Below are 62,631 nucleotides of genomic sequence, written 5' to 3'. Positions count from 1 at the left end.
CTCACTAGATGCTGAAAAGGCATTAGACAAAATCCAACGCCTCTTCATGATAAAGGTCTGGGAGAGATCAGGAATACAGGAAACATACCTAAACATAATAAAGGCAATTTACAGCAAGCCAACAGCCAACATCAAATTAAATGGAGAGAAACTCAAAGCGATTCCACTAAAATAAGGAACAAGGCAAGGCTGTCGGCTCTCCCCATACTTATTCAATATAGTACTTGAAGTTCTAGCCAGGGCAATAAGACAACATAAGGAGATTATGGGGATACAAATTGGAAAGGAGGGGACTGGACCTGCCTGGACTGAGTCTATCAGGTCGATCTCAGTCCTTGGGGGAGGCTTTGCTCTGGAGGAGATGGGAATGGGGGGGTGGGCCGGGGGGAAGGGGAGGAGGGCAGGAGGGGGGAGTACAAGGGAATCTGTGGCTGTTATGTAGAACTGAATAGTATTGTAAAGTAAAATAAAATAATAATAATAATAATAATAATAATAATAATAAAAGGAAGAAGTCAAGCTTTCGCTATTTGCAGATTACATGATAGTATACATGACTGACCCCAAAAATTCAACCAAGGAACTGATACAACTTATAAACATCTTCAGCAACATAGCAGGATACAAGATCAAGTCAAAAAAAATCAGTAGCCCTTCTATATACAATTGACAAACAGGCTGAGAAGGAAATCAGAGATACATCATCCTTTACAATAGCCACAAATGATATTAAATACCTTGGAGTAACTCTAAGCAAGTGAAGGACCTATATATTAAATTATGATGAATTTTTGCGTGAGTGATCTCCCCATTGATTTGAAGTTAGGTGTTCAGAACTCCAATTCTTACTGTGGTAGAGTCTCTTATTCACATCCAATATTTGTGGAATATAAATGAATGTTATGTATTATAGTGATTTCCATTTGTCAAACTGATATTTTTGTAAATATATAGTGATCTTAGAGATCATATTTTACACGCTTAAGTTAATTCTATTTTTGACACTTATAAGTGTATCTACTACTTGTAGTATGCTTTTGTATATGTATTTTCCAATATTCATGCAAGTGTTTGTTACCTATGAAGTAATTTTCTTATATATAGAGTCTCATGATTAGATGCTTGTTTGAATTAGTCTGTTTGATTTAATTAAGGAATTTGACATGTTAACATTAATTATATTTCTTGTTTGTGTATCTATCAGGCCTTCACTCTTATTGTTTATTTTTGAGTTGATAGAATTCTTATGGCTAAGTTGACTGGTAAAAGCACTATTGAAAGAAATATTTGGGTATATCTGTGAGGGAAATTCCAGAAAAGAATTAACTTCTCAGTTCTCCATGATGTGGGGTGTCCCTCCCACATGATCCCCTCACATTCACTCCTATAGACCTTGCTTGCACTGATGGGTATGACCCCTTCAAATCACGGGACAAAATACACCTGTGTTACCAAAATTTGGATTTGGTGAAAGACTCCATCAATGTGATGAGACATTGACTACTACAGGTAGCTTCTATAATGAAAGAAGGTCTCTAGATGATGCCTTCTAGAGTTATTTGAAAATCTATAGCTTCTTCAGAATACCAAGGCACACAAAAGATACAGGCAGCTCACATGTCAGTATCCAAGACCTGCCTGGGCAACCTTACAGAGATTGCTAATCTCAGGATGAGTGGCCATGGTGTCTCCTTGAGAGCAGGGAATATATGTACATATATATATTAATATTTATTAATAATATATTTTAATAATATAATATTAATAATATATACATGTCTCCATCTATTACTCAAGGTCTTTGTGGACTAAGATTCTGATAAGAAGCTATTCAGCTTCTTCTTGGGCTTTTGATAAACCAGTGGACATGTAAGTCGAAGCAACTGGATGCCTTATGAGAGAATATCACTCAGGCAAGTCTATTCAGTTGCTTCCCTAGGGACATGTGTAGGAGGAGGCTCTTGCATATCTGCTTCCCAGGGCTTCTGTCAGTCAAGTGAGTTAGGCACACTGTCAAGCTATTTTAGAAATTATATATAAGTGAATACATTAATCAACATTCTTACAAAAACTCTTGAAAAATGATACCCAGAAAATACTTATAAACTGTGTAATTACTGCATCTTGTGTTCTGTGTTGAGAAGAAAGTTGAGACTAACGTTGCACTAAACCAGTGTTATTGCTACTATTCAAAACTCTTACAAACAGAAAAGTTATGCAAAGAGTTAACTGACCCTCAATTTGCTTTATTGTAAAACATGACATTAAACACTCATATGCAAATATGAAATAATGAATATTTGCTTTTACTATCTCTAGTTAGTTCCGAAGTTCAGTGCAGTCAATTAGTGTATTTGCTTTAACCAACTTGGGTTATATTTTAACTCATGGCTGTTTTTCATCTTAGATATAAGGATGAGCAATGACAAAAAGGAACACACTGTGAACAGAGGATTTGATTTCCTAGGATGCCTGTGAAGTGGATGTCTGTTCTGCTGCTCCTGCAGATGAGTTCCTACTTCAGATCTGGGTATTGTGGGAAGGTGTTGGTATGGCCGATGGAATTCAGTCATTGGATGAATCTGAAGATAATACTGGATGAACTTGTACAGAGGGGTCATGAAGTGACAGTTCTGAGACCTGAATCTTCTATCTCTGTTGATCCGCAAAAATCACCTAGCCTGAAGTTTGAGTCTTATCACACATCTGTCAATAAAGATGATTTGGAAAAGTATTTCAACAGGCTTGTGGATATATGGACTTATGAAATACCAAGAGATACATGTTTATCATACTCACCTTTGCTACAAAACCTGATGGATGAATATTCTGATTACTTTCTAAGTCTTTGTAAAGACACAGTTACAAACAAACAACTTATGACAAAACTACAGAATTCCAAGTTTGATGTCCTTTTCTCGGATGCCATTGGCCCCTGCGGGGAGCTGATAGCTGAACTTCTCCAGATCCCTTTTCTGTACAGTCTTCGCTTCACTCCTGGTTATACAATGGAAAAGTACAGTGGAGGATTTACACTCCCGCCCTCCTATGTACCTATGATTCTGTCAGGATTAGGTGGGCAAATGACATTCATGGAGAGGGTAAAAAATATGATATGTATGTTTTATTTTGACTTTTGGTTCCAGACATTTAATGAGAAGAAATGGGATCAGTTTTACAGTGAAACTTTGGGTAAGTTATGTTTCTTATCAGGAACTCATTGACCTAAATTTTCCAAGCATTTAAATGTATTATGTCTGTGAAATACAAAGTGAAGCTGTCTTTTATAGGTGATCCAATGTAATACGATATTAGCTACCAAACTCACAAACCCTGTAAAAGCTCACGATATTGATCAAATAGAAGCAGGCAGCAGTCCTGACATGGGACATTCTGGTGAGCTAGACTGTAGCAAAGAGATGGAAGCAGACTTCCCTAAGTGATTCTTTACTCATCTGACTGTAATTTTTTCATCTGTTTTAATAAGTCACTAGCTAGTTAACCAAATCTTGATTACTGTAGATTACAGGATGACATATTTTACTGTTTCAATATGTATATGACATCCAAGAAATCATTGTCTTTTACACAGGCCACTGTCTTTATTTAAAATGAAAATGTGGGATCTGAAATCATGACAAAAGGTGGAGTGTTTTCTGTTCATTTTGAGTACCTGAGTTCTGTTCCTAGCACCCACCCAGGTTCAGTGGCTCAAAATTGCCTGTAACTTTGGTTTCAGGGAGCTGCTGCCCTTTTATGGCATCTGCAGGCACCTGAATAAGCATAGCACCTACTCACACAGACACATCAAGAAAAATATAAATCCTAAAATATTTTCTGTGTATTTTCTAGAGAATTCCCTTATTTTTGAAAGATACCATGTCAATTCACAAGCTTAAAAATGGAACTGAGGTTCCTGCCAATGCCACGTCCTTTATTGTATGCTTTCCTGACATCCACTGTTTAAACACCACAAAAGCAGGGACACTCATGCAGTCGGTCTTTACTTTCTGAAGTCATGTTTTATTCTCTTAAAAAATGCCATGGTTAAGACTGGCCATAAATTCCTATTGTTATATTTTCTGAAAATATTGATATTGTTTTTATAGGATAAGTACTGTTAATTTTTTTAATATGAAACCGAAGTAGAGACACTAACGAGAAATTCAGACATTCATCAACTTTACAGCTCCTTAGGCAAAACAAGGAAGAAGGACTAACTACAAACCACAGTGACCCTGGGGAAGTCTGCGCAGGGTACACAATGTGGTGTGACTTTTGGACCTGAAATGAGTGCTTATATTTATACTGTTCCTTTTGAAGTTTTAGGGAGGAGTAAGTGTGTGCCCATTCATATAGTGGCTTAGTAGGTTTTTTCATTGACTATTTATTATTTTAAATTACTGGGGAAACATGAGGTAATTCTTACAGTTTGCTTTAAAAATAAACCCACAGTGACATTTATGTATATTATGTGAGCCACAAATGAATTACACATGCAAATTATGTTACATGTCAATAAACACTGGTTCTAAAATGCACATGTTCTACATCAATAATAACTTTTTTCATTTTTAAGAAAATGTGTTTTATATTCAGATGACAATCCCGTCAACTTTTCTCTTCCTCATGTGCTCATTTTCTTCATCTAGGGAAGCCCACTACCTTCGCTGAGACAGTAGGCAAAGCACAAATGTGGCTCATTAGATCCTACTGGGATATGGAGTTCCCTAACCCAACTTTACCAAATGTTGACTATGTTGGAGGACTCCACTGCAAACCGGCAAAACCCTTGCCTAAGGTAAATATGCTTTTGTGATCTCTTTTTCATTTGATTTGATTTCTGGTGAAAGTGATTGAACACTTCTCCTTATATTTTTCTCCCAGTGATAGAGAGATATAGGAAGTGGAATTAAACATCCTGCTAACTAGTTCAATAAACTCAGGAAAGAATGTGATAGACCTGGGAAATATTCCTATCAGTAATTTAAATTAAGTCAATTAGGGTACTTGGTGGTTAGCAATTTGGTAATCCTTAGCAAGCAACTATGAGGATGTAAGTTTCATTCCCAATACCCATGTAAAAAGCTGGGTGACCCCACACATTACTATGAATTAGTACTGAGGTTGCAGAAACAGGTTGATACTGGAAGCTTGCTGTCCACTATTCTGTTAAAAATGGTGAGATTTGTGTTCAATGTGAGACAGTCTCAAAAATTATGTTAAAGATTGATAGAAGAAGACATCAGATTTTAACATTTGGCATCCATATGCTAAAGCAAAGACAGGGAAGCAAGCCAGCATTCACACACACACACACACACACACACACACACACACACACACACACACATACACTGAACAGATGTGCTCAACACATAAGCACATACACATACACAAACACACGTGCAAAATGCACAAACACATATAAAACCATTCACAAAAGATACAAAAATTAAATTAGTTAAACTCATCGTATCACTATTAATCATCAAAAGCTATGATGAACATATATCCAAGGTAATTGTGATATCTAGAGAAACAACATAGACATAGTTTTTAATCCAACCAGTAAATTGTGGAAGTCATCTCTGAGAATACCCTATTTATGCACAATATCAGGAAATTATGTAGTACATGTTTACCACGAACATGATTATTTCTCAAAGAACCAAAACATTTTATTAATCATAATAGGGAGTTTGTGTTAACTGCCACATACTTACATACTACAACAGAGATATTATTTGATTAAATACTAGTTAATAATATTAAATAAGCTATTAGAGGAGAAAAATGAAATAGCAAGGGGAAAATGTCACCCTTTCTGTAGGATGAAATCATGTAAATGAAGATATAGTGTAGCTAGAGTTTTCCTGCCTTGCCCACAGTCAGGACAAATCCCTGTCACCCGCCAGTCCCACAGCTGCTCAGACCCAACCAAGTAAACACAGAGACTTATATTGCTTACAAACTGTATGGCCGTGGCAGGCTTCTTGCTAACTCTTTTTATAGCTTAAATTAATCCATTTCCATAAATCTATACCTTGCCACGTGGCTGGTGGCTTACCAGCGTCTTCACATGCTGCTGGTCATGGCGGCGGCTGGCGGTGTCTCTCTCCGCCTCAGCCTTCTGCTTTCCTGTTCTTTTTATTTCTCCTCTCTGTTAGTCCCGCCTATACATCCTGCCTAGCCACGACCAATCAGGTTTTATTTATTGACCAATCAGAGCAACTTGACATACAGACCATCCCCCAGCACAGCCAAGTGCAGACCATCTCAGACACCTGCACTCAGGCCCATGGTCCTAATCATCCTCCATGTGGACCTGCTGGGCAAAGCCACGAGGAACCCAAGAAGGGCTCCCACAGGACATACAGAACATCCCACAGCAATATAGTTTTATGATTACTTCATATATGATGCTTGCACTCTTGAGTTTTAATTTTGCCAGAGGAAAATATTTAGAATGTTTGAGGCGTAATGTGTGAGTACACGCTGTATTGATGCCTACGAAGTTCAAAGACTTTGACATTGCCATTTTTGTCTTCTGTATGTTTTAACGCCACTATTCTAAAAATTCCTAAGAACAATTCAATTTTTATTCTCCTAGTTTTTCGTAGAGGTTTCATAAATAACTTTTCTTTAATTGTTATTTAGTCATGAAACAAATTCTCATCACAGGAAATGGAAGACTTTGTCCAGAGTTCTGGAGAGCATGGTGTTGTGGTGTTTACTCTGGGGTCAATGGTCAGAGACATGATAGAAGAAAAAGCCAATGCAATTGCGTGGGCCCTTGCCCAGATTCCACAAAAGGTGAGGTAAAGTGTTCCATGTTCACATACTAAGTCTGTGAAAGTCCTTGAAGTTCTGATTATAGAAATGACTGTGTGAAAGGTAAAGTTGTGAGAAAGCTCTCATCTACCTTAGCCACATTTAGAAACAGATATTCACAACAGATGAACAATGCTACAGAAGGTGTTTTTGACTGAGAGTGACTTGCATAAAACACGATGATCACTGTGGGCATATTCTGAAAGGCTGACTTGATGGTGACTCACTATCCAGAGTACGTAGATAGCCAAATGCATCAGAGTCCCTTATTGTGTTTGTTGAATATTTAAAGTTGCTGCATACATTAGATTTTGCAGGAGGGCACCTTTATTATTTATTATTTCTACCAGAATAACAGTAAGCAGGTATTGAAAAAGTTGGGAATGTAGCATGACTCTACATTATAACTTTCGAGTAGGCCTCCTCAGTGTACAGGTTGTGAGGGCCATTTAAAGGAAGGGAGTCCCAGGCTCACCAACTCTCAATCAGAGTATATTTTTGACTAATTGAAAGGAAGACAGTTAAAAAAAATATCTTTCAGTCTAGTCTCAACCAGACTGCCAATATGTGGAGAAGAAATAGATAAAGGAAAGGTAGAGATGGGAGCTTCCCTCACAGTGATCTCTGTGCATCATAAAAGATGAAAGACAGGACCCTGCTTGTCACCAGTCAGAGTGAAGCTCCTACCATTCAAGGAAGAAATATGAAAATAAAGACAGAGTCCAGAGGAACTTAACGTTAAAAAAGTTTCAGAAGACGCACTTCATAAAACATACCACAAACTAATTTCCTATGAATTAAATTTGCATATTTATGAACATTTTTACCTTTTGTAGAGTAACAGCCTCTCTTTAATCACTTATATTAATTTTTCAATCCTTTACATAATTCAGTCACATAACAAATTCTTGTTAGTCATGTGGATAATGTCAATTTTATGAGATTGAGAATTCTAACATTAGCTGCTATCATAGGCTTTAGTTTGGGACTGGTTTTCATGTCACAGAACATTTTGAACTCTGCAGGAAAATCTGCAATTCATCATAAGGCCTACATACCAATCAGTGGGACATAAAGTAGTGTCATTAGTTTTGGAGATATTTTTCAATAACATCACCTATGAATAGCAAATTATTTACAGTAGACTGCAAAGAATCCTTGCAAAGATTAATATGCTCATCAATATCCAAAGCAGTTCCAATCCTGGCCCCAAATAAGCTAATAATTTTAGAATGCCCTGATGAACCTCATAAAATGTAGCATTTACTACATGTTTAACATCTATTTGCTACATCTAATGAACTTCTGAACAAGAGATATGGCTCAGTGTGTTAAATGTTTTCAGTGCAGTGTGATCAGCTCAGTTTTAATCCCCAAATCCCATTGAAGTCAGGAATGATACTGAATGTTTCTGTAATACCAACATTCCTATCAGAAATAGAAGGCAGAAATAGGAGAATTCCTGTGGGCCAGAAGTAGAAAAAAAAAAAAACAACCAAACAAACAAACAAGAGATTCTGTCTCCAAAAGGAGAGACTTCAGAATGAATACCTGAAGAAGGTAGTCTTCTCCATTCCACACAATCACCTTGGAACTCTTAAACAGCATTAACACACACGAATTGGCTCATATATACTACAACATAACCCAGAACACCCAGGGAGGGAAAGAGAGAATGAGGTAGAGATGGGGGAAGATATTTCCAATCTCAGCGACAATCCAATAATGTGGATTCACCTTCAAAATTCTATATGCAATTTTCCTGCCATTAGTGACTAGACATTTGTATATTGACATTAAGATTCTTAGAATCCTAAAGCAAAATTGACTTCTCGTGAAAAAACAATGATTGCTTAGATTTGAATTGATGTGAATCAAAAATGTGAACAAAACTTGTGCAACTAAAAACAGATCAAATCTGATCATGGAGAGGGGAGGTATATATACAATACCACCCAAAGCCATGGAACTATTGACAATAATTAGCATGTGAGAGAGGAAAAGAATAGCTCCTGACAAGTCCATCATTCTCTACTGGAAGACCACACATCCTAGAATATTTAGAGTGCACAATTGACCAATTGTGTTGAAAGATTATTTTTTTTAAGGTCACTAAGTGGAGTGGATAGGGAAGGGGTAGTTTAGGGAATATTGGAGTGGGGAAGTGAATATGATAAAAGCACATTATATGAATGAAATGAAATGTCACTCTCACTTGGTGTGGTCATAGTCATCATTTAGACAGCAGATGGAGTTCCAAAGTGTAGACAATGTAGGCATGTTGTGAGCCTGTTTCTCCACAGAAATTGCTCTACAAAGAACATAAGTCATTTTGGGTGAAAATGATACAGTAGGTTTAATGTCTTGTTTTAAAACCTATACTATCACCATCCAGAGTTAGTTGCACTTAGAAGAATGGAGCCTATAAGTGAATCAGACTAAAGTTTCATGAAATAGCCAACTTTATGCAGAGAACTCTGAGAGTTAAGAAACATGAGTTAAGATCATGTAAGTTGAAGCTCTATACAATCATAATGACAAGCCATGTGTGGCAAAAATATATCTTCCACAGAGGCACCAAAAGGACAGTTTAAACATTCTCTGGATGACAATGGCAAGCAGTCGTGGCTAACCTGAAGTTCACCCACTCCTATCTGCTACACCTGGGAGGAGAACAAAAATACATTCCAGGAAATAATAGGATGAACGATGAAATTAAAACAGTTTCCTATCCTTCCATAGTAATGCATAAATGAAATTTGAAAATCTATGGAGTTCAGAAACTCTCTTTAAAACTTATTGTTATTTAGGGGTAATATAATACATCAAGACTCAAATCCATATAATTTTGACATTGGGTCCTTCTCTCATTTACTAATTGAGCAAGAAGAGTAAGGTAAGCAGTTAGTATTTTATGGCCCTTATGGTGTAAATAAACCCATCCCAACGGCTTATCCTCTTGTGCTATACTACCTGAAGGAAACAATTTAGTGGTCAAAATAAGTAACTTTAAGGCAGCAAAGGATCTACATATACGCATATGCCTCCTTTCTTTTCTTTTCTTTTCTTTTCTTTTCTTTTTTTTTTTATATTTATTATGTACACAGTATTCTTCCTGCACGTGTCCCTGCAAACCAGAAGAGGGCACCAGATCTCATTACATGTGGTTGTGAGCCACCATGTGGGTGCTGGGAGTTGAACTCAGGACCTTTGGAAGAGCAGCCAGTGCTCCTAACCTCTGAGCCATCTCTCCAGCCTGCCTCCTTCATTTTCAATGCAAAAGCTGTAATTCTTCCCTTGCCTCTCTAGATAAAATAAAGACTGCTCAATGCTGTCTCTCCTTTCAGAGATTTAATAGATTGGTTAGCACATAATATAGTATTCCTAGACTAGAGGATTCCTAGTAGGCAATTAATATTTCCTAATAATAGTTGAATGTCATTCTTGAGTATTATTAAATTGTTGAGTCTAAAGGACATTTGTAGGGGGCAGGGGTGGTGGTTCTTAGCACTTGTTCTAGTAACTAGTTACCCAAAATATTACACAGTCCATGATCATTGCACCTTTTGAGGTATAATAATAAGCCTATTTTTTTTCCTTTTTTTTTTTTTTTTTTTTTTTGAGACAGGGTTTCTCTGTGTAGCTTTGCACCTTTCCTGGAGCTCACTTGGTAGCCCAGGCTGGCCTCGAACTCACAAAGATCTGCCTGCCTCTGCCTCCCAAGTGCTGGGATTAAAGGCGTGCGCCACCACGCCCGGCTAATAAGCCTACTTTTATGTAGCACATGTTGAATCAAGTCATATATGGATTACAGCTCTTTCTTTTTGGGAGTTACTAACAGGATATCATCCATATAATGAATAATATAGAATGAAAAAATAAAAAGGAAGGGGAAGCACATGACTGTCCCTAGGTATGGTGAAAGAGAAGGTTTATTATAGATATATGAGAGAACATAGCCAGAGGCAGGGACAGGGACAGGGGGAGTCCAGAGCGGACATGAACAGACTGAGCTGTGCCATGTGAGGGGAGGGGAGAGGTGAAGGGAAAGGGTAGAGAGGGGACCAGATAGCCAAAGGTACAAAACAGAGCAGGTAACAATAATGGTTGGGTTATATAGGGAAGAACAGCATAGTCCTCTGGGCTGGAGAGTTCAGAAAAGGGGCCAGATTATACCAGCCAGGAGAGCCCTGTGACATGTAGAAACTGAGGGATTGCCAGGCCAGCCTTGAAATGTGAAATAGGCACCTCAGCCATTTGTCCCAGGTTTAAAACCTAATAAATATAGGCCTCAGGTAGGGCCTCCCTCACAGGCTCTAAAAGCTTTCCTACATAGTATTGACATGTAATAGAGGATTTGCCATGCCTTGAGGGTAATACAGTCAGTCCATTGATATCAGAGCTGAGGTCCTTTATGATTGAGTGAGGAACAGAAAAGGCCAAATATACCTTATTATCAGGATGAATGTGTATAATATAAGCAATCTTTTTAAATGCAAAACTCTTAAAGGCCAATCTTTAACAATAGCTGTCTGTAGGTAAAACTGGCTGTAAACTCCCATTGGCCACATGGTGGTATTAACATTTCAGAAGTCAATAAACCAACTCCATTTATCAGATTATGTTTTAATTACAAAAACAGGAGGATTCCTGGGAGATAAAGAGGGCTCTATGTGCCCATTCTCCACTGTTCTCTGACTAACTTGTGACGACCCCATAACTTTTCTCTTACAAACAGGCTATTAGGTGTCCAAACAGAGTCACTAGATTTTTATATAATTTTTGGTTTCTATGAAAAACCCAAGCCATGCTTTTGATCTTGTCCATGTGGGAATATAGGTTCCCTAGTCCCTTTAACTCTTTTCATAGTCCTTTTCATTTTTGGTAACCCAATCTTTTCATCAGCAATTGCGATTGTGAAGAATGGGCAGCCTGAAAGTCCGGCATATAGATTTCTGCATGAGTTTGTTATAGAAAGTCTCTCAATCAGAATTTGAGTAATATAAGACTGTAGAACTTCCAATATGCCTTCTGGGCCCAAACCTTGTAATTTTGTAGCATTTTGTTTAATCTTGCTAGAGTTCATAGTTCTCAACCTTATCAGGGTGGAGTTTACTCCCCTATAACAGGCCATTCAGAAGGCCATTATTTCATGGTTATAATAGAAACATTATTTCCATGACCAATTAATTTTGTAAACATTTTTTCCTCTTATTTTTAAACCCAATAATGGTTTATCATTTTCTTTTAATAAGGTGCTTAATGCTACAGTCTTATCTGTACTACTGAATCCTCACTCACACAGTTTTTTTTGTTCTTGTTGTTGTTCATGTAGAGACTATACAGACCACAAAAATAACTGCATTTTTTTCTCCTGCTTTAAATGACCAATTAGCAGGCACTGTGATCAAGTTGGCAATTTCACCTGTACAATCTTCATCAATGACTCTTGTATGAACTATGATTCCTTTCATGGATAAACTATTGCAACCCGATAAAAGTCTAACTGTTTGAGGCAGGATAGGACCCCTCAACATGCTTCCCTATTGTTGACTGGTACTGTTATTGTTGTCAGGCAATGTATTGCCATCCTTATCACATTTAGATCAGCATTTCTTTTTTTTTTTTTTTTTTTTTTTTTTTTTGGTTTTTCGAGACAGGGTTTCTCTGTGTAGCTTTGCGCCTTTCCTGGGACTCCCTTGGTAGTCCAGGCTGGCCTCGAACTCACAGAGATCCACCTGGCTCTGCCTCCCGAGTGCTGGGATTAAAGGCGTGCACCACCACCGCCCGGCAAGATCAGCATTTCTTAACCCAGTGTTGTATTTTCTTGCATATAGAAATGCCAGGAGCTCATTGATTCTGAACATTCGATTTTTGTAGGGGCAATTTACATTGCTTGTTTAAGTGGACACTTTGCTAATACCTGTTTTTGTATAGCATAGATTACTATAGCAGCTAATTTTGCACTATGTTTATAGATCCATACATTTCTGCATAACTTTAGAAAGTCCATAACATTTTATGTCTCTCTTTGAGACTTGATTAATCCTTGGCAATCTTCATTGTCATTTATCAGAAGCAAATTGTTTTAATAATAACTGTTGAATTTGTTCTGCCTTTATTGACTTTTAAATAGCAACTTTGAGTCTCCCTATGAAGTTAACATAAGGCTCAGAGGGACTATGCATAGATTTTTTTTAACTAGACCGAAAGTCAGATTCCATATCAGTCAGTCTCCAGGCAGCCATGGCTACTACCCTAACATGTGGGCGAGCTGCAGGAGGCATGTTATGCACCTGATAATCTGTTGAAACCCACCTACCAGTCCCTGTCATTATTTCACATTTGACATTTCTAGGATTACTCCTCAGTCCTAGCTGTAGAACTTTTTTATGGGCTTCATCTGCAGGCCACATTTGCCACTGAAGAAGTTTGAAAGGGCTAAGAACTATTTTAGAAATTATATGAAAATCATATGGCAAACATTGTGCATTATTGTTCCAATCAAAAAGATATTCATAAGTACATGGAGCAGTAGGTACATAGGAAATACAAGCCTTCTTAAAATCTTTCATTGTATCCATTCTAGTCGCTGATAAATATTTTGATTTTCTTGAAATTTCACTGGAAGTACCAAACTCAGCTTATGATGCCAGAGAAGAATTGGTAAATAAACTCCTTTTGGATGCCATACACTAGCTTGTCTAGATTGTAAAGCTAGCTTTCACATAAGCTCTCCTAAATCCTCGTCAAAACAATAAAGAGAATTTAAGGTTAGATTTTTTATCAGATTCCTCACCCCATGATTCAGGATATTCTTTAGGTAATACAGGAAACATCTTTAGAGGAGACTCAAGTAAGGGAGCTGAGGGAGCCACCACCTGCACAGTTATCATTGGTGCTGTTTTTACTTTTCATTTATCTACACTGGGAAAATCTTCTCTTGTTTTTCCTTTGCCTCCTTTACCAGGTTTAAGATGTGATCATCCAGTTTGTATTCATGCCAAGGATTAGCCATCTCTTCCTCATGTTAATAATGTCATCTTGTTTAAGTATTTTAATAATGGTCCAAATCAATGCCCAAGTGACCCAAAATTGAATGGGAATCTTTTCTCCTTATTTATATTCCTTTTATATTCATTCAGACTCTGTGCTACACTTCTTCATCTGAAGAGCCTTCTTATGGAAACTAGGGATTATAGTCATAAGAAATTTGTACAGACTAATAGCTGTGATTTTGATACCTGTGCTCCTCCTTTTTTTTTTTTAAAAAAAAAAAGGATGCACAAGCCTCAACATAAGGCAAAGCCTTCCCCAGTTTCTGCCCCATTTTTCTCATTCACCTCCTTCTGTGAGATTCCCCCACTCCTATCACATAGCCAATTTCAGCTCCCTGTTCAGAAGCAGCTTGTCACAGCTCCAGAAACAGTGGGTCTTGGGAGAATGGAGTTAATAAATGAGGCAGACTAAAGTCTCATGCAATAGGCAATTTTATTCAGAGAATCAGATAATGCATACTCTGAGGGTTAAGAAAGGTCACTTGAGCAAAGATCACATGAGTTGAAGCTGTGTACAATCAAAAGAATAAGCCATGTGTGACACAAAACAAACATGTTATTCCATAGAGGCTGTCTTAATTAGGTTTTTATTGCTGTGAAAAGACATTGTGACCACGGCAACACTTACAAAGAAAATATTTCATTGTGATGGCTCAATGACAGTTTCAGAGAATCAGTCCATTATCATCCAGGGGAGCGTGACGGCATGCAGGCAGACATGGCACTGGAGCTGGAAGTGCTACATCTTTCAGGCAACAGGAACTCCCCAGAAAGTAACACTGAAGGAAGTTTGAGCAAAAGAGAACTCAAAGCCCTCCCGCCACAGTGACACAATTTCTCAAACACAGCCACACCACCTAATAGTGCCAACTGCCTAGGGGGGCATTTTCTTGCAAGCCACCACAGAGTCACAGAAAGGGCAGTTTAAACATTCTCTGGATAACATTAGCAAGCAGCAGTGGTTAACCTGAAGTTCACCCACTCCTCTCTGCTACATCTGGGAGGAGGGTGAAAACACATGCCAAGAACAGTCATGTGTTTTGAAAAAACTGAGGTCACAAGACACTTGTCCTGTTTTCTTAGAGTATTCTCTCAAGCACTCAGCATTCTCTTCATGTGACTCCATTCCTGGACAATAAATATTCCAACTCTACACTATGCAAGGTTTCTTCAGGATGGGTCAGATGGCTCCATATTGGTATTGGCCAACATGATGGCATTGTTTCAAAGAACTCCAGACCAGAGAGGGTTGTAGAACACAAATATTTGTCATGAATAAATAATCAAGGACAAAGACTTGAAATTCATTTAAAAACATGGAAAAAGTGAATAAAAGTAAACTCTGAAGCATTTACAATATAATGATATTAAAACTAGACTATTCAAATTATCAAAATATATTTATATAAAATAAAAATTATTAGTAATGTAGCTAGCTCCTCTTTCTGAAATTGAATTATATCACCATGGTAGTGTATTAAATATTTTCATACATCATCAACCATCTCATTTGTCTAAATATCTCTGCTTGGAAAATGATGATGCTCAATCTGTCTGAATGGAAAAATAATCACAGATTCTGCTTACACATTCTTCATCTCAGTCTCTCAATAGTTCTCATTTCTCACCTCCTCTGATTTCTTCCTCCCTCCTATGGAAGGTATTTAGCTATGCTTATCTAAACTTAAAAGGTCCTATTTAGATTATTTCTATTTTTGAAATTATAATACAATTGCATCATTTTCCCCTTTCATTCGTCACTCCAAGCACTCTCATATCCATGTTCCTTGCTATCTTTCAGATTCGTAGATTTTTTTTATTATTTTGATTACATACACATATGCATATATATGTATATATACCCACTTATATTCCTAAATATAACCTGCTCAGTCTGAATAATTTTAAATTTACTCCAGCAATAAAGATTATCTAACACTTAACAGGTACTTTGGAGATTTGATGGTAAAACACCGGACACCTTAGGACCCAATACCAGAGTCTACAAATGGCTCCCTCAGAATGACCTTCTAGGTAAGACTGGAAAGCAAACCTATTCTAGTTGACTTCAAAATACCTTATATTACATCTAGTGAATGAACTATTTATTTACAATAACAAGTTCTGTATACACTTTTGTGTCTTTTTTAACACTCATTTCCTCTTATTTGCCATGTACTCCATGTGTTCAACTGGAAATCAGTATTTCATAGTTCAAGTCTCAAGTCATAAACCAATCTGCAAACATCTCTCTAAAATTTAGTATCTTCTTGCTCTAAGATAGGAAGACATTTCACTGAGGTTATGAGGATAGGATCTTCACGTAGGTTTTCTTGTGATAAGGAGAGAGTAAACTAAATAAATGATGTAAACTAAATAAACAAATTTAATTAATAAAAAAAGAATCTTTATGTAGAAAATCTGCTCTCAGTTACTGATAGTATACATTTCTCATTGCAAGACTAAGTATGCTAATTAATGCTAACCAGAATTCATCTTATTCTAGGTCATCCAAAAACAAAAGCCTTTGTAACTCATGGTGGAGCCAATGGCATCTATGAGGCAATCCATTTTGGAATCCCTATGATTGGCCTTCCTTTATTTGGAGATCAACATGATAATATTGCCTACATGGTGGCCAAAGGAGCAGCTGTTGCATTAAATATTAGAACGATGTCAGGGTCAGACTTGCTCAACGCATTGAAGGCAGTCATAGACAATCCTTCGTGAGTATAACATTTTAACATATGTATTTGTTATTTATTTATTTTTCATTTTGCTTCTTGCTGAAGACCAAAGGAGCAAGAATTTTCCTGAAGGCAAAAATAGTGGTAGGAAGAGAGAAATTGGGGCATGATTCAGTGCATTGGTGTTTCTCTTTCTGTTTTACACAAATATGCACCACCATGCAGATTTGAAAGGGATTTGTCTTCTATTGAAACCCCCTGACAATAGTATGCACTTGGCACACCAAGTTATTAATAATTGCTTATGGATAACTGAATTTTATATAATCAAATAATATCTCATTTTGATTTATTTGATATTAAGGCATAGCTATCCCCAAACTCTAATTTAGGAATATTTAATCTTTTCCCATTTTCTTTTTCTATGCTCAAGGAGCTCTGAAGATCTTCCTAGTGATGAACAGAAAACATAATTCATTTTCCTTCTACTTTTGTGTAATTATCTTTACTATCTACACAAAAATTACACACGTGCATTTTTCATTCATTATGTAAGTTGATGTAAATTTTACTTCTTTCAGCTATAAAGAGAATGCTATGTGGTTATCAACCATTCACCATGACCAGCCCTTAAAGCCCCTGGACAGAGCCATCTTCTGGATTGAGTTTGTCATGCGCCACAAAGGGGCCAAGCACCTGAGGCCACTTGCCTACAACCTCAGCTGGTACCAGTACCACTCTCTGGATGTGGTTGGATTCCTACTCGCCTGTGTGGCAGCCATAGCTTTCCTTGCCATAAAATCCTGCTCATTCATTTATCAAAAGTTTATAAAGATGGGAAATAAAATGAAGAATGAGTAGAGCTCATTGAGGATGTACTACATGAGCTAAATTTCAGCATCATTCTAATTTATGAACTGCCTTCCAAATATTCACTGATTAATTTATCTTGTCATATCATCTTTTGATGGATGAAAGGGAATGGGAAAATAATGTAATTACATCATATTCTCAAAAAATAAAAGACATAATAAAAATGAAAATACTGAGCAAGGTATAAGGAACAATCTAGTGACCAGAGTCCCTCCATTACATCTGCTTCAGTTCTGCCTTCTGATTCCTGCCTTTAACCTCTGACCTACTTTTCCTCAATAATGGACATGGAGCTATGAGATGAAATAAAGCCTCCCCTTTCTCAAATAAAAATGAATATTTTAAAAAATTCAAACAAAGGAGAGGCCTGGGCCTGGGCAGGGGCAGGCACCACTATGGTGAGTAAATACGTGGTGGAGAGACGGGAGAGAAAGAAGTGGAAGCAGTTTGTGCTCTATGAAGAGAGGCAGAACTGCAGACGTGAAGGCAGCAAGAAACAACCCCATGTGAGAGGCCTGCACTGCCACCTGAGGTCATGGTGATATCTGTGATGCCACAGAGGGCCATATCTGGGTCCATGGCTATTCTGTATCAGGGGTCTGTGTCAATGTTCATGGTGATGTGAACATCCTTGTCCCGGCTGCCATTTGATGCCATTTAATGTCTGAGTACTGTGCTGAGCTGGTCCAACCACTCACCAGCCACCACATAGTAGCACCATTGGTGACATGAGCACTTGCCTTTGCAGTTGGGGAGAGCTGGCCTGGGATGCCGGGGTAGAAGAGCTGACCTCATGACTTAGTGGGGGAGAGCTGGCCCCCGATGCCGGGGTAGAAGAGCTGACCTCATGACTTAGTGGGGGAGAGCTGGTCCCCTATGATGGTGTAGAAAAGCTGACCTCATGAATTAGTGGGGGGGGGAAGCTATTCTGTCCCTCATCTTGGCAATGCAGGAGAACTGGCCCTGTTGGCACGGATGTGGAAGAGCTGGCCCTGATGATGTGGACACAGGAGAGGCAGCCTCACCCCTCGACTGTACATTATGGGAGAGCTGGCCCTGGTACATGAGCAAGGGAGAGCTGTTGGGCTGACCAACTCAGCCACCACCCAGACCAAGATCTGTAGATTTGAGCTGGCTCAACCCAACACCTACCCCATCTATGAGTTGCTGGAGTTAATGAAGGAGCTGGTCCTGCAGAACCAAAGTTGCAAAAGCTCCATGACACAGGGCAACAAAAAGATATCTAACAGGAATCTCAGTGGGATCCAGCTCCAATAGTGTAGCAGAAGCTAGAGGCCTTGAACCAGATCATTGACACATTGCAATGATCATTTTCAAGTAAAGCTGTTTGTATGAAAGCATATACTGTGTGAGACACCATGGCACACTGCAGCTTCTACCATGAGACTTTTGTAATTTTTTTTTCTCTTATGGTAGAGGTTACTCGGGTGGAAGACAGATATGGAAGGACTGGGGAATTAGAATTGGAGTGCATAATGTGAAATTTCCAAAGAATCATTAAAAAGTTTATGGAAAATTTCAAAAAAAACAAAGAAATAACCCTTATTCTAAATTTAAATAATAGTATAGAAAAAAATGAAATGAATAATGATCTCATCCTGACCTCACTTCTCAAGTTCATCATGTTATTTAGGCGTGTTGTGTTCTTACCCTACAAGGAAATATCACGAAACACGACAGAATCCGCTTATAAGAGTTTTATTAGAGATGAAGGGACAGAGAGTGCACAAGCCTGTGGGAGAGACACATGTGTGGAGAAGAAGAAGGAACCAGGAACTTGGCGTTCCGCTTTAAAACCGGCTGGGGGTATGGCCAGGTTACGTCACTACTCCACGCGTGTGCGTAGATCACATGGTCACGTTGCACGCTTACATGCCATGAAACTTCATGGATCCTGGTTACGCGAGATGCCTTGACCCAGAAATGGCTATCTTGACCTGGAGCTGGCTAGGCGGAGGTGTCCAGGTCCGCCGGGTATCCTGGTTACGAGAGATGCCCTGACCTGGAAATGCCTATCCTGACCTGGAATTGGCTAGGCAGAAGTGTCTGCCTGGTATATGCGACCGTGGGGGCGTGTTGTGAACCCTTCATCCCTGACTCTTTCCTTTTTAAAAAAAGAAAAAATTGTGGTTGACTGGGTATGGGGGCAACGTTTCTCTTAAAGACTGCTTCCAGCTAAATAGTGGGCATTGGTTGGCTCTTGGGGGTGAGGGGTATCTTGTGAAGTCCTGGGATGATGGTGGACATCCTGGAATGATGTTCTGCCGTCCCCTCGTTCTGCAGCTGTCCATCCGTGCTGTGGTTGGGGACCTCCCGTGCTGTGGCTGGGGACCTTCTGTTTGACAAGATACTGTTGACATAGAAAGAGCTTAGAGAGAAAGAATCATTATTATTTTATTTTGGAGTTGGCATTTGTCTGAGGTAGATCTAGCTGCCCAGATAGAGGCATGTGACATTTACCTGAGGTAGATCTGGTCTTAGTACTCTGCTTAATTTCTATCTGAGACAAGCCTTATTAGAGGTAGTTTATTTAAGGCACCTGTTTTCCTTATTAGGTTAGCACTTAGGAAACAGAGGTGATCAGTTGCTGAGTATTTAACAATGACATATTGTTGTATTAAATTATTCCTTACCGCCTGGATATTTTTGATGGTCCTTTTGCCTCCTGCTCTGTGTGGCCCTGGTTGGGAAAGGAAGGGGTGATACCTTATTCCTCTGGAATTGGTGACAAGGCAGTGGATCCTGATGTCCTCTGGAGCTTGAGAGTGAGAGGCCCAGTTTGTTTCACTGTATATGAAGAGAGATTTTTCTGGGATGGAGGTGAGATAAAAGGTTTTAGGTGAGACAGGTGGACCCAGTGAGGAAAGCCCTCGAGTTTAGCAGCTGTGGGGGTTACAAGAATTACTTTGAAGGGTCCCTGCCACTTAGGGGAAAGGGGTAAAGGGCGCTGGCCTGGAGGAAAGAGAAGAACCTGATCTCCAATGTGTATTGGAGATGGGCAAGGATTGTCACACGGATGAGGCAGTGAACAGTCCGCATAGCTCCATAGAATAGACCTTAGGTGACATAAAAGAGGAGTTAACAGGCTATCTGGAACACTTGGAGGCTTGGAAAAAAGACCTGGTGTTAGAACTGGCCTTCCATACATTAGTTCAAATGGAGAGATTGAAAGAGGCTTTTTAGGAAGAGTCCTGAGCCTGAGGAGAGCCAGAGGCAATAATCTTACCCAGTCGAGATGAAGTTCCTGTGACATCTTAGTAAGAATAGTTTTTAAAGACCGGTTGGTATGCTCCACGTTTCCTGAGGACTGGGGGCGGTATGGAATATGGAAATTCCATGAGATATTAAGGGCCTTAGCTAGTGTCTGAGAAATCTGGGAAGTGAACTCTGGACCATTATCAGACTGGAGAGAAGCAGGGACTCCAAGCTGAGGAATAATTTCTCGGAGAAGGAGGTCTGAAACACAGGAAACGCCTCCACCCAGTTCGAAAATGAGTCCACCATCAGGAGGAGATATTTAATTTTTCTGACTGTGGGCATATGGGTAAAATCAAGCTGCCAGTCAGTCCCTGGAAGGGAACCTCTAGCCTGGTGGGTGGGAAAAGGCTGACTCCTGTACTTGGGATTGGGATCTGTTTTTTGGCAGATCTCACAAAAGGCAGTAATCATTCTTAATAACTGTAAGTCCTCAGAGGTGGGCTGCAGGTGAGCTTTTACGAATTGAGACAGAGCAAGATTATTAGGATGAAAGAGTTGGTGTAGATAGGAAAGAATTTGTCTGGTGTCCGGAGTTTCCTGTGAGGGTGTAGGCTGTAATGTATGGATTCCCTGTGGTGGGTGAGGTGAGACTTGGCCCTGGAGGGCCACTGTTCTGGCTGCCTGGTCAGCCCAGTTGTTTCCCCTAGAGATGATGGAGCTGTCAGTCTGATGAGACCGGCAGTGGACAATTCCTATAGCCCTGGGGAGGTGGGAAGCCTCCAGCATGGCCATTATTTGACCCGAGTTAGATATGGATTCTCCTTTTCCTGTGAGAAGTCCACGCTCCCTCCAAATAGCAGCGTGGGACAGGAGGATATGAAAAGCATATTTGGAGTCTGTATAAACATTTAGGGATTGCCCCTGTGCCCACTGGAAGACACGGGTGAGAGCTATCAGCTCAGCCTGTTGGTTAGTGGTGTGTGTGGGTAATGCCTGTGCTTCTATCACCTCAGTGTCTGACACTATGGCATAGCCCGCCTTATGGGTCCCTTCATATAGGAAGGAGCTGCCATCTGTGTACCAGGTATAAGTGGCCTGAGGCAATGTGCTCTCCTGTATGTGTGAAGGGTGAGGTAACAGCTCTTTTAAGGTTTCAGTGCAGGAATGAGGAGAATAGTCAGCGTTAGGTTGAGGGAGGAGGCTTGAAATGTTAAGAGGTGGACAAGTCCGGAAAGTAAGTGTGGCATCCTCTAGTAATGCCACCTGGAGAGAAAGAACTCGGGAAGGAGGTAAAGTTTGTAAGCCTTTATAAGTTAAAAGATGGGACAGATTATGGTGAGAGAAAACAGTAATGGATGACCCAAAACTTAGCTTCTTTGATTCCCGAATAAGGAGCTCTGCAGCTGCTAAGGCATGGATACAAGGTGCCCAGCCCTGACTGGTAAGGTCTAGCTACTTTGACAGATAGGCTACAGGTGCAAAGGAGGGTCCCAGCTGATGCCCTAGAGTTCCCAGGGCAAATCCTTCTTTCTCTGCTACATAAAGGGAGAAGGGACGGGTTAAGTCTGGGAGATGGAGCGCTGGAGCCTAAAGAAAATCCTGCTGGAGCCTTTGGAAAGGTTTAGTGACAGGATGAAGAAGGGGCTCATGTGGCGAGCCCTGAGCTGCCTCATATAAGGGGCGAGCAAGGAGAGAGATAGACGGGACCCAAGACCGTAGAAAGCCAGCTATTCCTAGGAAAGACAGATCTCCTGTTTAGTGGAAGGGACTGTGAGGGACTGGATTAGATGTTTTCTGTCTACAGTAATAGCCTTGTGAGTTGGAGTAATGGATAGACCTAAATAGGTGACCTGGGGGGTTGACAGCTGAACTTTAGAAGGAGATACCCTGTAACCCTGGCTGGATAAGAAATTTAGGAGAGCAGAAGTGTTAGTCTGGCTAACCTGTAAAGATGGGCTACAGAGTAAAATATCATCTGCATACTGTATTAGCTTAGAATCAGGGACAGACAGAGAAAGCAGGTCAGAGGCCAGAGCCTGACCAAATAGGTGTGGACTGTCTCTGAATCCCTGTGGCAGAACAGTCCAGGTCAGCTGTGTAGACCGGTGAATGTCAGGGTCAGTCCAGGTGAAAGCAAAGCTGTTCTGAGACTGAGGACTGAGAGGAATAGAAAAGAAGGCGTCTTTGAGATCTAGAACTGAGAAGTGAGAGGTTCCTGAGGGGATAGTGGATAGGAGAGTGTAAGAGTTAGGCATTACAGGATGGAGAGGGACCACTTCAGAGTTAATGAGCCGGGGGTCTTGAACCAGGCAGTAGGTTCCATTAGACTTTTTAACTGCAAGTATGGGGGTGTTAAAAGGTGAAGAGGTTAGGTGGAGCAGCTTTTTCCTGAGGAGCTCAGAAATAATGGGCTTAAGTTCTCTCAGGCTCTGGAGTGAGAGAGGGTACTGAGCTTGGGTGATATACCTGGCAGGATCTTGTAACTGGTTAACAAACAGGCTGATGGTGTCTAGCAATAGAAGGATTTTGGGTATCCCAGACTTTTGGGTCTACCTGAGAAGCTGGTAAGGGAAAAGAATTGTTAGAGTCAGAAGAGTTAGTGGCTAGGAGGAGGAGTAGAGGGGCTGCTGGCGCGTCTGGGATGAGGCAAATGTGTGGAGCGAAAGAAATGGACACTCCTACCTTAGCGAGGAGATCCCTCCCCATTAAAGGTACAGGGCAGCTTGGCACCACTAAGAATGTGTGTGTGAGAGGGATGCCTCTGAAAATACAATTAAGTGGCGGTGTCTGCTGAGGTAGATAAGGCTGTCCCCCAACCCTGACAATAGGGAGACGAGCAGGAGAAGTGGGCCCCCAAAACTCTCTCAGGACAGAGTAGGTAGCTCCGGTATCCAAAAGGAACAAGATGGGGTGCCCATTTACTTTAATTATTACCCTTGGTTCCCTGTGTGAGATGGGAGGGGCGGGGGTGGAAACCGGGCAGTGTCAGTCCTCACTGTAAGCCAAGCCTACAAAGTCAGCCGGAGGGTCGTGGTCGTCCTCATCTGGCGTTCCTATGTGGCTTAGGACATTAGGACAGTCAGCTGACCAGTGACTCTTTTGGTAGCATTTTGGACAAGGCTTTGCTGGTACCCTTCGTGAGCCGGTGGTGCACGCCTGTGCCCAGTGGCCTTCTCTCCCGCATTTGTAAGAGGGACCAGAAGGCTTTCGGGGAGCCGGTCAGATGTTGCTTGCCAGCATCTGGCAGCTCCTTTTATGGACTTTTTCCATCTCTACCATGGTACACCTTAAATGATATCGCCAGCACATCTGCCTGTGGGGTCAGATGGCGTTCTCTAAACGTTTAAGTTTATCCCTAATGTCAGGGAAGCTCTGTGAGACAAAGTGGGTCATTAGCAGCTGCCTGCACTCAGGGCTCTCTGGGTCTAAGCTGGTCTGAAGTAGAGCCTTGGTGAGCCGCTCTAAGAAGTGAGACGGATTGTCGTCCTTATCCTGAATTACCATTTTTAGTTTTTCATAGTTTACTGGTTTTAGGGCAGCCTTATGGAGGCCTGTCAGGAGACAGGTAATAAACCTATCTCTGGCTAGACAGCCACTCTGGGTGTTGTAGTCCCAGTGTGGCTCTCGGTCAGGAACAGCCTCAGCTCCCGGGGGGTGTGAAAGGTTAGTTTGATGAATTTCGTCTGCATGAGTCCTAGCCTGCTCCTATACCCGCCTGTGCTCCTCCAGAAGTAAATTATTAGAAAGTATCCTGTATGTATCATGAAAGGTGAGACTATAAGATTGAGTTATATATTGAAACTGTTTAATGAAGGAAGCAGAATTAGACGTATAAGAACCCAGCTTACTTTCTATCTGAGAGAGTTCTGCTAGAGAGAATGGGACATGAACTTTAACCAGTCCATCCACACCCGCCACCTCTCACAAAGAGAGAACAGTGGAAGGGTCTGGATGGCTGGAATCAGCCTATTTAGCAGCTTGAGAGCGGGTGGAAGGGGGAGTGAGGTTTGGAGCCAGGGCAGGGCTTTTGGAAGCAGCCGCTGCCGAGGAAGAAACAGCTTTAGAAGAGGAAGAGTCCGGAGGGGGAGCGGAAGGAATGGTTGTTCTAGGAGTTGGAGCTGGAGGTTGAATAGGTGGAAGTTCATTAGCAGGGTCTAAAGTTAGAGATTCCAGAGTTGGAGAATCCTCCAGTTTAGGCATAGCTAACATCATATGAGCAGGAGAAAAAGAATCTAGAAGAGACAGTTTAGCACTGAGAAAGAAAAAGGCTATCACATAGGGCAACTCTTTCCACTTGCCTGAACGCTGACAGTAATTGGATAGCTCCCGTAAAATATCGGGATCCAAGGAGCTGCTCAGCGGCCATTTTTTGTTATTTTGTAAAGCATACTTTGGCCACTTTTTTGAACATAGAGGAGTTAGCTTAGAAATCTTTATGTAAGGCATTAAACTGAGAGGTTTTAAAGCTTCAACAAGACAGCCTAATGGAGAGGAAGGACTAACATGTTGGAAGCCTTGTTTCTCATGTCTGCAGCGGAGAGGCAGAAAAATAAAAAATAAAAAAATAAACGTGATCCGGAGCCAAGGCCCCAGGCGTCCCCAAAACCAAGGATGGATACCGGGCACAGGCTGCTCCTCGACTTGTCAGCCCGAGAAGTAGGGTCCCCCTCACGGTGAGGAAAGGATTGCCTGGGAATCCAGACAACCTTTGCCCCTTCATCAAGGGGATGGACGTGCCGGCCTCACGTGGTACCCAGGACGCACCAATGGCTGTGGCTCTAACGCCAGAAATATCTCAGGCTGCAGACGTGGAAGACGGCTAGAAAAGTTAGGCCTGTGATAGGGGCTGACCGTAGCCAATTAAAACTGTGGTCAGGGGTTCCCCAGTCTCAAGAATACGTGTGAGGCGCCGGACGATCAACAGTAGTTCTCACAGATTCAGGAAACCGTTTACGCTGGCCGAAAAATGGGGGGACTCACCAATGGAAGAAAGCGGTGTTGGATGCAATTTGGATGCGGTTCAGGCGAATAGAGAGCGGTCTGTCACGTATGGAGCAGATTCCCCGGTTCACGGGTTTCCAGGCGCAGGGCGCCCGGAAGCGCCCGCTCGGTTTTGGCACCAAAATGTTAGTTATACACATAATAGTCATGATCACAGCTGGATGTTGGGTAATTACATGTATATGAGGTAGTTGGTTCAATGATTAATTTAAAACAGATAACTGAAAAATTCATATATCTTATCATAATATCCTACTGATGATTTTCTCAGAACAGAAAAGGCAGACAATGTTAAGTGGAGTTAAAGAAAAGAATGAAATTATATTGTAAAAGATGTCAAAAATGTAAATAAAATGTACTGTCTTTTTATCAGAATGCTGAATAAGACAAAGATCTATATTTAGTAAATTCAGAAATACACTATCTGACAAACATCCTTCCCCAGTTAGCATTTTTTCAAAGATCAAAGTTTATGGTTAAGGATAAATGTTGCTCTCACAATTGCACTTTGCTCATCAGCTGTACCGTTTGAATTAGGCAACCAAGTAAGGGTGAGGATGCAGAGGGCAAGGCCAGTGGGCAGTGGGGACCTCAGCAACTAGCATGCCCACACAAGATTTGTCTTTTGAATATAATCAGTTTGTTCACAACAAACATTTCTTATAATTTCATGTTAATAAAATTCAAACAGAAACCTCACCAAGCAGAGATCAGTTGTCAGGCAGAAAATGCTGCTGCAGGTTTCCACTGGGGAATCTCCTCCCATGAGGATGCCATGGTGAAGTCCTTCATCTGTGTCAGGCCATCACATATGAGGGGCCAGAAGGTCCCTGCAAGCACAGGTGGACATGTGTGAGCTTATCAACAATGCTGGAAGTGCAATGGTAACCAAAGCTAGGGTCACACACAGAGGCTAATTTCAAAGTCCTCTTTCAGATGAGTATCAGCATAAAGGTCCAGTAAACTGTTTCTCAGAAGGAGCACAGCATGTGATCCAAGGAGCCACTCCCAAAGTTCCAATGCTTGTCTCTTTTCATTTTGCCTCATCTTTGTGCTATTAGGGGTCACAGCTTACATCTGATTCACTCACATATCAGTGTACCTTGTGGTTAGTTCATTAGCATATCAATGCCTAGCTTTATCTTGGCTCTATCTGGGCTGCCTAGTGTCATCTCTGCTGGGACTGGAATTACAAATAGTTGTGAGCTACCATGTGGTTGCTGGAAATTGATCTGGGTCTTTTGGAAGAGAAGCCAGTAATCTTAACTGCTGAGCCATCTTTTCACCTGATATTAGCATTATTAAAAAGGAACATATTTACAAACACAACGCAAATTTAAACATTAAAATAGTATTGCAGATAGGCATATCCTTCTAGCTTGCTCTTTTGCTAGCAAAATACCTAAAGGCAATGTGTCACACAGAACATATGCTGTCAGAGGATGTCAGGTTGTTTAAGTGGATGAGCATGATAAAATACATGAAACTCTGATATGTATGATGCAGTATGTATTTGATACTTAATCTGACAATATTTGTATTGCTTGTATATTGGAATAGTCGTGTCCATGAGCTTCTTAAAGTGCTATCAGAGAGAAAGGTGGATGAGACACACCAACTCTGAGTCAGGTACCTACCCAGCCAAATGTCTTTAAGAGGCACCAAAAATCAACCAACATAGGGAAGGATAGCTCTATCTTTATTTGAAGTAGGAAGATATAAGAGAAAGAGTAAAAACAAAAGGCCTGGCCTTGAAGGAGGTAGGAATGGGAGGGTAGGTTGCGGGGGAATGTTGAGGGACAGGAGAAGGGAGGGGAGGGGCATCTGTGGTTAGTATGTAAAGTGACTCGAAAATTTCTTAATAATAATAATAATAATAAAGAAAAAAGAAATTTTCTTAATGTGCTTCATGAATTCCTCTACCCTATCATTGTATAGGATATCTATTTGAATAATAAAGAGAAGCAGTTAGAGGGTACATACTCACTGTATGCATCAGTTGTATATACAGTCAACACTGGAAGTACCTACTTCTACACAATATTAAAGAATGATTATAAGAGTTAAATGGGTGTATGAAGGGTTTACAACACGATCGCATTTACCAGGCAGACACTTCCGCCTAGCCATTTCCGGATCAAAAGCGTCTCGTAGCTAGGATACCCGGTGGGCCCGGATATCTCTGCCTAGCAAGTTCTGGGCCAAGGGGTCTCGTGTGATCAGAGTCCGTGGCATTGCATGGTCATGTAAGCGCACAACGTGACCATGTGATCTAAGCACACGCATAGAGTAGTGATGTGACCTGGCCACGCCCCCAGCCGGTTTTAAAAGTCCAGCGCGATATTCCCCACCCTCTTCTCCACGCACGCGTCTCTCCCACAGGCCTGCATTCTCTGTCCCTTTGTTTTCTAATAAACTCTCATAAGCGGATTCTGTCGTGTTTCGTGACATTTCCTTACAGGGTAAGAACACAACGCAGCCAGAAAACTAACAGTGTACATTACACCTTTAAAGTTATAATATCAAATACATTTAATAACTCTGAAGGAGCCATGAGAGGACATTTAGATTAATAACTTATGTGTGTATATAGCACAACACTAGAATTTAGATGAACTAACTTATGTATGTATATGACACAACATTAGACTTGTTTTACCAAGCAAATCTTATAAGAAGTTTACCAGGGAACAGATCAAAAAGAAAACTGGAATAAAATCATACTTTTATAAGATAAAAAATAAATTTAAGTGAGAATAATAATTTTAGGAACACCTTTAATAATTCTTACTGACAATGAAGTCTATCTTGCCCCAAATGAAAGTATCAGGAATATTTGTTTCACAACAATGTGAATATACTTAGTATGGATATCTATAAAATTTGAAGTTTACAAGATGGAATATTTTGTCTTCTGCGACTTCTACCTGTTATACTCCTCTAATAATTTGTAACATTTCATTTTTAATACAAAAACTTTATAATAATTTGTTCAGTTGTATTTATTGTTGTTGTTTTCTGATGAAACAAATGCTTTAGAAGAAATGAAAAACTTCATCCAGAGCTCTGGAGAGTATGGTGTGAAGGTGTTTTCTCTGGGGTCAATGACAGAAATTTGACAGAAGAAAAGACCAAGGAATGTGGAGGTAAAGGGCTCCCATGGAATGCATTATATATCCAGTCTGTTAAAATCTGAAAAAGTCTAACTCTAGATATTTAGTATGTGATGTATTAAAATTATGATACCTCTAAGTTAACCTGTTTCAAACTATAAGTTTTACATGGTAAATGCTCCAATAATACAGAATGAGTTTTTTTTTTTTTTTTTTTTTTTTTGGTTTTTCGAGACAGGGTTTCTCTGTGTAGCTTTGCGCCTTTCCTGGAACTCACTTGGTAGCCCAGGCTGGCCTCGAACTCACAGAGATCCGCCTGGCTCTGCCTCCCGAGTGCTGGGATTAAAGGCGTGCGCCACCACCGCCCGGCCAGAATGAGTTTTTGATTGATGGTGGCATTGATAAAAAAAATAACATGAATACAGAAAAAAGTGGTTAATGGGCACAGTGAGGAATTCTGGTATTCTGGAGGTATTGCTAACAAGAGTACAGAAAAACAACCAATTCTGCCCAGTCACTTGCTGTTGTCTCTTGAGGTTGAGATACCAAATACATATGAAAGACAATTCAAGAATTTAGTATGTGAGAGATAAAAACCATTATATTCTAAATTACATTAAGTAGTTTAGATGTGAGACACTATGTTGTTCTGGAGATAACGGCATCCCTTTATTTGGGGAACAATGTGATAACATTGTTCACATGAAAGCCAAAGGAGCCTCTGTTGGGTTGGAAATCACATGATGTCCAGTTCAGATTTGCACAATTCACTGAAGGCAGTCATTATCAATCCTTTGTGAGTATAACTTCTTCCATATTTACTTACGTATCTACTGCTTTATTTGTCCTGCCTTTGAACATGATTTTGCACAAGATGGGCATGTGCTTTAACAGTGAGCTCTGTCTTAATCTTTTTTTATTTAGTTACCTATTAATTTATACATCCATTATATAGTATTTCTTTCATAGCTATTTGGTGCAGTTATAAGAGTAAAGACAAAAATAAATACGGCAAAGATAAATCAGTATGATTGTCCAAGTGGAATTACTTTTGCTGTTTTCTGGGTTTTGACAAGGTGGGTCTAACTACATATAGAGATGAGATATGTTCTTAAAATTTCAATGTTTCTTGTTTCATCTTCAGAGTGCTAACACTATAGGCATGTACTACCACCCTGAACCTTTCCTTCTTTCAGTGAAAAATCATTGCCAGAATTGGAAGAACAATAAGTACAATATTTTGAAAAAGTCTTGCAAATAATGACTTAAACTTTCAAGGGTTATTTTACAAGGAAGAATTAGGGGAAAAACTGATGATGAGAAACATTAATGTCAAATGGAAATCTGAATCACTTATCAGAACTATGATTTTTAGCATTAGACTTCAGTAAGGGAGTTAATGTAAAAATTCACAACTTGATATATGGCTCAGTGGTTTAAAAACCTGCTGTTGTGGCTGAAGACATTTGCCTCAGTCTCCAGCACTCACATGGTTCTTCATAGGCTTACATAATCCCATTTACAGAAGATTTGATTCCCCCTTCTTGTCTCCAGGCAAAACAGGCATTCACATAGTGAACAAACATTAATGCATGCAAAATATTCAGAAACATTAATAAAATAAATCTTAAAAATAAATAAATCAATTGTGGATATTAAACTACAGAAACTTTTCTTTAGGACAATTTTATGTTTTAAAAACATTATTTAGTGAAACAAATGATAAGAATACTTCTTTTTGCATATAATTCTTTGCTCTTTAAAAATTCTTCCATAATGACTTACGTTGTTAACCAACCAGACATAATCAAGCTCTCCTTTGAATAGTAATTAATTCTCCATGAGGGTTTTGAGCAAATATGTTGACTCCATTGCTGACAAATGGCAAAGAACTGGGGCTTTAGATTTGACCCATTTAACACCAGTGGGGAGAGATGAGGTTGCTTTTTACATCTGTGCATATCCTTAGGAGTCAGGACTGTGGTTGTCTTATTTTGATAATAATAATAATAAAAGTTTCTTCTCAAATTATAACTTGGAAAACATTTATTTAAAACCTAAGCTTTGCAAAGTACAAAAATTCACCTTTCAAATCTTCAGTATACATATCAATATTAATTGTATTATATCATCTGTCTTCTCATCAGAAATATTTTCTGTATTTTTCCTTTTCTTTACTGACTTTAAATAACAAGAAAACACCTTTGTTTGTACAGAGGTGATAAAAACACACATTTATACAGAGCATTTCTAGGATTTTAGGAGATATAGGTTATTTAAACCAACACTTTCTGGAACATGGTTTGTTTTCTTTTATATGAAAATAACGTGTTATGTTGTAAAACTCATTAAGATTTGCACTCCCACATGAAAAACGGTCTTCTCACTATGATATTTATAATAGCAGGAAAGGATGTTATCTCTGCTGGCATTCTACTGCGTTATGGTATAGCACACTTCAGAATTCAGGCTGGATTAGCCATGTCCTCAACTACAAAAGGGAAAATTTTTCTACAGGACATTAATAATTTATCAAAGGCTCAAATTCACAGAGAGGTATATAAAGGGCAAAAAGGAACAATCAGGGTCATTAAGTATAAGGAACTACCCACAATAATAGTTATAATCAATTGTGATTATAAATGGTCAATACAAAGTCCAAAACAATTCCAGTTCCCTCTCAGCATTGCTTACATAGGAACCACAATGATAACTTGACAGAAATTTGCCTCCTGTCTCTAAACTCTGGTACTGACATGAACTTTACACACCTGTGTAACTAATAATTACTTACTAGATAGTTGAAGTCTCATACACACAAATGATAATTCAGTTCTTTTCATTTTTCTGTTTGTATTTAGGGCTTTAGAGGTCCAGTCTATTGCTGACAAATATTTATCCTTGTCTATCTTTTTCATCTGTGTTCAATATTTTGTGGTCATTTTTTTGCCTGAATATTAGGATCTCTTTAATGATGAGTGAAAAAATAATTTATTTTCTTCTACATTTATTGTAATCATTTATACTACCTGTGGAAAAACAAACATGTATGTTTTTAATTTGTTCTCTAAGTTTACTTCCATTGTATTTTCCTTTAGCTATAAAGAGAAAGCTATGTGGTTATCAACCAATCACCACAACCAGCCAATGAATCCCCTGGACAGAGCTGTCTTCTGGATTGATTTTGTCATGCGCCAAAACAGGGCCAAGTACCTGAAGCCATTTGCGTTTAATCTCACCTGGTGCCAGTTCCACTCTCGGATGTGGTTGGATTCCTGCTTGCCTGTGTAGCAGCCACGGCTTTCCTTGCTGTAAAATGCTGCTTGACTGTTTACTGACTCTTTGTAAAGATGGGAAAGAAAAAAGAAAATAGGGCTCTTTAATAACATGGATAATATCTACAGCCATAATGGGGAAGACTATTCCATCCAGTTCTAAGACTGTGTATTCAGTGCAGCAAGATTTTCCTTCTTAATTTAGAAGATATTGGGCTACTTAGTTATATTTACAGTTTAAAACTTAAAAGACTAACAATTCCAAATCTTTATTTTATCAAGTAATTATATTTCACACTAATTTATTGATGTAATAATCCTAAGAATAATGACAATCACAGAAACATCAACCTGTTTGCTGGAGAAAAAAGAGGGCCTGACATTTGACTGTGAATATGCAGTATATCGTCTTTTTAAGTAAAACGGAAGGAAATGGACATTCAGTGTCTGTCAAAGAAGACAAAAGCATGATCTGTTTAAAAAATGACAAAGCAGATTTTCTTCAAACCAGCAAAGTAGATGGAAGAAAATTGAGGATACACTGAAGCCAACTCTATAAGAAAAAGACAGCTGTTCTGACTTCATTTTGTATTTGGTTAGACATTTTCCATCCTATCCCTCCCAACAGTCATGGCAGCCCAGTCCACATGTTTGAGATTTCCATACCCTTGACCATTGTCCAGATGTATTGACTAAAATAATTGACAAATTAGGTCTAAAATAACTACCATGATCTGCCAGGAGTAAAGATTTCAAGGTTACTCTGACCCTCATCTAATGTTGATGTATCTTTGTAGGATTTGCCTGTTAAAAGTCTGGATCTTTGAACCTGGGCATGAAGATAATTTTTGGTGGATAAACATGCTTTTGATCTGGCCACCAATAAAAAGGACTTAAAATAAATAATTCAGATACCAATAGAATGTATTGTCCTAAATTTTTAAATAAATTATTTAATATTTAAAAATATGTACTCCACTGCTTCTTATTGATGAAGATTAACATTAAGCCATCTGAGAAAGTAGAAACATTTGTAGGATACAATATTTAGAAAAACAAAATATTGGAGCTGAAAGAAAACAGAAATTGGCAAGCCATATAATATTACTTAAAACTGCATTTGTGATCATGCCAAATATTGTAAGTCTAGTACCCTAGACAATAGCTGTGGTGATATCACATTAAATAGAAATATAGACAAAAATACTTCCTCTTCTAGTAGTTGAGAAGAGTGAGCCCAAATTTGAATTTTCCACATCTCTCCCCATGTTTTCAGTGTGTCTATACTTTGTAGCTTGTTTATTGTATGTCTGATCTATCTGCCTCTCTTGCCTGTCCATATTGCCTGTTTGTCTGTTACAAAGGTCTTTGTTCATTTCTCTGTCATTGGGCAATCCCTGTGTCTTTCTTGGGGTCTTGTTTTCTAGGTAGCCTCCCTGGAGTTGTGAATAGCAATCTAGTCATCTTTGTTTTACATCTAGTATCCTCCTATTAAGATACCATGTTAGTCTTTCTCAGTCTGGGTAACCTCACTCAGGATGATTTTTTTCTAGATCCATCCATTTGCCTGCAAACCTCATGATGTCATTGTTTTTCTCTGTTGAGTAGTATACCATTGTGTATATGTACCATATTTTATTTATCCATTCTTCTGTTGAAGGGCATCTAGGTTGTTTCCAGGTTCTGGCTATTATAAACAATGCTGATATGAACACACCTGAGCAAGTGCCCCTGTGGTATGATTGAGCATTCCTTGGGTATATGCCCAAGAGTGGTATAGCTGGATCTTGGGGGAGATTGATTCCCAATTTTTTAAGAAAGCACCATATTGAATTCCAAAGTGGTTGTACAAGCTTGAATTCCCACCAGCAGTGGAGGAGAGTTCCCTTAGTTCCACATCCTCTCCAGCATAAAGTGTCTTCAGTGTTTTTTATCTTAGCCATTCTGAAAGGATAAGGTGGTATCTCAGAGTCATTTTGAATTGCATTTCCTTGATAATTAGGGATGTTGAGCAATTTCTTAAATGTCTTTCAGCCATTTGAGTTTCCTCTGTTGAGAATTCTCTGTTTAGTTCTATAGCCCATTTCTTAATTGAAATGTTGGGGATTTTGATGTCTAATTTCTTGAGTTCTTTATATATTCTGGATATCAGTCCTCTGTCAGATGTGGGGTTGGTGAAGACCTTTTCCCATTCTGTAGGCTGCCACTTTACCTTGTTGACCATATCCTTTGCTCTACAAAAGCTTCTCAGTTTCAGGAGGACCCATTGATTGATTGTTTCTCTCAGTGTCTGTGCTACTGGTGTTATACTGGTGTTATATTTAGGAAGTGATCTCCTATGCCAATGCATTCAAGACTACTTCCTACTTTCTCTTAGCAGGCTCAGAGTAGCTGGATTTATATTGTGGTCTTTGATCCATTTGGACCTAAGTTTTGTGCACGGTGACAGATATGAATCTATTTGCAGCCTTCTACATGTTGATATCCAGTTGGATGAGATCTATATGAACAACATGGACTTGAGTGGGGAAAATCAAGGGCAAGGGTCGAGGGAAAGAGAGCTTAGGAGAGCGGGAGATCCCAGCTGGATCAAGAACAGAGAGGGAGAACAAGGAATAAAAGACCATGATAAATGAAGACCACATGGGAATACGAAGAAGCAAAGTGCTAGAGAGGACCACAGAAATCCACAAACATACCCCCACAATAGACTACTGGCAGTGGTCGAGAGAAAGCCTGAACTGACCTACTCTGGTGATAGGATGGCCAAACACCCTAATTGTCGTGCTAGAAACTCCATCCAATGACTGAGGGAACAGGATGCAGAGATCCATGGCCACACCCCAGGTGGAGCTCCAGGAGTCCAATTGGCAAGAAAGAGGAGGGTTTGTATGAGCGAGAATTGTTGAGACCAAGATTGGAAAAAGCACAGGGACAAATAGCCTAACGAATGAAGACACATGAACTATGAACCAATAAGTGAGGAGCCCCCAACTGGATCAAGCCCTCTGCATGAGTGAGACAGTTGATTAGCTTGATCTGTTTGAGAGGCATCCAGGCTGTTTGAAACCTGGGGCTTCTACAGGGACACTTGGCTCAGCCTGGGAGGAGGGGACTGGACCTGCCTGGACTGAATTTACCAGGTTGAACTCAATCCTCACGGGAGTCTTTGCCCTGGAGGAGATGGGAATGGGAGGTGGGCTAGGGGAAATGTGGGGGAGGAGAGAACAAGGGAATCCATGGCTGATATGTAAAATTAAATTAAATTATAAAATAAAAAATCTGGATACACACAAGAGAAAAAAAGAAAAAAAAAACAAAGGTCTTTGTTCTATATTTACTGATCAAAATAGAAAACATGCTGTGGGAAAGGAGCAGAGATACTTTTACATATATCTTTATGGGGGTTTCACAAGGGAAGAAGTAACCTTACTGACTCCAACTGGCCTGAAACAACACCCAAACCCACACACCGGGGTTATCAACTTATGTCCAAGTGCTGCCTTTGAAATTTATATTTTTGTCTCTTAGGGGTCATATCAGTATGGATTCTGTTTGCAGAAAATTATTACCACCACATACATATGCACAATATAATACTCTGGGTCACAAGCATGGTATAACATATAGCTTAAAGCTACACACTTCTTTTAGGTTGTGAAAGGTTGTGACTGGAAGGTGTGATGAGGTTGGTGTCATTGCTTTCTTAATCGCAGGTTAAATTTAAGCAGGCTAAGCACACAGTAGGACAGCAGATTGAGTACATAGTTCTAAATAATCTAAAGGTACATTTTTTCTTTTTTTATTGATACTTCATGCAATATATTCTGATCATCATTTCCCTCTCTCATCTACTCCTAGATCATCCCTACTTCCCCACACAACCAATTCCATGCCTTCTTAACTTAGAAAAGTTATCAACAAATAGTACAAGAAATATGCACCTACAATCCTTAAAAACACAAAATCAGAAACCCTAATGTACAAGCAAAAGACCAATTAGACAAAAAGTGCCCAAACAAAGCAATATGAGACATAAATCTACAAAAATACCATTGGGTTTGTATTGTGTCAACAGTCTACAGTTGACATGAGGCTTATACTTAAATGGGGTTTATATATCCCATATCATTTTATTTGGAAAATAAAAACAATTTTCCTTTGCAGCAGTTGTTAATCGGACACATCTTCTTGTTTAGATATGAGAACTAGTGTCCCTCTCTTAGTACTTTGACCCCATTGTATTGAACATGTTCAGTCCTGTACATGTTATCACCGTCTCTGTGAATTCATGCATGTGTTAGATCCATTGTATCTTGAAGAAACTGTTTGCTTGATGCCATCCATTCCTCCTGACTCCTACAATATTTCTACATCCTCTTCCAGCATGTTCCCAGAGCCCAGAGGGTAGTGGCTTGATGAAGACATCTCATTTAGGACTGAGTTTTGCAAAATCTGTCATTCTGTATACATTGTCCAGTTGTGCATCTGTGTATTAGCTCCCCTGTACTGCAAGAGGAAGGTTCTCTAATGATGGCTGAATGAGACACTGATCTAGGGATATAGCAGGGTATCATTGTGAGTCATTCCATTTGAAGTCAACAGATATTTTTGGAAAAAAGTACTATATACCTACCCTAGTACTCTTAGCATCATTACTACTTAGGTATGGTTCATAACAATATACCATAAGAAAGAGGCACGGAGTTCTTTTAGAAATGAAGTGCTTAAAAAGAAATATAATATGCAACCATTCTGAGAAAGATAAATATAGAGTTGGATATCATATTGAAACAACACTGATAGTTATTTATGAGCTATCCAGAAATATATTTATAATTGACATATAAGCATAGCTGTTGTTTAATTACTGAAATAATTATGTCAATGTTGGATAGAGGAGTCAATGTTGGAGGGCCATTGGTTTCCATCTAATATCACAATTCTGTCAAACAGGAACCAAAACAGGAAGTCATTTAAAGAATCAGGCATGGTGGAGACTTATCTCTACTAATTCAAGATGTAAGAAAATATAAAATTGGTTTAAATTGCATATGTCTTCACTCAGAAGTTTTCTATTTGCACAGTTTTTTTGTAGGTACATATAGGGTAATTTTTATATTACTCAAACATGTAAACTAAATCATGAGTCATGATGACTGTGAATCAGCATCATTGGAGAAGAAATGAGGTCAGTCATTGTGTGGTATCCTGGTAAAAATTAACCAATAGCTGTTTGTTTAATACGATGACATTTAGAAACAACCAACCTATCTCAATGAGTAGAGATGATGTGAATTGTGAAAGAGAAATTGAGATCAGTTTTAAAATGAAGAGACCCCTTGTGTAAAGTATTAAGAAAACTCATAACTGTTATGCAATTTGTGGGCACCTTCTAGAATACTTAGGAAACACCCATTTCAAGGACAATAAGTCAAGATCCACCAAGGAAACAGGAAGTTCACTAATTCTTTCACATGATGTTTGTAGCTATTATTTTTTAAAACTCATTCACTTCCATAATAACTGAAATATTTAATCATATCACAAATAAACAATGAATTTACTTATGATTTCTTTCATTTATAAAATTCTACATCTTTAATAACCCAGGCATATGTCTTTAATTTGAATATAATTCTTAAAGGTAGAAATACCAACCGCCATTGAAATTGGAGAAAAACTTAGAGAACCATGAGTTTAATTTTGAAAAAACATGAAATTGAGTCAACTACTTCAGGAACACATTGTATGACTAATAGTTTTCTGAATTGAAACATGCAGAACTCTTTAGGTATTGAAGGATGTTTGCAGACATAATACTAGGTTTCTTCTTACATTATTTATGTAAAATATATAATATTTTAAATTAAACACATAGGGTCCCAGGTTCATAAAGATCAATAATCCCCTATTTGGGAAACAAATAATATGTCAAGATTTTCATTTGATATTTAGCAAAGAAAATTTAGAAACTGAGTGAAAGTTAGAAATTGATACAGCAATTAATATGATTTCAAAATTTTCATTTTTTGCATTGCAAATATTAGCAGTCTAGTAGCATATTGCTAGCTATGTGTTGCCTCATGTTGAGAGAATCATAAGTAAGAGGTTTGGAGTCCTATTGGAAATGAAATGTTTGAGGAAGAGAACACCCAGGAATTCTAACAAAGGTGAGTTTGGAGCTGGGTGTTGTTCTGTGGCCACAACAGTGGTCATATATCTGACATCCAAATGTGAAATGAGAATGAATGTAAGTTGAATTCTTTTTCTACATTAGTTAGATCAGTGGACTCAGGTAGATAGAATACTTAATATTCTTGGGCCCACTAGTTTTTCTTAAATATCATCATTCCTTATGTACAACTGTCAAGCAGGAAACAGAAAAGTGGTTGTCTTGTGCTATAATTATGATAGATATATATTTGTCCTTATTAAATCAGTGTGTAAGAAAAATATTAATTGCAATAACACATCTAATTATATAACTGAACACTTTTCCAAAGATATGCTATATTCAAGTTTTATTTCTTAATATACTTATATTATATATAAAGAGCATGTATAATAAATATCTATATCTTTTGAATTTTTTTATTTTTATATACTTCTCCTCTTAGGTACAGAAAGAGTAATCTTCACTTTGCTGAATTATTTAAGCTAAACTGATAAGTGATGTTGAAAGTGACTCAGCATTATTTTAGAAGAAAGGTCAACTAGTGTGAGATGAACTAGGAATAATAAAGAATTATGGGTCTGATTAGATGACTTTTTAAAAAGTTGATCTATTGTAATGAGTAAAGCTAAGGTGTAAGTTAGGAAAGAGATAAATTGAGACAACATTGAATGAATTCACAAAATAGTTAAGTTTAATAAATCAGGTAGACTGAAGAGAATGTTAACATACAATTTAGGGACAAAGAAACACTGTAGAGTATTAAGATAAAAGCACATCTATTTGCTTTACTGACCACTTTTGGAACAGTCAGGAATGACCTATTGGTAACATTACAAGTCAATTTCATTCAAGAAATCAGAAAGCCTACCAATTCTGATCCATGCTGACTGTAGACATTTTATTATTTACTCATTCACAAATATTACATTTTAATTATATTACTTTACAAAAAAAATGTTCTTATTAATTCCAGAATGTATTAGTTCTTTACTTTATATACACCCTTCTCTCTTTGTAATATGCTGGTCTTCAATTAACAACTTATTTATCTCTGGGCATTTGCATTATGCTTATTCTAACACTTTTACTGTCAGCTCCACTTGTCAATACAGCCCTTGGGTGCAATTTCCTCAGGGACTTTCATGAATGAATCCTATTCTAATTTCTTCTGTTTTAATTACTTTTGCTTGTCTGGGGACCTGAATTAAACAATTTGGGTTTATTTGAACATTGTCTAGCTTTATGTAGGTATGTGTGCTATACAATGTCCCCTTTCATCTTCTGCCCTACCTCATAAAATTTGGTGGACTGTGTTTTCATTCATTGATTTCAAGAAAATGTTTTACTTCCTTTATAATTTCTTCCTTGGATTACTGGAAATATCAAATGAAGTTTTCAAATTCTGTGTTTTTACAACTTATGATGTTCCTAATGCTAAATTACTGTTTTATTATGCTATGATCATAAACTGTGCTTTTAATTTGTATTAGTTTATTGGGAATAGTTTCTGTGGTCCTATTCACGGTTTTTCCAAGGCAGTGTGCCATGTGCTGTTGAGGGGAATGTGTATCCTATACCTGTTGAATGTAATTTTCTGTAACTATCTGTTTAGCCAGTTGAGTTTATATTAAATTCTTTTTTAATTTTATAATTTGATTAAATTTTACATATCAGCGACAGATTTCCCTGTCATCCCTCCTCCCAACTCCCTCTCTGCCCTCCCCACAGCCCACCCCCCCCATTCCCATCTCCTTCAGGGCAAGGACTCCCCTGGGGATTCAGCTCAACCTGCTAGATTCATTCGAAGCAGGTCCAGTCCCCTCCTCTCAGGTTGAGCAAAGTGCCCCTGCATAGGCCCCAGGTTCAAAACAGCCAGCTCATGCACTAAGGACAGGTCCCGGTCCCACTACCTGGGTGCCTCCCAAACTGTTCAAGCTAATCAACTGTCTCAATTTTCCAGAGGGCCTGATCCAGTTGGGGGCTCCTCAGCAATTGGTTCATAGTTCATGTGTTTCCACTAGTTTGGCTATTTGTCCCTGTGCTTTTTCCAATCATGGTCTCAACAATTCTTGCTCATACAATCCCTCCTCTTTCTGGCCAATTGGATTCCTGGAGCTCCACCTGGGGCCTGACCATGGATCTCTTTGCACAGACTCTAAGAATACATCAAAACAATTATTCACCATGATCAAGTGGCTTCATCCCAGGGACACAAGGGTGGTTCAACATAGGAAAGTCCGTCAATATAATCCACCATATAAACAAACTGAAAGAAAAAAACCTCATGATCATCTCACCAGATGCTGAAAAGGCATTAGACAAAATCCAATGCCCCTTCATGATAAAGGTCTGGAAGAGATCAGGAATACAGGAAACATACCTAAACATAATAAAGGCAATTTACAGCAAGCCAACAGCCAACATCAAATTAAATGGAGAGAAACTCAAAACGAATCCACTAAAATAAGGAACAAGGCAAGGCTGTTGGCTCTCCCCATACTTATTCAATATAAATATAAATATAAATGTAATATAACTTGTAAATATATAGGGATCTTAGAGATCATATTTTACACGCTTAAGTTAATTCTATTTTTGACACTTATAAGTTCTAGCCAGAGCAATAAGATAACATAAGGAGATTATGGGGATACAAATTGGAAAGGAGGGGACTGGACCTTCCTGGACTGAGTCTATCAGGTCGATCTCAGTCCTTGGGGGAGGCTTTGCTCTGGAGGAAATGGGAATGGGGGGGTGGGCTGGGGGGAAGAGGAGAGGGGCAGGAGGGGGGAGAACAAGGGAATCTGTGGCTGTTATGTAGAACTGAATAGTATTGTAAAATAAAATAATCATAATAATAAAAAAAGGAAAGGAAGAAGTCAAGCTTTTGCTATTTGCAGATGACATGATAGTATACATGACTGACCCCAAAAATTCAACCAAGGAACTGATACAGCTTATAAACATCTTCAGCAACATAGCAGGATACAAGATCAAGTCAAAAAAATCAGTAGCCCTTCTATATACAATTGACAAACAGGCTGAGAAGGAAATCAGAGATACATCATCCTTTACAATAGCCACAAATGATATTAAATACCTTTGAGTAACTCTAACTAAGCAAGTGAAGGACCTATATATTAAATTATGATGAATTTTTGCCTGAGTGATCTCCCCATTGATTTGAAGTTAGGTGTTCAGAACTCCAATTCTTACTGTGGTAGAGTCTCTTATTCACATCCAATATTTGTGGAATATAAATGAATGTGTATGTATTATAGTGATTTCCATTTGTCACACTGATATTTTTTGTAAATATATAGTGATCTTAGAGATCATATTTTACACGCTTAAGTTAATTCTATTTTTGACACTTATAAGTGTATCTACTACTTGTAGTATGCTTTTGTATATGTATTTTCCAATATTCATGTAAGTGTTTGTTACCTATGAAGTAATTTTCTTATATATAGAGTCTCATGATTAGATGCTCGTTTGAATTAGATAGTCTATTTGATTTAATTAAGGAATTTGACATGTTAACGTTAATTATATTTCTTGTTTGTGTATCTATCAGGCCTTTCTTCACTCTTATTGTTTATTTTTGTGAGTTGATAGAATTCTTATGGCTAAGTTGACTGGTAAAAGCACTATTGAAAGAAATATTTGGGTATATCTGTGAGGGAAATTCCAGAAAAGAATTAACTTCTCAGTTCTCCATGATGTGGGGTGTCCCTCTCACATAATCCCCTCACATTCACTCCTATAGACCTTGCTTTCACTGATGAATATGACCCCTTCAAATCACGGGACAAAATACACCTGTGTTACCAAAATTTGGATTTGGTGAAAGATTCCGTCAATGTGATGAGACATTGACTACTACAGGTAGCTTCTATAATGAAAGAAGGTCTCTAGATGATGCCTTCTAGAGTTATTTGAAAATTTATAGCTTCATCAGAATACCAAGGCACACAAAAGATACAGGCAGCTCACATGTCAGTATCCAAGACGTGCCTGGGCAACCTTACAGAGATTGCTGATCTCAGGATCAGTGGCCATGGTGTCTCCTTGAGAGCAGGGAATATATGTACATATATATTGATATTTATTACTAATATATTTTAATAATATAATATTAGCAATATATACATGTCTCCATCTATTTCTCAAGGTCTTTGTGGACTAAGATTCTGATAAGAAGCTATTCAGCTTCTTCTTGGGCTTGTGATAAACCAGTGGATATGTAAGTCGAAGCAACTGGATGCCTAATGAGAGAATATCACTCAGGCAAGTCTGTTCAGTTGCTTCCCTAGGGACATGTGTAGGAGGAGGCTCTTGCATATCTCCTTCCCAGGGCTTCTGTCAGTCAGGTGAGTTAGGTGCACTGTCAAGCTATTTTAGAAATTATATGTAAGTGAATACATTAATCAACATTCTTACAAAAACTCTTGAAAAATGATACCCAGAAAATACTTATAAACTGTGTAATTACTGCATCTTGTATTCTGTGTTGAGAAGTTGAGACTAACGTTGCACTAAACCAGTGTTCTTGCTACTATTCAAAACTCTTACAAACAGAAAAGTTATGCAAAGAGTTAACTGACCCTAAATTTGATTAATTGTAAAACATGACATTAAACACTCATGTGCAAATATGAAATAATTAATATTTGCTTTTACTATCTCTAGTCAGTTCCCAAGTTCAGTGCAGTCAATTAGTGTATTTGCTTTAACCAACTTGGGTTATATTTTAACTCATGGCTTTTTCTTCTTAGATATAAGGATGAGCAATGACAAAAAGGAACACACTGTGGACAGAGGATTTGATTTCCTAGGATGCCTGTCAAGTGGATGTCTGTTCTGCTGCTCCTGCAGATGAGTTGCTACTTCAAATCTGGGAATTGTGGGAAGGTGTTGGTATGGCCGATGGAATTCAGTCATTGGCTGAATCTGAAGATAATACTGGATGAACTTGCACAGAGGGGTCATGAAGTGACAGTTCTGAGACCTGCATCTTCTATCACTGTTGATCCCCAAAAATCACCTAGCCTGAAGTTTGAGACTTTCCCCACATCTCTCAGTAAAGACGATCTGGAAAAGTATTTCAACAAGTTTGTGGATGTATGGACTTATGAAGTACCAAGAGACACATGTTTATCATACTCTCCTTCGCTACAAAACCTGATAGATGAATATTCTGATACCTATCAAAGTCTTTGTGAAGACACAGTTACAAACAAACAACTTATGACAAAACTACAGAATTCCAAGTTTGATGTCCTTTTCTCAGATGCCGTTGCCCCCTGTGTGGAATTGATAGCTGAACTTCTCCAGATCCCTTTTCTGTACAGTCTTCGCTTCACTCCTGGTTATACAATGGAAAAGTACAGTGGAGGATTAACACTCCCGCCCTCCTATGTACCTATGATTCTGTCAGGATTAGGTGGGCAAATGACATTCATGGAGAGGCTGAAAAATATGATATGCATGCTTTATTTTGACTTTTGGTTCCAGACATTTAATGAGAAGAAATGGAGTCAGTTTTACAGTGAAACTTTGGGTAAGTTATGTTTCTTATCAGGAACTCATTGACTTAAATTTCATGAGTATTTAAATGCATTCTTATGTCCATGAAATACAAAGTGAAGCTGTCTTTTATAGGTGATCCAATGTAATATGATATTAGCTACCAAACTCACTAACCCTGTAAAAGCTCCCGATATTGATCAAATAGAAGCAGGCAGCAGTCCTGACATGGGACATTCTGGTGAGCTAGACATTAGCAAAGAAATGTAAATAGACTTCCCTAAGTGATTCTTTACTCATTTGACTGTAATTTTTCATCTGTTTTAACAAGTCACTAGCTAGTTAACCAAATCTTGGTTACTGTAGATTACAGGATGACATATTTTACAGTTTCAATATGTATATGACATTCAAGAAATCATTGTCTTTTACACAGGCCACTGTCTTTATTTAAAATGAAAATGTGGGATCTGAAATCATGACAAAAGGTGGAGTGTTTTCTGTTCATTTTGAGTACCTGAGTTCTGTTCCTAGCACCCACACAGATCAAATGGTTCGAAATTGCCTGTAACTTTGGTTTCAGGGAGCTGCTGCCCTTTTATGGCACCTGCAGGCACCTGAATAAACATAGCACCTACTCACACAGACACATAAATAAAAACATAAATCCTAAAATATTTTTCTGTATTTTCTTGAGAATTCCCTTATTTTTGAAAGATACATGTCAGTTCACAGGCTTAAAAATGGAACTGAGGTTCCTGCCAATGCCACATCCTTTATTGTGTGCTTTCCTAACATCCACTGTTTAAATACTACAGAAGCAGGGACACTCATGCACTCAGTCTTTACCTTCTGAAGTCATGTTTTATTCTCTTAAAAAATGCCATAGTTAAGACTGGCCATAAATTCCTATTGTCATAGTTTCTGAAAATATTGATATTGTTTTTATAGGATAAGTACTGTTAAATTTCTTAATATGAAACAGAAGTAGAGACACTAACCAGAAATTCAGACATACATCAACTTTACAGCTTCTTTTGCAAAACAAGGAAGAAGGACTAGCTACAAACCACAGTGACCCTGGGGAAGTCTGGCCAGGGTACACAGTGTGGTGTCACTTTTGGACCTGAAATGAGTGCTTATATTTACACTGTTCCTTTTGAAGTTTTAGGGAGGAGTAAGTGTGTGCTCATTCATATAGTGGCTTAGTGGGTTTTTTCATTGACTATTTATTATTTCAAATTACTAGGGAGACATGAGGAAATTCTTACCATTTGCTTTAAAATAAACTCACACTGACATTTATGTATATTATATAAGCCACAAATTGAATTACAAATGCAAATTATGTTACATGTCAATAAACACTGCTTCTTAAATGCACATGTTCTACATCAAATATAACTTTTTTCATTTTTAAGAAAATGTATTTTATATTCAGATGACAATCCCGTCAACTTTTCTCTTCCTCATGTGCTCATTTTCTTCATCTAGGAAGGCCCACTACCTTCACTGAGACAGTAGGCAAAGCACAAATGTGGCTCATTAGATCCTACTGGGATCTGGAGTTCCCTCACCCAACTTTACCAAATGTTGACTATGTTGGAGGACTCCACTGCAAACAGGCAAAACCCTTGCCTAAGGTAAATATGTTTTTGTAATCTCTTTTTCATTTGATTTGATTTCTGGTGAAAGTGATTCGACACTTCTTACATTTTTCTCCCAGTGATAGAGAGATATAAGAAGTGGAATTAAACATCCTGCTAACTAGGAGTTCAATAGACTCAGGAAAGAATGTGATAGACCTGGGAAATATTCATATCAGTAAGTTAAATTAAGTCAATTAGGGTACTTGGTGGTTAGCCATTGGGTAATCCTTAGCAAGCAACTATGAAGATGTAAGTTTCATTCCCAATACCCATGTAAAAAGCTGGATGACCCCACATATTACTATGAATTAGTACTGAGGTTGCAGAAACAGGTTGATACTGGAAGCTTGCTGTCCACTATTCTGTTAAAAATGGTGAGATTTGTGTTCAATGTGAGACAGTCTCGAAAACTATGTTAAAGATTGATAGAAGAAGACATCAGATTTTATCATTTGGCATCCATGTGCTAAAACAAAGACAGGGAAGCAATCCAGCATTCACACACACACACACACACACACACACACACACACACACACACACACACGAACAGATGTGCTCAACACATAAGCACATACACAAACACACATGTGCAAAATGCACAAACACATATAAAACCACTCACAAAAGATACAAAAATTAAATTATTTAAACTCATCATATCACTATCAGTCATCAAAAGCTATGATGAACATATATCCAAGGTAATTGTGATATCTAGGGAAACAACATAGTTTTTAATCCAACCAGTAAATTGTGGAATTCATCTTTGAGAATACCCTATTTATGCACAATATCAGGAAATTATGTAGTACATGTTTACCACGAATGTATGATTATTTCAAAAAGAACCAAAACATTGTATTAATCATAATAGGGAGTTTGTGTTAACTGCCACATACATACATACTACAACAGAGATATTATTTGATCAAATACTAGTTAATATTAAACAAGCTATTAGAGGAGAAAAAATGAAATAGCAATGGGAAAATGTCACCCTTTCTGTAGGATGAAAACATGTAAATGAAGATATAGTTTTATGATTACTTCATATATGATGCTTGCACTCTTGAGTTTTAACTTTGCCAGAGGAAAATATCTAGAATTTTTGCAGCATAATACGTGAATAGACTCTGTACTGATTCCTGTGAAGTCCAAAGTCTTTTGCATTGCCATTTTTGTGTTCTGTATGTTTTAACACCACTATTCTAAAAATTCCTAGGAACATTTCAATTTTTATTCTCCTAGTTTTTTGTAGAGGTTTCATAAGTAACTTTTCTATAATTGTTATTTTGTCATGAAACAAATTCTCATCACAGGAAATGGAAGACTTTGTCCAGAGTTCTGGAGAGCATGGTGTTGTGGTGTTTACTCTGGGGTCAATGGTCAGAAACATGTCAGAAGAAAAGGCCAATGAAATTGCGTGGGCCCTTGCCCAGATTCCACAAAAGGTGAGGTAAAGTGCTCCATGAGAGGCAACTGTATACTAAGTCTGTGAAAGTCCTCACAGGTCTGATTACCTATGTGAAAGGTAAAATTGTAAGAAAGCTCTCATCTACCTTAGCCAAATTTCGAAACAGATATTCACAACAGATGAACAATGCTACAGAAGGTGTTTTTGACTGGGAGTGACTTGCATAAAACACTATGATCACTGTGTGCACATTCTGAAAGGCTGGCTTGATGATGACTCGCTATCCAGAGTAGGTAGACAGCCAAATGCATCAGAGTGGCTTGTTGTGTTTGTTGAATATTTAAAGTCACTGCATACATTAGATTTTGCAGGAGGGCATCTTTATTATTTATTATTTCTTTTTTTTTTTTTTTTCTTTTTTTTTTGGTTTTTCGAGACAGGGTTTCTCTGTGTAGCTTTGCGCCTTTCCTGGAGCTCACTTGGTAGCCCAGGCTGGCCTCGAACTCACAGAGATCCGCCTGGTTCTGCCTCCCGAGTGCTGGGATTAAAGGCGTGCGCCACCAACGCCCGGCTTATTATTTATTATTTCTACCAGAATAACAGTAAGCAGGTATTGAAAAAGTTGGGAACGTAGCATGACTCTACATTATAACTTTGGAGTAGGCCTCTTCAGTGTGCAGGGAGAAAAAGAGGGCTCTATGTGCCCATTATCCACTATTCTCTGACTAACTTGTGAAGACCCCATAACTTTTCTGTTAGAAACAGGTCATTATGTGTGCCGACAGAGTCACTAGATTTTTTTTATATATTTTTTGGCTCCCTTGAAAAACCCATGCCATGCTTTTGACCTTATCCATGTGGGAACATAGGTTCCCTAATCCCTTGTAACTCTTTTCATAGTCCTTTTCATTTTTGATAAACCAATCTTTGAATCATCAATTGCAAATGTGATGAATGGGCAGCGTTAAAGTTGGGCATATAGATTTCTGCATAAGATTGTTATAGAAAGTCTCTCAATCAGAATTTGAGTAATATAAGGCTGGAGAACTTCCATTATGCCTTCTGGGCACATTTATTGTAATTTTGTAGCATTTTGTTTAATCTTGCTAGAGTTCATAGTTCCCAACCTTATCAGGGTGGAATTTATTCCTCTAGAGCAGGCCATTCAGAAGGCCATTATTTCATCGTTATAATAGAAACATCATTTCCATGACCAATTCATCCTGTAAACATTTTTCCTCTTATTTTTAAACCCAATAATGGTTTATCATTTTCTTTTAATAAGGTGCTTAATGCTACAGTCTTATCTGTACTACTGAATCCTCACTCACAGTTTTTTTGTTGTTGTTGTTGTTGTTCATGTAGAGACTACACAGACAACAAAAATAACTGCAATTTTTTTCTCCTGCTTTAAATGACCAATTAGTAGGCACTGTGATCAAGATGGCAATTTCACCTGTATAATCTTCATCAATGACTCTTTTTTTTTTTTTCCGAGAAAGGGTTTCTCTGTGTAGCTTTGCGCCTTTCCTGGATCTTGCTCTGTAGACCAGGCTGGCCTCAAACTCACCGAGATTCGCCTGGCTCTGCCTCCCGAGTGCTGGGATTAAAGGCGTGCGCCACCACCGCCCGGCTCATCAGTGATTCTTGTATGAGCTATGATTCCTTTCATGGATAAACTATTGCAACCTGGTAAAAGTTTAACTGTTTGAGGCAGGATAGGACCCCTCAACATGCTTCCCTATTGTTGACTGGTACGGTTATTGTTGTCAGGCAATGTATTACCATCCTTATCATATTTAGATCAGCATTTCTTAACCCAATGTTTTCCTTTCTTGCATATAGGGAACACCAGGAATTCATTGATTCTAAGCATTCAATTTTTGTAGAGACAATTTACATTGCTTCTTTAAGTGGACACTTTGCTAACACCTGTTTTTACATAGCATATATTACTAGAGCAGCTAATTTTGCTCTATGTTTATAGATCCGTACATTTCTGCATAACTTTGGAAAGTCCATAATATTTTCTATTTCTCTTTGAGGCTTGATTAATCCTTGGCAAACTTCATTGGCATTTATCAGAAGCAAACTATTTTAATAATAACTCTTGAATTTGTTCTGCCTTCATTGATTTTTGAATAGCAACTTTGAGTATCCCCATGAAGTTAGCATAAGGTTCATAGGGACGAAGTATATATTTTTTTTTATAACTAGACCCAAAGTCAGATTCCATATCAGTCTCCAGGCAGCCATGGCTACTACCCTAACATGTGGGCGAGCTGCAGGAGTCATATTATGCACCTGATAATCTGTTGAAACCCACCTACCAGTCTCTGTCATTATTTCACATTTGACATTTTCAGGATAACTCCTCAGTCCTAGCTGAAGAACTTTTTTATGGGTTTCATCTGCAGGTCACAATTGCCACTGAAGAAGTTTGAAAGGGCTAAGAACCATTTTAGAAATTATATGAAAATCTATGGCAAACTTTGTACATTATTGTTCCAATCAAAAAATATTCATAAATACATGGAGCAGTAGGTATATAGGAAATACAAGCCTTCTTAAAATCTATCATTGTATCCATTCTAGTCGCTGATAAATATTTTGATTTTATTCAAATTTCACTGGAAGTACCAAGCTCAGCTTGTGATGCCAGAGAAGAATTGGTAAATAAATTCCTTTTCGATGCCATACACTAGCTTGTCTAGATTGTAAAGCTAGCTTTCTCATAATCTCTCCTAAATCCTCATCAAAACAATGGAGATAATCCAAGATTAGATTTATTATCAGATTCCTCACCCCATGATTCAGGATATTCTTTAGGCAATACAGGAAACATCTTTAGAGGAGACTCCAGTAAGGGAGCTGAGTGATCCATCACCTGTGCAGTTATCAGTGGTGCTGTTTTTACTTTTGATTTATCTACACTGGGAAAATATTCTCTTGTTTTTTCCCTTGCCTCCTTTACCAGTTTTAAGGTGTGATCATACAGTTTATATTCATGCCAGGAATTAGCCATCTCTTTCTCATGTTAATAATGTCATCTTCCTTAAGTATTTTAATAATAGTCCAAATCAATGCCAAAGTGACCCAAAATTGAATGGGAATCTCTTCTCCTTATTTATATTCCTTTTATATTCATTCAGACTCTGTGCTACACTTGTTCATCTGAAGAGCCTTCTTTTGGAAACTAGGGATTATAGTCATAAGAAATTTGTACAGACTAATAGCTGTGATTTTGATACCTGTGCTCCTCCTTTAAAAAAAAATAAGATCCACAAGCCTCAACATAAGGCAAAGCCTTCCCCAGTTTCTGCCCCAATTTTTTCATTCACCTCCTTCTGTGAGATTCCCCCACTCCTATCACATAGCCAATTTCATCTCCCTGTTCAGAAGCCCCTTGTCACAGCTCCAGAGACAGTGGGTCTTGGGAGAATGGAGTTAATAAATGAGGCAGAATAAAGTCTCATGCCATAGCCAATTTTATTCAGAGAATCAGATAATGCATACTCTGAGGGTTAAGAAAGGTCACTTGAGCAAAGATCACATGAGTTGAAGCTGTATACAATCAAAAGAACAAGCCATGTGTGACACAAAACAAACGAACAAACATGTTATTCCATAGAGGCTGACATAATTGGGTTTTTATTGCTGTGAAAAGACGTTGTGACCACGGTAACACTAACAAAGAAAACATTTCATTGTGATGGCTCAATGAAAGTTTCAGAGAATCAGTCCATTATATCAAGGGGAGCATGGCTTCATGCAGGCAGACATGGCACTGGAGCTGAAAGTGTTACATCTGGCAGGCAACAGGAACTCCCCAGAAAGTAACACTGAGGGAAGCTTGAGCAAAAGAGAACTCAAAGGCCACCCCCTCAGTGACACAATTCCTCCAACACAGCCACACCTCCTAATAGTGCCACCTGCCTAGGGGGCCATTTGCTTGCAAGCCACCGCAGAGTCACAAAAGGACAGTTTAAACATTCTCTGCTTAACAGTAGCAAGCAGCAGTGGTTAACCTGAAGTAGACACACTCCTCTCTGCTACACCTGGGAGGAGGGTGAAAACACATGCCAGGAACAGTCTTGTGTTTTGAAAAAATTGAGGTCACAAGACCCTTATCCTGTTTTCCTAGAGTGTTCTCTCAAGCACTCAGAATTCTCTTCATGTGACTCCATTCCTGGACAATATTCCAACTCTACACTATGCAAGGTTTCTTCAGGATGGGTCAGATGACCCTATTGGCCAACATGATGGCATTGTTTCAAAGAACTCCAGACCAGAGAGTATTGTAGAACACAAATATTTGTCATGAATAAATAATCAAGGACAATGACTTGAAATTCATTTAAAAAAAAACACGGAAAAAGTGAATAAAAGTAAACTCTAAAGCATTTACAACATTATGATATTAAAACTAGATTTTAAACTATCAAAATATATTTATATAAAATATAAATTATTAGTAATGTGCTACTATTTCTGAAATTGAATTATATCACCATGGCATTGTATTAAATATTTTCATGCATCATCAACCATCTCATTTGTCTATCTCTGCTTGGAAATGATGATGATGTTCAATCTGTCTGAATGGAAAAATAAACACAGAGACTGCTGACACATTGTTTGTCTCAGTCTCTCAATAGTTCTCATTTCTCACCTCCTCTGATTTCTTCATCCCTCCTATGGGAGGTATTTAGCTATGTTATATCTAAACTTAAAAGGTTCTATTTAGATTATTTTTATTTTTGAAATTATAATACAATTGCATCATTTCCCCCCTTTCATTCCTCACTCCAAAACTCTCATATCCATGTTCCTTGCTATCTTTCAGATTCATAGATTTTTTTTAATTATTTTGGTTACATACACATATACATATATACCCACTTATATTCCTAAATATAAAACCTGCTCAGTCTGAATAATTTTAAATTACTCCGGCAATAAAGATTATCTAACACTTAACAGGTTCTTTGGAGATTTGATGGTAAAACACCGGACACCTTAGGACCCAATACCAGAGTCTACAAATGGCTCCCTCAGAATGACCTTCTAGGTAAGACTGGAAAGCAAATCTATTCTAGTTGACTTCAAAATACCTTATATTACATTAAATGAATGAATTATTTATTTACAATAACAAGTTCTGGTATACACTTGGTCTTTTTTAACACTCATTTCTTCTTATCTGCCATGTACTCCATGTGTTCAACTGGAAATCAGTATTTCATAGTTCAAGTCTCAAGTCATAAACCAATCTGCAAACATCTCTCTAAAATTTAGTATCTTCTTGCTCTAAGATAGGAAAACATTTCACTGAGGTTATGAGGATTGGATCTTCACGTAGGTTTTCTTATGATAAGGAGAGAGTAAACTAAATAAATGATGTAAATAAACAAATTTAATTAATTAATAAAAAAGAATCTTTATGTAGAATATCTGCTCTCAGTTACTGATAGTATACATTTCTCATTGCATGTCTAAGTATGCTAATTAATGCTAACCAGAATTCATCTTATTCTAGGTCATCCAAAAACCAGAGCCTTTGTAACTCATGGTGGAGCCAATGGCGTCTATGAGGCAATCCATTTTGGAGTCCCTATGATTGGCATTCCTTTGTTTGGAGAACAACATGATAATATTGCCAACATGGTGGCCAAAGGAGCAGCTGTTGCATTAAATATTAGAACGATGTCAGGGTCAGATTTGCTCAACGCATTGAAGGCAGTCATAGACAATCCTTCGTGAGTATAACATTTTAATATGTGTATTTGTTATTTATTTATTTTTCATTGTGTTTCTTACTGAAGACCAAAGGAGCAAGAATTTTCCTGAAGGCAAAAATAGTGGTAGGAAAAGAGAAATTGGGGCATGATTCAGTGCATTGGTGTTTCTCTTTCTGTTTTACACAAATATGCACCACCATGAAGATCTGAAAGGGACTTGTCTTCTATTGAAACCCCCTGACACTAGTATGCACTTGGCAACCAAGTGATTAATAATTGCTTATGGATAACTGAATTTTATATAATCAAATAACATCTCATTTTGATATATTTGGTATTTAAGGCATAGCTTCCCCCAAACTCTACTTTAGGAATATTTAATCTTTTCCCATTTTTCTTTTTGTATGCTCAAGGAGCTCAGACATGCCTCTGAAGATCTTCCTAGTGATGAACAGAAAACATAATTACTTTTCCTTCTACTTTTGTGTAATTATCTTTACTATCGACACAAAAATTACATACGTGCATTTTTCATTCATTATGTAAGTTGATGTAAATTTTACTTCTTTCAGCTATAAAGAGAATGCTATGTGGTTATCAACCATTCACCATGACCAGCCCTTAAAGCCCCTGGACAGAGCCATCTTCTGGATTGAGTTTGTCATGCGCCACAAAGGGGCCAAGCACCTGAGGCCACTTGCCTACAACCTCACCTGGTACCAGTACCACTCTCTGGATGTGGTTGGATTCCTACTCGCCTGTGTGGCAGCCATAGCTTTCCTTGCCATAAAATCCTGCTCATTCATTTATCAAAAGTTTATAAAGATGGGAAAGAAAATGAAGAATGAGTAGATCTCATTGAGGATGTACTACATGAGATAAATCTCAGCATCATTCTAATTTATGAACTGCCTTCCCCATATTCACTGATTAATTTATCAAGTCATATCTTCTTTTGACAGATGAAAGGGAAGGAGAAAATAATATAATTACATCATATTCTCAAAAAATAAAAGACATAATAAAAATGAAAATGCTGAGCAAGCTATAAGGAACAATTTAGTGACCAGAGTTCTTCCATTACATCTGCTTCAGTTCTGCCTTTAATTCCTGCCTTTAACCTCTGACCTACTTTTCCTCAGTAATGGACATGGAGCTATGAGATGAAATAGAGCCTCCCCTTTCTCAAATAAAAATGAATATTTTAAAAAATTCAAACAAAGGAGAATCCTGGGCCTGGGCAGGGGCAGGCACCACTATGATGAGTAAATACGTGGTGGAGAGACGGGAGAGAAAGAGAAGTGGAAGTAGTTTGTGCTCTATGAAGAGAGGCAGAACTGCAGACATCAAGGCAGCAGGAAACAACCCGATGTGAGAGGCCTGCACTGCCAGCTGAGGTCATGGTGATATCTGTGATGCCACAGAGGGCGATATCTGTCTGGGTCGGTGGACTTTCTGTATCAGGGGTCTGTGTCAATGTCCATGGTGATGTGGACATCCTTGGTCTGGACTGCCATTTGAGGCCATTTAATGTCTGAGTACTGTGCTGAGCTGGTCCAACCACTCACCAGCCACCACACAGTAGCACCAGCACTTGCCTTTGCAGTTGGGGAGAGCTGTTCCCCGATGCTGGTGTAGAAGAGATGACCTCATGACTTAGTGAGGGAGAGTTGGCCTCCTCTGCCAGTGTAAATGAGCTGACCTCATGACTTAGTCGGGGAGAGCTATTCTGTCCCTCATCTTGGCAATGCAGGGGAGCTGGCCCTGTTGGCACGGGTGTGGAAAAGCTGGCCCTGATGATGTGGTCACAGGAGAGGCAGCCTCACCCCCCGACTGTACATTATGGGAGAGCTGGCCCTGGTACATGAGCAAGGGAGAGCTGTTGGGCTGACCAACTCAGCCACCACCCAGGCCAAGATCTGTAGCTTTGAGCTGGCTCACCCCAATACCTACACCATGTATGAGTTGCTGGAGTTAATGAAGGAGCTGGTCCTGCAGAACCAAAGTAGCAGGGGCTCCATGACACAGGGCAACAACAAGATATCTTACAGGAATCTCAACCGTATCCAGCTCCAATAGTGTAGCTGAAGCCAGAGGCCTCAAACCAGACCATTGACACATTGCAATGAACATTTTCATGTAAAGCTGTTTGTGCAGAAGAGTATAAGGCATGAGACACCATCTCACACTGCAGCTTCTCCCCAGAGACTTTTTATGATCTTTTATTTTCTATTTTCTTTTGTGGGGGAGGTTTTGGGGTGGAAGGCAAATAAGGAAGGACTGGGAAATGAGTGGATTTGGAGTGCATGATGTGAAATTTCTAAAGAATCAATAAAAAGTTTATGGGAAAAATTCAAACAAACAAAGAAATAACCCTTATTCTAAAAGTAAATAATAGTGTGAAAAAAAATGAAATGAATAAAGATCTCATCCTGACCTCTATTCTCAAATTCATAGAAGTCATGGTTACAGCTGTGTATAGAGTAATTACATGTATATGAGGTAGTTGGTTCAATGATTAATTTAAAAACAAAAACTGAAAAATTCATGTATCTTATCACAATATCCTACTCACGATTGTCTCAGAACAGAAAAGGCAGACAATCTTATGTGGAGTTAAAAAAAAATGAAATTGTATTGTGAAAGATGTAGAAAATTTAAATAAAATGTACTGTCTTTTTATCAGAATGCTGAATAAAACAAAGATCTATATTTAATAAATTCAGAAATACACTCTCTGACAAACATCCTTCCCCAGTTAACATTTTTTCAAAGATCAAAGTTTATGGTTAAGGATAAATGTTGCTCTCAAAATTGCACTTTGCTCATCAGCTGTACCGTTTGAATTAGGCAACCAAGTAAGAGTGAGGATGCAGAGGGCAAGGCCAGTGGGCAGTGGGGACCTCAGCAACTAGCATGCCCACACAAGATTTGTCTTTTGAATATACTCGGTTTATTCACAACAAACATTTCTTACAATGTCATGTTAATAAAAGTCAAGCAAAAACCTCACCAAGCAGGGAACAGTTGCCAGCAGAAAATGCTGCTGCAGGTTTCCATTGGGAAATCTCCTCCCATGAGGATGCTTAGGAAGCATGCCATGGTGAAGTCCTTCATCTGTGTCAGGCCAGCACATGTGAGGGGCCAGAGGTCCCTGCAAGCACAGGTGGACATGTGTGAGCTTAGCAACAATGCTGGAAGTGCAATGGTAACCAAAGCTAGGGTCACACACAGAGGTCAGTTTCAAAGTCCTCTTGCAGATGAGTATCAACACAAAGGTCCAGTAAACTGTTTCTCAGAAGGAGCACAGCATGTGATTCAAGGAGCCACTTCCAAAGTTCCAGTGCTTGACTCTTTTCATTTTGCCTTATCTTTGTGCTATTAGGGGTCACAGGTTACATCTGACTCACTCACATATCAGTGCTACCTTGTGGTTAGTTCATTAGCACATCAAGGCTTACCTTTAGCTTGGCTCTATCTGGGCTGCCTAGTGTCATCTCTCCTGGGACTGGAATTACAAATGGTTATAAGCTACCATGTGGTTGTTGGGAATTGATCTGGGTCTTTTGCAAGAGAAGCCAGTAATCTAAACTGCTGAGCCATCCTTACAGGTAATATTAACATTATTTAAAAGGAACATATTAACATGTACAATGTAAATTTAAACATTACAATAGTACTGCAGATAGGCATATCCTTCTAGCTTGTTCTTTTGCTAGCAAAATACCTAAAGGCAGTGTCACACACGACAGATGCAGTCAGAGGATGTCAGGTTGGTTTAGTGGATGAGTACGAGACAAAATATATGAAACTCTAATTTGTATGATGCAGTATATATTTGATATATAATCTGACAATATTTGTATTGCTTGTATACTGGAATAGTCATGTCCATGTGCTTCTTAAAGAGCTATCAGAGAGAAAGGTAGATAAGATACACCAACTATGAGTCAGGTACCTACCGAGCCAAATGTCTTTAGAGGCATCAAAAATCAACCCACAAAGGAAAGGATAGCTCTGGCTTTATTTAGAGTAGGAAGATATAAGAGAAAGAGTTAAAAAAAAAAAAGTAAAATCAAAGCAAGTCATAAAGTCTATTACAGTAATAAACTACAGATCATGTTTTAGAAATCTGTAAAATAGTATTTCATAAAGTCTCAATCTGTGGCAGTTATAATGAAGTAAGCATGTTATAAAATGATTGAAGTGTTTTAATCTGACTTAATATTGGACATTGCATTTTAACATAGATTTTGAAATTAAGCTTTTGAACCTGCGTGTTTAGAGATAACTGATGATATTTTGTTGAGTCATGTTAACGGATATTAACATTTAGATTACAGTTCTAGTGATGTGATAAGATTTAATACTTGCTGCATAACTTGGTGACTCAGTATTTTGTGTTTTTGATTAGGACTTAAAGTTCTGAGAAGTCAAGTGGAATTAATGTCTGACTGCATGATTATGAGAAGTTGGCCTTAGGATATGTTAAATCCATTGCTTCTATTTTATGTTTTTATGTATAAACAAATTCCCTGTCTGGTAATTCACTAAACTGAGCTGAAGATTTGGCAGATTAGTTAACATTACTTTCAATCATACTTCTTCCTCTCCTCCTTCCTTCCTTCACCCTTCCTTTCTTTCTTCCTATCGTCTATCTATCTATCTATCTATCTATCTATCTATCTATCTATCTATCTCCATCTCTGTTTCTTTTTCTTTTTTATGAAGACACCCATAAACCACAAAAATAGAATCTCAGTGGGTTCATTTTTTGGTGCAGTATTGACTATTCAATACTCATGAAGACCCTTCCTCCACTAAGTGACTTCTGGCCTCTTAAGGGTTATCAAGCAACTAAAATTACCAATATAAATAGCAGGAGAATAATAATAAGATCTTGACGGTCTGTATTCTCCAAAAGCTAAGTTTAAGCTAACTACACAGAAGGGCTGATTGTGTTCCCATTCTGTGTGGGAGCCCATAGTGCCCCCAGGTTGTGCCTTAATTCCATCTTGACTCGAGGTCAAAGAATTCAAGCTTGTCTTTGTTCTCTTAGGATGAATAACAGAATGTTTGGCCAAAGGCCAAACCAGATGTCTTACTCTTCAAGACTGGATAACAGGATGTTTTTCCTATCTATTATTTCTCATTCTTCACTCTTCTATTCAGGACTGCTTGTCAGGTCTGTCAGGGCCCAGTAGTTCTGGCATTAGATACACTCCCTAGCTTACTTGTTTGATATTTTAGGATTCAGTTTCCAACTTCCTGACCTACACCAGGACTGGCTTCCTTTTTCTTTTTTTGAACATAAGACTATGTAAGTTTTGTGCTTTCTGTGAGTTTATATCATGTCATCTCTATAAATAGTGTAAATGAATGGTGTGGGCTGTTTTCCACCTTTGAGTTCAGAGACAATCCCACATATTTCAGCTGGCATTTACTCATTATTAAAATAAGAAATTGAATTTAAAAAGAATTCCCAAGCCTAAGAAAAGGCTTATCCATAAAAACACAAGAAGCACACACAAAGCACCAAATAGATAAGACCAGGAAAAAAAAAACAACCTCCTCACAGCATATCACAATTAAAACACTAAGTATAAAAGTATTCAGAAGAAATAAATAGTACTAGAAGCTACAATAGGGGGAAAACACAAGTCCTTCTAATTAAAGAACAATTAACCAAGAAAATTTTCCTACCCTAAATATACATGCACCAAATTCTGGTGCCAATTTCATTAAAAATATGTTACTGGATTTAAAGACATAGATTAACATCAAGCCATTAATAGTAGGTGATTTAAGTACCCTACTTTCTCCAACAGATTTCTCTAAAAGACTGGTCATCTGGACAAAAATTAAGCAGAAGAACATCAGAATCAAATAACATCATACAATATCTGGGATTCAGAGATATCTACAGAATATTCCCTAAACACCAAAGAATATACATTCTCCTCAGCATCCCATGGAAGCTTCCCTAAAAGAGCACACTAAGACACAAAGCAAATATTGACAAATTTAGAAAGATTAAAATAACTTTTTGCATCTTATCTGAAGGAGAGAGATAAGAAGGTAAAATAACAGTAAGAATTTATTTACCTAAAGTTAAATATAATATATATAAGTCTATTATATATATATATATACAATTTCAATGAAATTTTCCAACCTGGATTAAAAAAAACTCCTACAAGAGCCATAGACTGAAAAGAAACCCTCATAACATGCATGAGAAGTCACCTTTTGAGTTGTTGCTTAGGGTTGCCCAAAAGATTCCCCCAAACATTAAAGATTATTGCTACTGATTTTGGTTGTTCCCCAGGAATGGAACATAAGTTCCTATTGCTGATGACACCATGCACTTCAGACAAGGGACCCATAGGAACTGAGCTGAATCTGAACTGAAAGTCTCCTTCCTGAAGCCTAGCTTTCCTGGTAACAGTAGATTCATACAAGAGAGAGAGAAAACACCAAGAGCCCTACCCAGTTACGATGTCTACGAACTATAACAATAACCAACATGGCATAATAGCCTTAGAGTACAATACTGGTACTCCTATACTGGAAATTACCAAATACCCTCTAATTGAACTTAAGACCCACTCAACAAGAGAAAAATCATACGTAGTACTAGAAACCTAACTATCTAGAATACATAGCATCATTGATCTTTGAGGAGAACTTACAATGTATTTACTAAACCAGTAAAATTCCTAGATGTATTCTAAATATTTATTCTTATACCCACAGATAAGAGTAGCCCTTACCACTCATTAAAAAGAAAACAAAAAAAAACATAAAAAAACAACAACTTTTATTTGCAACAGATGGAGATCATACAGAGAAACACAACCAATCAAAATACAGAGCACATGTGACTATCTGGTGCCCAGCCATCCCCAGTTGACACATCTACAACACAACACATATACCTAAGGCTCAGGAAACATCATGGAAAGGAAACAGCAAAAAAATATAAGAGTCAGAGAAACAGGAAGTCTTTTGTGAGAATTTGACTTCTAGAAATGTCAAGGAAGCTACGTGCATGAAGTCATCAACTTGACTTCCTAAACATGATCTGAATAAGGATCAGACCAATAGACAGGCTACCACTAAAGGGAGAAATTCCATAGGGCCCCAACCCAGGACAAAGAACTGCAGACAACTAAAAAATACTGAGATTAGGAGGAATAGTCTTCCCTAGGGAATAGTCCCCAAATTGGTTATCCAATTCCAAGAAGCATGGTCTGAAATCATCTACATAAAAGTAACATTATATGGTATTAGCAGGTTTTATTTATATATTTATGTGAATATATATAATGTCTGTGTGTGTATGTGTGTGTGTGAGAGAGAGAGACATCGACAGAGAGACAGAGAATGTGATGAGAGAAAGCAAGGAAGAGGAACACAGAAGAAATTGGAGAGAAGAAAAGGAAGGGAGAAATATTTTAATTATATTTTTATTTCTAAAAGTAAAAGTAAGAATGTAACAGAGCTATTGCAGAGGGTTTGTATGTTGCAGATGACTGAATAGGGGTGGAGAGGCTATCAAATCTCTTTGGAGCCCATATGACCACATCACAAGCCATGTGATGCCACAGACATTGATGTTTTTCTTTCTAAGTGTAAATCTTGCTTAAGCTTGATCATTCCATGCTATACTCCCATTTTATACCTCTTTGAAATGGGAATGCTTATTGTGTGGCATTGTTTAGGGGGACTTTGTAACTTGGCTTTGATTTTATACAAATTCACAGTACAATGATTGCTTCAAGTATCAGGAGACATTTTGGACTTTGCTCTTTTAAACATTGCTGGAACTGTTAACCATAGCAGATTTTTCAAAGTCTAAATGAATGCATTTTAGTTTAGAAGTTGGTCAAGAGCCTATGGCATCAAGAAGTAAACTCATTTCTTGGAAATGACATGTTAGAGTTTCAAGTTAGTGAGGGAAAAGATACACAACAATAGAAAATATTGTCTATTTGACAGGATCTAAAATAACTTCATAGTCAAGCTTCCAGACACTTCTTAGATTAGGATAATTGAGATAGGAGGACTGTTGCTTTAACTGTGCTGTTTGTTAGAAGATGTTGTTATGTTCACAGGCCAAATCTTGCATAGGCCAATTGCAGGCAGTCGAGGTGCTGGGATGTAATGACTGCATAGGCTGTGCTAAGGCCAGAAGAAAGTCCACAGCCTTCCTTTCCATGTTTAGGGTCACAATATTGTATTCCCGTTTCTATGATGTTCCTTCAGCAACAGATATGCAAATGCCCTGTCTTTGACTGCCACTCATTCTCAGCACACTGAGCAACCATGTTTCTCTGCATGAATAGCTGTTCACTGGAAAGAGAAGCTTCTCTGATTAAGGCTAAGAGTAACATTTGCCCATGTGTAAAAATGTTGTGGGCAGGAAGCTGTTATTGTTTGCTATGAGTAGCAGAATACGAAGAGGGGTAGGTTTTTTTTCTTCATTTGTGGAGCATAATATATGCTAAGTGATAAATTTGGCCTTCATTCCTATATAGTGAAGTTTTCCTCAGCCACTAGCCTCAAATGATGGTACAGAGGCTTTTTATTAATTATGAAAGCATGGGCTTTAGTTTAGGTTTGTCTCAACTAGCTCTTATAACTTAAATTAATCCACTTATGTCAATCTATGTTCTATCACATGACATTACCCTGTTCCATCTTGCACCTCCTATTTCCTCTCTGTATCTCCTGGTGTCTCCCCCTGTGCCTCAATTATCTCCTCCTACTTCCTCTCTCTGCCTAGAAATCCCACCTATACCTCCTGCCTCGCCATTGACTGTTCAGCTCTTTATTAAACCACAGCAATATATCTTCACACAGTGTACAAATATCCCACATTTCCTATGAGCTTCAATGATGTGTGAATAGTAGGAAACATGTCATATGTGCACTTACTTTTCAACAAGCTATTTATCAAAATTTTCAGCACTTTGGTTGGGGTTGCAGCACTTTGTTTGTTGGAAGAAATTAGGATATAGATTATATACAAACCAAAGAAAGAATATCTGATGCAGTTTCCGTATGTACTGCTTAATCCTAGCTTCATTTTCTGACTTAAATGGTGGATACAAGCTGCCACGTGGACTAGATGGGTTCCCTTATATACAATTTCAAGAGGACCTAAATCGTGTATTGAATATTATTAGTGAGGGATAGAAAAAGAAGGGTTCAAGAGAAGGTTCAAAGTTGAATAGCCCTTCAGACAAGAGCTTTATTAACACTGGCAGACAGATGAGCATCAGAGAACAACGCGGTCTTCAGTAAGACGATTCAGTCCCATCGGGCAGAGGGATGTGCCTGCTCTTCAGAGTTTACGAGGAGGAGTTTCTGCACTAAAAAACTTATTAATATGTGATCTGTGCAATGTGGCAGAGGCAGGGGACAAGGACACACTTAACATAGGCTACATGGCAGGTCTCGCTCTTTGGGTAGGGCACTGAGAATGTTTACAGTGTGATCTGTAAGACAAACATAGGTTGTTCTTGGATCTGGGCAAGAAGGGGAATAGTGTGGATCCCTACCCTGTTTTGAATCTTCTTTGTTTAGGTCTTGAAGGGGCCATGTTCGTTCACATTGTCCATTTAACTGTGTCACTCTAATTTGGAACAGAGAAACAATTTAAACTTTATCTGACTTTAAATAGGTCTCCCACCAATATTTAATGTTATGTGATATTTTGATCATGTTTTGACAAATAAAGCTTGTAGTCAGAGACAGAGCTATCGATTAGCTGATCATAGAGGTTTGGAGGACTGTAAAGAAAGGAGACAGGAAGTGGTAAGCTGGGGTCGAGAGAGGATCTCAGCCATTTCGGTTTGGAGGAATCAGAGGAGATGGGGAGAAGGCGCAGTTACTTCCAACCTCTCCAGTTCCTCTGACCAAAAGTGCCGAGACCTTGTCTCAGCCCTGCCTTACCCCTTCCTGTCCCTCTCTCCACAGTCCTCTAAACCTGTGTCATTGACTGGTGGCCAGCTCTGTCCCCTGACTCCAAGCAAGCTTTATTTGTCAGAAC

General features: G+C 38.4%; 3 protein-coding genes across 3 annotated transcripts; 2 read left to right on the top strand and 1 right to left on the bottom strand.

The window, feature by feature from the left end:
* Nucleotides 1–2,411: 2,411 nt before the first annotated feature.
* LOC143266712 (UDP-glucuronosyltransferase 2B17-like) lies at nt 2,412–17,646 on the top strand. Its single transcript, XM_006983798.4, has 6 exons — nt 2,412–3,192; nt 4,653–4,801; nt 6,685–6,816; nt 15,839–15,926; nt 16,399–16,618; nt 17,161–17,646. Exons 1-6 carry the CDS (start codon nt 2,469–2,471, stop codon nt 17,438–17,440), a joined length of 1,593 nt encoding a protein of 530 aa, XP_006983860.1. The 5' UTR covers nt 2,412–2,468; the 3' UTR covers nt 17,441–17,646.
* Nucleotides 17,647–19,687: 2,041 nt separating this feature from the next.
* Nucleotides 19,688–24,175, bottom strand: LOC143267687 (uncharacterized). Its single transcript, XM_076546947.1, has 4 exons — nt 24,013–24,175; nt 22,930–23,006; nt 20,107–22,123; nt 19,688–19,823 (listed from the first exon to the last, which is right to left on the bottom strand). The coding sequence occupies exons 1-3, from the start codon at nt 24,173–24,175 to the stop codon at nt 20,831–20,833; spliced, it is 1,533 nt and encodes a 510-aa protein (XP_076403062.1). The 3' UTR covers nt 19,688–19,823; nt 20,107–20,830.
* Nucleotides 24,176–42,998: 18,823 nt separating this feature from the next.
* LOC102918485 (UDP-glucuronosyltransferase 2B17-like) lies at nt 42,999–55,307 on the top strand. Its single transcript, XM_076546547.1, has 6 exons — nt 42,999–43,801; nt 45,262–45,410; nt 46,739–46,870; nt 51,817–51,904; nt 52,373–52,592; nt 53,147–55,307. Exons 1-6 carry the CDS (start codon nt 43,078–43,080, stop codon nt 53,424–53,426), a joined length of 1,593 nt encoding a protein of 530 aa, XP_076402662.1. The 5' UTR covers nt 42,999–43,077; the 3' UTR covers nt 53,427–55,307.
* The last annotated feature ends 7,324 nt before the right edge of the window (nt 55,308–62,631 follow it).

This window comes from Peromyscus maniculatus, chromosome 10 (assembly GCF_049852395.1).
Source record: "Peromyscus maniculatus bairdii isolate BWxNUB_F1_BW_parent chromosome 10, HU_Pman_BW_mat_3.1, whole genome shotgun sequence".
In the NCBI taxonomy this organism is placed as follows: Eukaryota; Metazoa; Chordata; class Mammalia; order Rodentia; family Cricetidae; genus Peromyscus; species Peromyscus maniculatus.
The sequence above is the reverse complement of the archived record's forward strand: the minus strand, read 5'-3'. Positions and strand labels throughout refer to the sequence as shown.

Coding starts and splice junctions, on each gene's coding strand:
- LOC143267687 (XM_076546947.1), bottom strand. CDS start 24,175: ATGGTAATTCAGGATAAGGACGACAATCCGTCTCACTTCTTAGAGCGG. Junction 23,007..24,012: donor CATTAGGGATAAACTTAAAC/GTTTAGAGAACG, acceptor CCATACTTGCAG/TTAAAAAGTCTAATGGAACC. Junction 22,124..22,929: donor AAGTGGTCCCTCTCCATCCT/GTAATGCCTAAC, acceptor CTGTCAAAGTAG/CTAGACCTTACCAGTCAGGG.
- LOC143266712 (XM_006983798.4), top strand. CDS start 2,469: ATGCCTGTGAAGTGGATGTCTGTTCTGCTGCTCCTGCAGATGAGTTCC. Junction 6,817..15,838: donor TTGCCCAGATTCCACAAAAG/GTGAGGTAAAGT, acceptor AACACTTAACAG/GTACTTTGGAGATTTGATGG. Junction 16,619..17,160: donor GCAGTCATAGACAATCCTTC/GTGAGTATAACA, acceptor TACTTCTTTCAG/CTATAAAGAGAATGCTATGT.
- LOC102918485 (XM_076546547.1), top strand. CDS start 43,078: ATGCCTGTCAAGTGGATGTCTGTTCTGCTGCTCCTGCAGATGAGTTGC. Junction 45,411..46,738: donor AGGCAAAACCCTTGCCTAAG/GTAAATATGTTT, acceptor TTCTCATCACAG/GAAATGGAAGACTTTGTCCA. Junction 46,871..51,816: donor TTGCCCAGATTCCACAAAAG/GTGAGGTAAAGT, acceptor AACACTTAACAG/GTTCTTTGGAGATTTGATGG.